Below are 72,089 nucleotides of genomic sequence, written 5' to 3'. Positions count from 1 at the left end.
GGACATTTTGCGTGCATGGTTTGGGTCCACTTGGCCCCTTAGATGGAAGAGTCAATGCAAATCGATGCAAAGTTATTCTGATCGCCAAAGTCAAGTACATCTAGCATACATTTAGTAAATACGTTTAGCGCACATATTGATAAGGCACAGAGGAAAACTCTGCAGCTGTGATTTTTATTTAATTCACACTGTTCCTTGCTGTTGCTGGTTAGAAGATTTCTTCATGTAATTCTTCTGTTAATATGTTAAGGGAAAATTAACTTATTATAATGACATTATGAAATTCTCAACATTATTTTTGCTTTCATTGCTTGCTTCCACTGCTGTTCCCATAATCTGCATACATATACTTTATTTTCTCCACCACTGTCACCAGAACACCAACTGAAAGAATATCTCTTGGAAGAATGGCGATTTATATATATATATACACATACAGTAAATACATATACTACATATTTAAAGAATTGAACATGAGAGGGAGTGTGTTATCGTGAACTAACATCACGGCTGTGTCTGATCCGCTCAGACCAGCGCAACACACACTAACACACCACCACGTCAGTGTTACTGCTGTGCTGAAAATGATCCACCACCCAAATAATACCTGCTCTGTGAGGGTCCACGGGGGTCCTGACTACTGAGGAACAGGGTAAAAGGGGGCTAACAAAGTATGCAGAGTAACAGATGGACTACAGTCTGTAATTGTAGAACTACAAAGTGCACCTATATAGTAAGTGGAGCTGATAAAATGGACAATGAGCATAGAAACAAAGAGGTGGTCATAATGTTATGCCTGATCAGTGTATATATACATATTAAGTGTATACAAAAGTTCAAATTAATACCAACTGGAAAAATGTGTAACATTTGTAATCCACAACACTGTATAACTTTCAATGGGGATTGAATACTTACACCAGTAGTGTCCTAAAATACGTATTTCTCAAATTGAACTGAATCAGAAGTGAGAGCTGGGACACCACAAAACTGTGAGTTTGCTAACAACAAATAAAGGTCCAAGCAGAATTTTGATTAAATTCTCAGTAGATTATGTCTATAACGATAAGTCACAGCCAAATTTGGAAAAGATAGGCTTAATACGTGGCAACATTCCTGTGTCTTCAATAGACTGAACAACCCATTTCAAGTTCAGACACATAAAGAAACATGCGTTAGAAAGTGGTACAACGCTTACAGCAAAATAAGTTTGCTTTATTTGATCTTCAGTCCTTTGTTCTGGAATTTGGAAGAAAACACTGAACAAATCAGGGCTGCAGTCTGTCACATTATCTTTTGCAGTGCAGTCATTTTGGTGCCCTCTTGTGGCAGAATATTTTAAGTACAAGCAAGAAAACTACAGAACTTCCAGGTTTGTGCAAACATCCAGGTATTTTAGATAGACTGCTCATTCTGATACCAACTTAGAGTTTAGGCCTTCTGATGTCTGATCTACAGTGAGCTTTTAGAATGAGTATTTTCAGTTACCATGCCTCATTCTCTGAATATCTACCTGAAATGACCTCTCTCAATCTTGAACACTAAAATAGTTGTCTTGACAGTAATTCAGACCACTGATATCAGCATAAAATGAAAATCAAGCACATGTCTGAAATCAAGTGCTTCATGCTCTTAAGGAAAGTGCTGAAATATTTCAGTAAAAACAAACAAACAAACAAAAACAAAAGAAAAAACAAGTTTGGGTACTGCAGTACCTACAGTCTAATACACACTGTACCATCACTGCAGTAGTAAAAACAAAAACTTGTACTACAGTACTGAAAATTGCATTAGTCAAGGATGATGTTAAACATAGGGCTGTAAAGCTGACAAAGCCCAACCTCTTTGCTTGCCAGTCTTATGGGCAGGTTTAAGAATATGATAACAGACCTGCTTAACTTCTGATGAATATAGTTTCAATGTACTTTACTTGCAGATTTTACCTCCTGATTCATTCCTGCATCTTGTTCCACTCCTCCTCACTCTTTTCCTCTGCAATAGTTTATCCTTATATCCTTGCTGCTCTCTGACTGCTGTCATTAAGAAAAGTACAGGTATTTTTTTACTCAATCATTATTTTCATTTCATATACCTGCATGCAATTCAAGCGTCCAAAACTCTACAAACCTAATTCCAAAACAGTTGGGACGGTATTTGATATCTGAAATGCCAGTAAAAACAGAAAGCAGTGAATAGTGAATTCTGTTTGAACTATTTTAAATTGGAAACAAAAACATATTTAATATTTTACCTTATGAACTGCATTTTTTTTATTTGGCAAATAAACACTAATTCCAAGTTTGATGTCTGTAACATGTTCCAAAAAGGTTGGGACAGGAGCATGTTCACCATTATGTTACATCACCTTTCCTTTTAACAGCAATTAATAAACATTTGGGGACAGAAGACAGTTGATCTAGTTTTAAAAGCAGAATTGTTTTTCATTCTTCAGTTACACAAGTTTTCAGCTTCGCAGTCGTATGGGGCCTTCACTGTCGTATTTCCACTTCATAACTGGCTACACACTATTACTACGAGACAAGCAGGTCAGTCTAGCTCTGATTACACAGCTATGCTGTTGGAACACATGCAGAATGTTTTTAAAGTATTCCTGAGCCCATGCAGTGATATCCAACACAGAAGCATGCCAGTTTTAATGCAGTGCCGACTGAGGGATAGAAAGTCACAGACATTCAGTTTAGGTTTTTGGACTTATGTTTATCTTTAGATAACATGATGGACCATAGATGGTGAAATATACCTAAAATCCTTTGAGGAACATTGGTTTTAAACAGTCTCAATGTTTGCAAATGCATTTTTTTTTCTTTTGGTGAAGTGGCAAGCCTTGACCCATCCTTGCTTATAAAGGACTCAGCCTTTCCTAGAAACTCCTTTTAAACCAGGTGTTGTTACATCATCTCTTTTAAAATGTTTAAACATGTAACAACATTTCCAGTCTTAAACTGCTCTGTCCCAACATTTTTGGAAAGTGTTGCAGGCATCAGTGTATATTTACAATAAGAATGAAGATGACAAAACAGTAAATGTCTTTGCATAGTTTTAATGCAAACACAGTTCAAAGTGGATTTCCAAATCACTGCTTTCTGATTTTATTTGCATTTATCCCAACTTCTTTTGGAATTGGTTTGTACATGCCATTGTGAGGCTAGGTACTAATAAGCTATAAGTTATACTTATTTTACACTTTTATACTATTTTATACTAATGTTACACTGAACTTTTAATTCAGTGGCTTTACAAGCAGTATTACCAAAGCTAGCACAAACAACAACACATGCAGAAAAGTCTAGTTTTTTTCTGGTGTTTCTCTTGTGAGCCAGGAAGTGAAAGCAAGGCTACTGATACTCCGCTTCTCTGAACGTCCAAAATGCGTTAGCGACGGTTCCTCGCTGCTAGCCATGAAGTTAGCCAACAGCTACTTAAGTAGCTAAACTATTAGCTACTGTTAGCTGTGAAAAATCGTCTCCTACCTACGTCCTCTATCCTACAGGGTGGCATACCTTCAGTTTGTTATCATTGCTTTCTGTGTCCAAATTTTCTCCATTTATACTGCGTTTGAGTTGATCCTCAAATTAGCGTCTAAGCTAGTTAGCGTTAGCTAGCTGACGAACTTACCGTTAGTTTTTTTGTTGGTGGTTAAAATAAACTGCTCGTAATTCTTATTGTCTTCTTGAGCTGCCCACTGTGTCCTTCTGTCCCTTAGATTTACACAGATATATTTCTTCTCAACACGTTTTACGTTTTATTAGTGTTTACGTTTTATTAGTGTTGCCAACTTCCAGAAATTGAAATAAGGAACCGCTGGAGGGGGGTGGGGGTGTGTGAGACTGAGGAGCTCCCACTACTGTGGCACTCTAACGACTATTAAAGCGACAAGCCACGAGAGACCGCGGGTTGTGTTACTTACTTACGTTTTTACCGTACTTACGTTCACCTGCTCAGAAATCTCTCAATCTTTCTTAATTAGCTTTTTCATACCTTTGTTCTTTCTTTCATTCCCGTATGGAAATAAGCTGTGTAGCTCCAGTGCTACTAAAACAACTTCAGACACCACGTACATGCAGGCGTTGTGAGCAAAATAGGCAGACAGCCCCAAAGAAAACTTATTTTTTCAGATTTATAACTATTTTACCACCATTAGCGTTCCAGATAAACACTCAGAGGACACGTGTAGTTTCACTGGTGGTTTTGAATAGTAAATAAAATGGCTATATTTGTGTTGTAGTCACGGCGACCCCTGTTTCCTATCACCACCACTGTAAAGAAATCTGAGTCAGCAAGTTTCTCTATAATGAAGCATTTCACACCAAACCACTCTGAACAAACTTCCATTTTTTAGACTGTAAACTTTTTTTTATTGTACAATACAGCAGTTCGGTCCATGCCAGACCTACACAAAGTCCTTATATGCAAGTTTGTCCAACAGACCTAAAAAATAATAATAAATCATCAATAAAGGATCAGTACTTGTGTCTATGTGTATCAAAAGCAATTTGTTAAATATTTTGATACTGATTCTTTCTCCCACCCCAGTGATAATGTGTCTGGCTCAGCACAGTTTGGTGGTTTTCCTGCTCTGAAGCACCTGTTCCAACTCAGCAGGTTTAGTATGTGTGTTTGAGCAGGGAAAGCACCAACTATGTAGCATGTGTAGTCATTTCTATCTATTTGGTGTACACAGTGCAAAAAAAGCAAAAGTCAGAGACCACCCTTTCATGTATTTAATTTCCAGTCTGTACAGCCTTTAAGCACAAGTTATTTACTTTTCAGCATCGGCAAAGTGAATAACTTGTATATTAAATATTAAATAAAAGAAAGAGTGGTTTTTAGCACAGTTCTGTACATCTAAACTGCGCGGGATCAGAGACATTATCATTAGGGGTGCGAGAAAACAATCAATATAACATAGTATTGCAATACTTTCGGTAGGGAAAATAATATCAACAGAGATATAATGGGCCTAAAATTAGGGATGCACATTGGAATTATATCAGTATTGCCAGAAAATTGCTTTAAAAACTATCAACATCAAAAACATTTTTTTTAAATATCAACATCAGACAGATGTTTTAGATTTGACTGATATTTCAAACTGATATTAAGAAATCTGCTAATTTATTGCACTATGTATTGCTTTTACAAAGATACTCCGCCTTAATGCTAATTCAGGTGGATTTAGTCCCGATTTCTTGCTGTTTACAACGGCAAATACAGTATGTATATTAAAAGTACTGGGCATCAGCCCAAACTTCTCATATTGGTGCATCCCTAAAATATATTATTAAAATTTTAGGCCCACTGATAGACTAATAGAACACCAAAATCCACTGTTTTCTTAGATGACACTGAAAAGTCTTTATTTTTGAAGACCAAGGGAGATTTTTATGATTTTTAGAGTAAGGAAATCACCCAACAGTGCTGGACTAAGGCCTTTCAGGACTGAAACTGGACCTCCCTGCAATACAGGATGTCTTACCTACATGTCTATCTACTGTAACTTTCTCTGGTGCACTATGATGTGTAGATCTTCATGGGCTTCCTCGTGTAACCAAAAAATCTTTGTCTTCCGCCTGGTGCTGCTGGAATGCTGGCTCCACCATGAGGGATCCAGTGTTAATGGTATCCCTCAGCTTCAGTGACACACTGTTACTGAGGCTGATGTACTCCTGATGAAGCTTCCTCAACTCGGCCTGCAGGAGGTTCTTCTCAGTCTGGAGGGTGAGGAGGCAGCGCTCCAGCTCCATCTGCTGTTGTCTTGCACTCTCTGCTCTGCTCTGAGCCTTTTGGGCCACCAAGCAGCTCTGCTCCAGACTTTCCCTCAGCATCCTGTTCTCCCGCTTCAACTGGGCCACCATGTCCTGGTCCTGTCCATCGTCCTGCACCACAGGTCTCTGGTTCTCCACGCTCAGGTCAGCTAACTGTCAATATTTCAGAAACACTGAACAACTACATGTATGATAAAAAGACCGAATTAGACCAATTATAGAGAACCTGTAAACAAAAAGATAATACCAATATTTTTCTTTAAAAACTACTATGTTTTAAAATGAGCTAGTTTTGATTAGGTCATTTCATATAAGATGATCATCTAAAAGTAGGCTATTTTTGTATGCTATGTATGCTACATGGACAATAGTATGTGGACACCTGACCATCACTCCTATATAAGCAAGTTAGATGACCCATTCCAAAACCATGGGCATTAATATGGAGTTGCCCACTTTGCTGCTATAACAGCCTTCACTCTTCTGGGAAGCTTTCCAGAAGATTTTGGAGTGTGTCTGTGGGAATTTGTGCCCATTCATTTGTGCACTGATGTTGGATGAGAAGGCCTGACTCACAATCGACATTACAGTTCATCCCAAATGTGTTCAGTGGGGTTGAAGTCAGGGCTCTGTTCAGAGTTCCTCCACACCAGACTCATCAAACCATGTGTTTTTGGAGCTCACTTTGTGCACAAGGGCACAGTCATGTTGGAACAGAAAAGGGTCTTCCCCAAACTGTTGCTACAAAGTTGGAAGCATTTAATTGTTTGTAATGTCTTAATAACACTACCCTTCAGTGGAACAAAGGGCCCCAAACCCAGCTCATTATCCCTCCTCCACCAAACTTTACTTCTGGCACTATGCATTCCAGTAGGTAGCGTTCTCCTGGCGTCAGCCAAGCTCAAATTTGTCCATCAGACTGCCAGATAGTGAAGTGTGATTCATCACTGATCACATCACATTATTTAGCATGATAACGATAACACATTGTCACATTGCCCACCCTTACCTTTCTGAGTTCTTCAGTCAAGCGGGACACCTCATCTTGTAGCAGGACCACCCTCTCTGTGTGCTGCTGTTTCTCCAAACGGTCGAGTTTGCAGAGTTTGTCGCCTTTGTCCACCTCAACACTCTGCTGGCTGCTCTGTTGCATCTGCACCATCTTTTTGACCAGCTTTTCGTTCTCCTTGATCACTTGCATATTCTTCCAGTCCAGCGACTCACTGGCTGTTTTAAATTCCTCGTATCCCTTTGTAACACTCTCACGCTCAGCTTTGAACCCCTTCTTTTTGCTCTCTATCAGTTTTAGATCCATTTCCAGTGCTAGCTTCTCCTTCTCCAGCTGGGCAAACCTGTCCTGGTAAGTTCTGTCATTAGGTGATTGATGCTGAGATGTTGACCTGCAGTTATGACACAAAAGCGCCTGGTTTTCCTTTAATTTCTTATTCAGGGTTAAGTTGTCCTCCTCTAGAGAAACCAGTGCGTTCCTCATTCGCTCCACAAACTTTTCCAGTTCATGGATTTTTTTAGATTTCTTATCCAAAACATGTTGAGTGTCTCCTTCAGACAGTTTCTGTGAGGAGGTGCTGTCCATATTAGCTTCAGTAGGTTCTTCACTAGGTCTAATAAACTTCTCAGTCACTCTACTGTGGTCACTGTATTGCTGCACAGTGACTGAAGGTGGCTTGTACTTCGAGTCGGTCAATGTCAATTAAGTAAAGCTGATTTTCTGTAGTGCCCTGTGGAACAGCGACAAAGAAAGAGGTTAAAACAAAGTTTTGTCTCAAAAGAAACATGATATGCGTTCTTTCACAATGTAATATTAAGTAGTTAAAAAACATTAACTTTTAAATTACTTTTTTAAACTGTTTTGTTTTACCACTGACTTTTACAAATTTCTGCATATTTACATTGCTGTGATGTAAACGAAGTAATTCGAAGTGGTTTGCTCTGTCCTTAAGAAACTTACTTAACACAGTGGTGGTCTTAGGAACCAGGCGTCAGCAGGGTTTAATGCCTCTAAAAGCTCCCTCACAGAAAGTTATGTGAGGGTAGGCTGTTTTATTTTTTCTGGCTAGCTGGGTAACATAGGAAGTCACAGAGCTCACATTACTGTTAGGAAGTGGAATATCACATCAGGACTTACAGCCTCTACATCGGTGCATTTGCACTGATGTAGAGGCTGTATTTGTATTTGTGCAGTGCATGCTGGTTGTTATAGTGAGTGAACCATGATGGACAAAAACAAAAAAGGATGCAAAACAGTGAATTGTGTCAAACCTGATGAGGCTGAGGGATGCAGTGCTGCACTGCAGAATACAACATGACAAATAAGATGTTAAGGGCTAGTTTTAGGTTTGAATGTCCCTTTAAGACTTCTTATAACTGGACACGGTCATTTGAAACATCAGTAACAGACTTCCTAGTACTAGGAATGAGAACCAATGTCCAGCATGAAACTTAGCCCCAAATTCTGGGCTCCATTATTACCTTAATAAATAAGAATAAACAGAAACAAAATATTGTGCTGAAGCTGTAGCGTCTCCAGACCTGAGATTGGGAACCACTCGTCTGATCTGTACTGAAAAGACCTTGTACACTATGGCAATCTCAAATGGTTCCCTATTTCCTATATAATGCACTACACTACTTCTTCAGGGGTTCTTTACAGTGGTGGTGATAGGAACCAACACAAATATAGCCCTTTTATTTACTATCCAAAACCACCAATGATCCTACACTTCTTCTGAGTTTTTATATGTAATAAGGTTGAAGGTAAAACAGTGGAAAATCTGAAAAAATAAGTTTTGTTTTGGGACGGTTTTGCTGTGCATGTATTCATGGGTTTTATAAATTACGCCCAAGGCCAAAATCTTGTTGCAAAACTACTGTAAAGTGTGAGTCATCAGGCTGAGTATTCATAACCATCAAATGCAACACGTTTCTGAGGGAGCTTTTAGAGGTGGACGTCTGGTTCCTGTCACCTCCACTGTGAACAATTCTGACTCTGTAAGAGTATCAAGAACGGAGCAGTTCACATCAAACCTCTCTGAATGACTGTTTACATCTCAGCCATTTCATTATGCATAAACTTTGGAAAATCGGTGGAGTTTCCCTTTCCCGCTAATTTCGCTTAACGGTAGGCAGCTCGGTAAAGCTAGCAAGCTAGTTAGTTAGTTAACCTACTTCAGTTATTAAAGTACACAGCGAGCCGTTAACCGCCTTATTTAGCTAACTGACAGAAAGATCTACGCACCACTGTGCGCTTCTTCAAGCTTCTGTTGTGTTTTTAGAAGATTAGGGAAGATAGCTCGGTGTGTCAGTTTTATAGTATTCCGCAGAGAAAAACGGCTCATCGGACTGTTGCTAACGGTAACTGAAACATGATGACGTTTTAAAGATGCCGCGAGCGCGTCACGAGAACGATCGCTGATGCATTAACTTAGGTAATAGACCACTGTAGTCGTGCATAATTCTGTAGTCCTCGTTATGCCCATATTAGGAAAAATCGATATAAATATCGCACCCAGTGTTAAATAAAAATGTTCAGAACCCGATACGTTTTGTCCTGGGAACATTTTTCCCCCGAATACCACTGGATCCTCCGAATTACGAGGTCGTGAAGAGCTATAATACTAATATTGATACATGCGAGCTAAAGCTACCGTTACTGCGCATCAATGTGATGTCACTAAGCTACACGAAACTAAGACGGGCTGTGAAGGTGCTCTGACGACTTGTGCTACCTTATCGAAATGTTTTACCGTAGCGCATAATTACAGATATTACTCGTAAATAAAACCTCTGGGTGGGATATTTTGATAGGCTAAAACTCCTCATCAAAAATACTAACCTACCTGTGTTAAAACTACGAGGCTTCTTTTTTTTCGCAGCTTCTTGTTTGAATGTTCCCGTTCTACTTAAATGGTGCAGCAGCTGTGACTAGCCATCACAAACATTAGCAAGCAAGACAAAATACTGACCTGTTAGTTCGGCGAAACAGCAAAAATAATTTAATGTTACTCAGCTGTTAAGCGTTAAAAGTGAAACCTCATCATATCATGCCTTTCAACCCTCAAGTGAAACTCAAGTCCACTTCTTTTCCGCCGGCTGCTTCTTCGAATTTCCCCGTTCCACCTTAAATGGCGCAGCAGTTCAGAACGTGACTGCTGCACCGTTTAAGGTGGAACGGGAAAAGTCGAACAAAAAGCTGGCGAACGTCCTGAGAAAATGTCCTCAGAAAAATGTTACCAGCATTAAAATAATAATTAGAATATTCTGAGAGTCTAAATCAGTTTATCAGTAGTGAGCAGTGATTATTAAGCTGAGTCTGTAACTTACTGGATGAGCCTGAGTGCAGGTATGTTTGTAGATCTTTTCAAATCAAGCTAAAAGGAAAGATCTATCGTGTTTCAGTGAGTATCAGATAAAGAACAGAGAACTGCAGGGAAACCTGCTGATTTTGTTCTCACTTCTTTTCATCTGCCCTCAGTCTGTATGGAAATGTACGCTGCCAAAACCTGCTTAAGGAGGCTGCCAGTCTAATGACGTGAATTCAGTGCGCAGTAGCTTTAGCTCACATGTAGCAATATTCATATTTCAACTCTTTAACGACCTCGTAATTCGGAGGATCCAGTGGTATTCGAGAGAAGAATGTTCCCAGGACAAAACGTATCGGGTTCTGAACATGTTTATTTAACACAGGGTGCGACAGGGGCGATTTTTCAAGAACCCTATTCATTCTGGCCATAGAGAAATGGAGCTCAGACCCGGAGTTCCTAATATGGGCATAAGAACATGGCGCCGACTACAAAATGACGACACGACTGCAGTGGTCTATAGTAACTTTAAGCTTACAGACCATTAACTGGCCACTTTACCAGAAACATCTACCTTGTTCTTTCACTCATTGGCCACTTTATTAATAACACCCTTGTACTTAACTCACTGGCCACTTTATTAGAAATACAGCGGAAGCAGAAGAGTCCATCTTTTTCTGTTTGGGAAATGTGCAATATGGTTTGAAAACTGAGGAGGGCGCCTTTACATACTGCACTAAAGACCAGCTGTTTTAGCTTTTATTCCCTACGGAGCTCTGCAGGGAGAATTCTGCCCCCTAGTTGCGCGCGCCTCTCCGTAATGACGTTACACAGAAGCCTGTCTATAAATAATGTCTAAAATTAAAAGGGGAAAATCAATATCCTTCAACTAGTTAAGCTGCTACACCCCCTCAGCTGGTTGACCAGTATGACCAGACTGACCAAACTTGTGTACCAGTTTAACAAGGTATGTTTGGTCACCCACCTCGATTAATGACCATCAGATATCTTTTACTGCTCCACTGACTATTACACAAGAGTGCAATTAGAATCCACTCCTGTTAACAACAGAATGCTATTTACACCAGATCATAAAAATATACTCAAGCACTGAAATGACAGTAGCTGTAATTGGTTACTTTCCAGCTCCGCTACTACTAGACAATCTTCAGTCTTGGTTCTTGTGAATTGTCATAAAGTTAGACAGTTAAAACTCCTCAGTCTGCTTTGTTCCTGTGTAAATTCTACATTAGCTGAAAGTGAAAATGGTTCCAGCCGAAACCAACAGTAAAGAATAAAAAAGACTGATTTTCAAATTTTTTCAACATTTGTCATGTTATGTCAAAAATTTGAGTTATGTTGGAATAATGCCTGTTTTTTTTGAGATTTTGACTTAATTTCTCAAACTACTTAGCATGTCAGAATAATGAAATTATCTTGGAGTATTGACATACTGAGTTACTAAAGTTTGAGAAAGTAAGTATTTTTTCTGGTTTCTGGAATAAATCAGAACTATAAAACTATAGAAATGAATTTGGAATAATACATTTGACATAATATTGCATCAAAGTAACTTATTTTCTCAATATATGACATCATTAATCAAATTTACAAGAAACATAAGTCATTATTGTGAAATTTCCACAATCTACCTGCAGAAACAGAGAAGATCAACACAGGTGATTTTTTTCTCCTATCTGGTAGAAATGAGGTTCCATACAATGAAGCGTAAGGAGACTTATTTATTTTAAGACTTATTTCTATTTTTATAAGCTGGAAGGAGGGCTGGCGGTTTCTTGGGGAAGAAGCAGTGCAGAACATTTAGGTGGTAGTTGTAGGAGAGCTTTAGTAATCCTTCTGAGGATGACCTTCACATGATGGAGCAGCTCGGACACTTCATGTGAGGTCAGTTGAAGGAGAGACTGATGGAGTGGTGGTGGGAGAATGACGGGAGTTGAAGAAAGAGGCTCTCGTCCTTTTAATCCATTCAGCATAGCTCTTCATTCTAGACAGTTTGTGTACACTGTTGCGCTTATTCTTCATCCAGAAGCTCCACTCTGTTTCAAAACCTTCTAAACACGTCCATGAATCTGTCCACCCAGCTACGGACAGCTCTGCTGAATCTTCACCTGCTTCTCCTCATCCTTTCTCAGATCAGATCTTCTTCTGAGTTCCACCAGCTCTTTCTGCATCCTTCTCACTCTGTCCTCCATCCAGTTCTCCCTTTTCATGTTTGTCATCTCTCTCTTTTTCAGTCTGTCTCTCTCTTTCTCCCTCACCTTCTCTCTCTCTGCAAACTCCATCTTCATCTTCATCTCTCTCTCCAGAAACTCCTGTTCCATCTCTCTCAGCTTTTGCTGCTCTCTTTGTCTTTCTCGCTGCCTCTGACTCTCTCTTGCATTTTCCTTCTTCGCTCTATCCTTCATTGCCTTGTTAGCCATCTTTAGCTTCTCCTTCAGTTGCTCTATTTCTTGGAGAAGCATTTCTTCTCTACACGAGCCCAGCGCTGTCCACTGAAATTCAAATGGTTTCAAGAGAGTAAGTAAACTATGATGTAATTATATGACACAGATTTATAATACGTTCATATAGCCTAAAACAAATTATAAAACATTTATCACCCAAACACAGCATTCTGTTTAACTTAATACTGGATTCAAATTGTAATAGAATCATATTTTGTTGGTTTTAGTGTAAAAAGTGGTTGTTATGGGGCAAACAGGTGCCATTACATGGTTGCCAAGGGCAACAGGGCAATCATTAAATTGGAGCGCTTTATACAGACAAAACGGGAGGTTAAAAACAACGATATTAAGAATATTTTGAAAGTGTGACCCTTTGTTGGAGTGTAGTAGACGGTTCAAGGTCACATTAGTGGTCAGGAGGTGTGGACTTCATCTATTACATTAATACTTCTTAAAAAACTTGCAACATGTAGATAAAATAGCACATAGTTAATGGCCACTTCATAGTTAGAATCTTTTTCAATGCACATTTTGTATTAGACATTCTGTAGCCTTTCATCAATGACCAATGACGCCAGAGCTTCTCATAGTTGAAAATTACTTGGGTGTTGGACCACTCAACCTAGAATGGTCCACTACCTAAATAGTGCCTGGTCAGCAGTGATCCTCTGGTGGTCAGTAGGATGGACGGGGTACAGAAGAGCTGATGAACCGGACACATCAAAGAGAGAAACTAACTTAATCAGATTTCTTTACAGTGGTAAGAGGAGCCAGGGTTTGCCAAATTAGCCATTTTATTTTCTATCCAAAATGACCATGTGTCTTCTGAGTTGTATACATCATGTTGATGATGGCAAAATGGTTCTAAATCTGAAAAAAATAAGTATTTTGCTCTGCAAGTACCTCTCTGCCATGAATGTATTTTTAAAATTCTCTCAAAACTTCTGTGACACAATGTCTCAGACATCAGACAGCATATTAATAACACTGTAATTTTATGTAATAACTTTCGTTGAGGGAGCTTTTAGAGGCACTAAATGCAGACATCTGGCTCCATTCATCACCACTGTGAACTGTTCAGACTTAGTAAGTTTCTCCTCAATGCAGCACTTCACATAAAATCTCTCTGAATGACTTCACATATAGATATCTCTCTATACGGCTCTGCCGCAGACGTCATCGGCGTATATGAGTTGCCATTTCAAACTCCTATAACTCGAATTCAAAAGCGCTCAAAAACAGCATTGGTGTTAAAATGTCTTATGCTGTTCAGTGTTCAGAAAATGATTGCATTCTTTTACATTAAAAATGTTTAAGCATTTATAAACTATGATTTTACTGAAATGCTTCTTCTTAACCCATTCATTTTGGACTCACTCGGGAGCGCCCTCTAGTGTTTGAGAAACCCGGAAGACATCATAGCTTGGTAATTATCCTCTCTACGAGTTCTCTGACACAATCATGACCATCATCATGACTGTCAACATGCTAAGTAACTCACTGCTCACCTGCTCAGAAATCTCTGTTTTTCTTAACTAGCTTTTTCATACTTCGGTTCTCTTTTTCATTCACATATGAAAATTGTGAAAACAGTGATAAACTCAGTGGAGCTCTGTCTGTCTGTCTGCCTGCTGTGTTAGCCGGTACCACACTGCTGTGCTTCATTTGATAATCTTTTGAGGCTGATGCTCCCTGTTGGAATTTCCATTCCACCTTAAATAGTTCAGCAGTTACACGTTGGTGCCCGAACAGGCGTCTGAATGTAAGTGCTAAGCTACATCATTTAAGGTGGAACGGGAAAAAGCATAAGAAGCTAACTTCAGCTTCATCTAATCTCTCTCCACGAGTTACAGTTAGTAAACCGGGGCTGTACAACTTCAGGTGGGACTGGTTTAACCGCTAAATTACTACATATAAACACTTGGATGTAACGTTTATAGTTTGGTTATAGTTTAGAGTTTCCGCTCGGAGTTCGCCATTTTCAAATCTTGCACTGCTGTCAGGCGTATCGTAGCAACGCTGTCAGCGCTTCTCATTGGTCGAGAGTCACACTCTCTGTTTGGGTCCTGAACATAACATGACAGACAGGCTGAGGGAGAGCAGCAGGGTTTCCTTCTGTCTCATGCAAACCGCCCTGTCTTAACAGCATATTAACTTCAAAGTTGAGCATACTTTTTATGAATATCAATTATATAATTATTGATAGTAATTATAATAATCATAGTGAAATAACAATAATCTGTGACATGCTGCCACACATTTTGCAGCGAGAGAAGTTGTGTGTCTTTCACCAAGGAAAACTAGTAATTTTTAAACTGTGTTAAAAATACTAATTCAAGATTTGGGACAATCTTTTTAAATTCTTTAGTAAAATCTTCTCGTGTTAATATGGATTTTTGGCAGTATAGGAAGAAGTGCAGCTCTGTCTTGACCTCACCGCTCTCACAGTGACCACACAGTCTTCTCTGTCTGGGCAGCCAGGATTTTTTTTAAATATCTGCCCATTTCTATGGCCAGACTGAGGTCACAGAGCCTGTACTTGGTCAGGGACTGTCTCTGCTGAAGATCTCTGATGGTGAAGAGGTCATCTGTACTAATTTATAGTCTCTGATTAAGGCCTGATAGAGCTGTAGTTTATACTGAGGATTATCTGGTGGGGTAACTACTTAAACCATAGCTATTTTCCACAAGTGATGCACACTTATCAAAGTAGAGATGACACAATGCCACTTTTTCTTTACCAATACTGACACTAAAGCCTTCAGCATTGGTTAATATTGATACTTGTCCGATATTTCTTCTTTAAGAACTTGTAAGCTATAAAATGAGCTATTTTTACTGAAATGCTAGATTTAAGATGATGGTTTTTTCTCATGTTTTGACAGAGTTTTGACATTTATGGCTTGAACTGAAGGCCAAGTTCTAACAGTGACGGTTCCCCACTAGCATTAAGTAATGTATATGAAACGCCCTACTGGCCTCAGCTCATTGTTCCATAAAACATGCCTACTGCTTTATTTTCCTCTGAAACGACACTCATTCAGAATACGGACGCAGTGTTAGGTAATAGAATCAGGTAAACAGATCGAATTCTGTTTTTCCCAGCGGGGCATTAATCCCATAATTCCTTGCTGACATTTTACCTGCCTCTCAACACTGAATATTACACATGGACTGCCATCACACCCAGATAGGAAACTCTTCTTGTTCCACCAGAGCCACGTATGCATATGATCTGATGTCCTTTCATTACTGTTGATGAAGTGGTGACACCATTTCAAGGTGCACAACGGAAAGCGTAAATGTTGACTGTAAATCCAAACATTTAAAAAACTTAAACACTTTTTACATGTTGATCCATTCCTCTATTTGAGAACAAACTGATGAAATAAATACCAGTTTTAAAAGAAGGGAACACTTATTTGTTAAAAAAAAGTGGCATTTAAGATTTAAACTCAGGTGTTTGATGTTACATTCAAGCTTTCTCTAATGTGTTCTCAGGGGAATGGCTCAGCTAAATGCATTATGTAAAACCTAAACATTTAGATTTACATTGTTGTCAATGTACAAGCAGAACAGAGGTGTCTGTAGATGAACAGTACTAGTTGATGTTTGAAGATGTAGAAAAAAGGGGATCTTCACAAACCTTCTTCTTCCAGTAGCAACACCTTTACTTCCACAAACATTTTATGCCAAACTTTGGGCATCCCTGACAAAATTACATATTTTGTGATACACTTTTTGAAGTGAAAAGTAATAAACATTTTCTTTCCTGCAAATGTTAATGCAGAGTTTTAACATTTATTTTTAAATGTTTACATTTTTATATGAATAAAAAATAGATATGAGTCTTTCTAGATTTGCTTTAAGAATTTTCACCTTATCTTACTTGCAGAACACTTGTAGTCATACTTCTAGTATTCTTTTGCCATTTGTTAATATCTACCCACAGATTTTCAGTGATGTTCATGGTGGATTTTGAGGTTATGTTTTGGATCATCTGGATCTTTTCTGTGACTTTGTCACATTTGCTTCCAGAATTTGCTGACATTTAGTGGAATCCATTCTTCCATCTACCCCTGTAATATTTCCTGAGCTACTGCTACCGCACAACCCCCCAAAACACAAAGATCCACCCCCCATATTAGCACTGTGTTTTGCTGCTCCTTTTTTCTCCAAACATAACTTTGGTTATTGTGGCCAGGGAGTTCCATTTTTACTTCATCAGTCCAGAACACTTGTTTCCAAAATGCCTCTGGCTTTCCTCAGATGTTGACTTTTGTGATGAGGTTGCAGGTAAGGTTTCCTTTTATGTACTGTTCCATGCAGATCATGTTTGTGCAAGAAATTCTGCACAGCAGAACAGTGTCAGCACTCCTCTCTCAGCTAAACCTTCCTGCAGATCCTTTGCTGGAAGACTTCGGGAGCTTTGACACATAAGAAAAAAAAAAAAAAAATATATATATATATATACCGATCAGGCATTACCTTATGACCAACTCCTTGTTTTTACGCTCATTGTCCCCCTTTTACCCTGTTCTTCAGTGGTCAGGTCCCCCATGGAACCTCACAGAGCAGATACTTTTTGGGTGGTGGATCATTCTCAGCACTGCAGTAACACTGACGTGGTGGTGGTGTGTTAGTGTGTGTTGCGCTGGTCTGAGTGGATCAGACACAGCAGTGCTGCTGGAGTTTTTAAACACCTCAGTGTCACTGCTGGACCGAGAGTAGTCCACCAACCAAAAATACCCAGCCAACAGCGTCCTGTGGGCAGCGTCCTGTGACCACTGATGAAGGACTAGAGGATGACCAACAGAAACTGTACAGCAGCAGATGAGCTATCATATCTGACTTTACATCTACAAGGTGGACTGACAAAGTAGGAGTGTCTAATATAGCGGACAGTTAGTGGACACAGTGTTTAAAAACTCCAGCAGCACTGCTGTGTCTGATCCACTTGTACCAGCGCAACACACACTAACATGCCACCACCACGTCAGTATTACTGCAGTGCTGAGAATGATCCACCACCCAAATAGTACCTGCTCTGTGAGGGTCCCTGGGGGACCTGACCACTGAAGAACAGGGTAAAAGGGGGCTAAAGTATGCAGAGAAACAGATGGACTACAGTCTGTAATTGTAGAACTACAAAGTGCACCTATATAGTAAGTGGAGCTGATAAAATGTATATAAAAATGTAATGTAAAAATGTGGACATGTCAAAACTAAAAAAAGGACAAAAATGGAGATACAAGGTTTTGTTCTGACAGCAGTGATATAGATATATATCACTATAATAGATATAGATGAAGTACATATATATACAGTACATGTACCACAGCCATTACAAGGTGGCAGCACTCTTCAGAACAGGTACAGCTGTACTGTGTCTTGTTCATGCCTGTTTAGTATGAGAAAAACAAGCCAAGTTCATTTTTCCAGTGCCAGCGTCATTCCTCCTCAGGTTTTGGAAACCGTTGTACGCAAAATGTCTCAAAGCACATTAGGATATACCAATTAAATATATATAAGAATGCATATAAATAAATCTGACAGTAGCGTGGAAAGTATTGTGTTTCTCACGTAGATGCATTTAAACAAACGCTGCTCAGATATAAATATCAGCACACCAGAGCATGAGACACAATCACTCCCAAGCTTTCTACTGAGAGACTGAGAGCAAATCTGGCTAAAGGCAAAATGGCTAAAGGTAAGACTTTTACTTTTAGGTGGTGTTACATTACAAATGTAGCATTTTAGTTACGCTGCTAAGAGCAATGTGAGAAAGGCTAATCCTGCTTCTTTTTTATGGTTTATAAGGGACACTGTTTTTATGATGAAGATTTGTGAATGACTTCATTCCACTTATAGGTTAGATCTGCTTAGTTTAAAAGGGCATACTAAAAATTTTTCTTTTATTTTTTTCCAGAGGTCATAATTCTTTTATTCATTAGCATTTTTCAACTTCTTTTAAAATAGGATGTTACTGCATCTTTAAAACTGATATACAGTCAAATACAACAGTTTGAACACTCCTGGTCAAATGACATGTTTTATTGATTTGTGAAAGTAAATTAACATATCCTCTGCAGGAAACAAACTTAATATGGCATTTTCTGAAAAATGTGGTGCTTTATTCATTAGCTGTGTTTAACATATTGGCGAAAAAAACCTAACAAAAATTGGGCCATAACTTTTGCAAAGGCTGCATTTTATGTTTTTCCCAAATATGTTAAATTCAGCAAATAAACAGTAATTGTGCATTAAAATGTGCAGAAGTGTTCTCTGTAGAGGATGTGTTTAACTTATTTACACTTAGAGAATCAACAAATGTCTTTTGACCAAGGGTGCCCATACTTTTGGACATGGCTGTATCATCACTTGTATCTCCAGAATCATAACTTTTCAGGAGAAGGAAAAAACATTTGTAACTTTTAATGTAAGTTCATGTAACAAGATGTTTTGCCAAATAATTTTGGGCCATTTCTGTTGGTCCATTTATTAGAACATTTTTTAATTGTGAAGGGCAGCTGGCATTTTCAGCTGAAAAAAAAAACATCAAAATTGCAGCCACAAGATTTTGTTTATAACAAACACTATGTAAATAGTCTCTGCATTGCACTGTGCCTGGTTTAACAGACAGTGCAGGCTGAAGGAGGCCTTATAACTTCACCCTTGAATGGGCTGCTGTAGGCTGAAGAGGCAGACACATGTAAATGCATTTGTATGTCAAAAAACATTCAGACCAGTCAATATTTGCAACTTAGATGAACTTTAATAATGTTTACATACCACATCAAAGTCTTTTATTTCAAAAAGTGAGAAAAAGGGGCTTTTCTGTGATGTGGACCCTTTAAATTATCCATCCATCCATCCATCATCTAAACCGCTTATCCTTCTGGGTCACGGTGGGGTGCTGGAGCCTATCCCTGCTGTCATTGGGCGGAAGGCAGGATACACCCTGGACAGGTCGCCAGTCCATTGCAGGGCAGACAGACAGACATACACACACACTCACACCTAGGGGTAATTTAGCGTGTCCAATCAGCCTGACTGCATGTTTTTGGACTGTGGGAGTAAACCGGAATACCCGGAGGAAACCCACGCAGACACGGGGAGAACATGCAAACTTCACACAGAAATGACCCGGGTCGCCCGGCCGGGAATCGAACCCAGGCCATTCTTGTTGTGAGGCGACAGCGCTACCCACTGTGCCACCATGCCGCCCAGCTCTTTAAATTAGTAATGTCAAATAAAATCTTCAAGAGTTTCACTTTATGCTGCATATTTCTGTACACAGTCTGCCCATGTTTAGTCTTAATCAACTCAAATAAGCATTTTACTTTAAATTTATCTCTATAAAACTGGAGTAAATGGCCAATGAAGAATCTTTCATGATTCCAGTCCAAAGACAGGAACCTGCATTAAAAGTGTATGTATGTTAAAGATGCTTTTTCTCATTTTAAAGGATTGGTGCTGCTCTCTGTTGTGGTGGCAAGTGTGTTCATTAGCCAGGGCTCAACCTCTGAGAATCAACGGCTCTTCAACAATGCAGTCATCCGTGTGCAACACCTTCACCAGCTGGCTGCGAAGATGATCACCGATTTTGTAAAATTCCTTTAAACTATCATTTAGTTTAGAATCACCGATTTAACTCTGCAGTGTAGATCTCTTCTATTTGAGTTATTTGTTTAAAGAAATACTCCATCATTTTTCAACCTTACCTCTGTTCGCCACATCTGTTACCACTACAGGTGTTTCTAGACTGCCACTTGTTTTAGGGCACAGCCTAACCTCTTTGCTTGTCAGTTGTAGTGACAGAACAGTCTGCATTAAAAACAAACAGCTGCATTTTTTGACTGACTATTATATAATATTAATGATGTATTAAATTCAGTTACACTTCCTAAGATGCTAACTTAACTAATGACTTTGGTTTAGTGCTCTAATATGCATTGTTGGTAGGCTACAAGTGATTAGCCTTATGCTGGCATTAGCAACTCCGCTTTGAGAACAGCTGGCATAGAGACTCACCTCATGGAAACTAACAACGTTCAAAGAAAAGATGCTGAGGCCTTATGGGAAATGTAGTGAATAATTGTTTGTGTCATGTAGTTTCACCCAACAATCTAGATTAAAACAGGAAACCTTATAGCTTACATGTTGACCTTAAACTGTGAAAACAGTGGGGCATGACAGCATTTTACTGGGCCACACCAATTCACTACAGACACTACATTTCCCAGAGTACCCTTTTTTCCCTTTTAAATGCTTCTTCTGTTCTGTTTTTAAGTACAAGTAAATTATTATCCGTGGCAACTGATGGTTCAAAATAGATGCAAAAGACAGAGATTAGACTGAAAACGGTGGAGAATTCCTTTAAAAAGGGGACCAATAAGAACCCACTGTTGTCACAAAGAAGCACAGTTAAGTTCATTTTAATCAGGTACAACTTAATAAAATAACTGTTTTGCTTATTGTGTTGCCATTCTGAAGGAGGAAAGTCTTTTACCTGAGGAACGCAGACAGCTGAGCAAGATTTTCCCCCTGTCCTTCTGCAATTCTGACTCCATTGAAGCCCCCACTGGCAAGGACGAGACCCAGAAGAGCTCTGTAAGTTCCTATATGCCATTATTATTCTAGAACAGCAAGTTTCTGATATTAATAGTAGCGACTTAGTGGACAAACTTTGCAGTTTTACTAATATTTCCTGGACATTGTCAACTTTTTTATTTTCCAGGTGTTTTGATGACTAGAAAATGTGTCTATAATGTTCTAGGTTTTCCAGAACATGTGAGAACCTTGTATTAATAGTGTAATAATATAAATAGGGTTGGCTTCCCAGACAGGGATTACATCTAGTTTTGTACTACATTTTCCTTTCAGTAGATAATCTCCACGCGTAATGATTTGCAGTCCAGGACTAGGCTTAATCCCTGTTTTAAAAAAAGGCCCAGAATGCCTACATAAAACATGCAGATTTTGATCCAAGCCTTACATATCACATTTTATATAAGGTGCTGAAATTGCTGCACATCTCATACCGCCTGATCGAGTCTTGGGAGTACCCCAGCAGGATCCTCGGAAACCCCAACCAGATTACAGAGAAGCTGGCTGACCTGAAAGTGGGCATTAGTGTGCTTATCAAGGTCAGTGGAAAAATAGAGTGAAATGCTGTAACTTATTAACCCTAATCATTCAGAAAAAATACTACAGCCTGCTGTTAACTTTAGATATCTGCTCTTTGTCACTGTGATAAACTCTATAGGGATGTCTGGATGGCCAACCCAACATGGACGACAATGAGTCTCTGCCCCTACCATTCGAAGACTTCTACCAGACCTTGGGTGATGGCAACCTCAGAAAGAGCTTCCGTCTGCTGGCCTGCTTCAAGAAGGACATGCACAAAGTGGAGACCTATCTGAGGGTGGCCAACTGTAGGAGGTCCCTTGATTCCAACTGCACCCTGTAGGGGACAGCAAAGCACAATTAGCCACAGCCTGTGATCTGCTTGCCCTTTTGTGCTGATCTTGGACACGTTTTCCATCTTCAAATTCTCTCCCTACCTTTTCAAAGAGGAACACAAAATCGGCTCTCGGACCAGCTGCAAAAGCCAGTTAACCACCACTGTGATCAGGCATGGCTAAATGTACTCGCCACTTTCTCAAAACTTCTGTTTTTATTCTGCTTGCCAAAGAGAACTCATCCATTCATAAGTATAGTAGATTGATGAATGTCACTTCTTTGTCTCCGCAGCTGTAAGGTTGAAAGTGAGACATATTTCAAAGTGGTGCTATGCAATAAATATGGCTTTATTTTGAAAAAAGTGGAAATAAGAGATATATTTACTGGCCTAAATTTTTACATTTTGGTAAAATGAGTTATTAATGATTGTAAAGACAAAATGATAGTTATAAAAATGAAACAATCAAATTAACTTTTGGATGGATGAGTAAGCTCCTGGATAAATGATCGTGAGACATACTCAAAATTTATTTTCATATCAGAGCCTATATTTGTAACTCATTAGTCATCTCCGTCTATTCTTATGTATACTGCTTTGTGGTGTTGTTCAAATAAAGCTGTTCTCTGCAGTATGATCTTATTGTTTGTGACATTTATACTCGGGCCTGTGGCAAAATACATGGTTAGTGGGGTTTCAGATTCTAGAGAGAACATCAAACTGTTTGACAGTTTTGGATGGTACCTATAGGTACCATTTATTAGTGAGGAAAGGAATGCACATTTTCCTCACTTCCATTTTAATCCTCATCGATCAGTTCCTATCACAATTCTCTTTTTGTGGTTTAATTTCACTATTTTGTTGGTTCTCCACCTGGACTGGTTTACAACTCTTCATTTCTGACCAAAAGGGTCCCAAAAAGAGACTAACAATTGTCAGCTCCTGTAATGGTAGGTGCTGCATGTTTCACTGCATGTGTGTAGTTTGTAATAAGTTCCCTAAGGAGTTTTTTGATACATTTCACTCATATGCTAACTATTTTTTGGTGGGCAGGCCTTCTCTTACTTATCTCAAAGTATAACCCACAGGTGGAGGATATATGTAACTTTTGGGGTGAGAACAATGAATGTATTGAACACCTGCTCTCCAACTATACCCATTCTAAGAACGTTTGGAATGAGACAAAGAATACTGGACAAATAAATGAGCATTATATTAAGGATAGAAACTTTAGTTATTTTGTTTTATTACAAAGACTGCAATAAGGATCCCTGCTATTTAATTAATCAGTTCATTTTTCTTGGTTAATATTTTATCCATAAAATGAACTTTACAAATAGAAACCCACATTACAACTCATTTAAAGGTGACTTTTACAACTACATCACCTCAGTTCAATATATATATTGTAAAAAGCAGCTAAACTGATGAACACATTGACAACATTTAAATTCTTTTAAAGATATATTGTATTTACCTCATGCAAGATGTCTGTATGTGTATATATATTGTTACCTTCTTATCTTATGTCCTGGCAATACTTGTGTTTTATGGTCTAAAGCACTATCAAACGAATATGGATCAATAAAGAAAGAAAAATAAGATGTCATTTATGATCAATAATCAATGTTAAGGAAAAAAAAGACATGTTCACGATTCCGCGCATGCGCCTTTTCTTACGTATGTGTGACGTATCTGTTCCGAATTCGCGCGGGAAATCCCAGTTTGTTTACGGAAGTTTCTCAGCGGATACGGTTCCTGTACTTTTTGTATCACTGCCTAGGACGCTAAAACTAGCCTGCAGAAAAATGTAACTGGTGTTATACCGGTTATTACCATGGCGCGGCACTTCGGCCGTATTTTCGGTGATTCACCTAGAAGCAGAGCTCTTATTCTGTTAGTAAAATCTTAAGAAAAGCAAGTGTGCATAGGCTGCAGTGCCCTCGATTAATGTGACAGGCACTGCGATTCAATGGACATCGCAGTAGACATCGTTGAATTCAGGGTGCCAGTTGAAAACAACAAAACTATTTTTATCTGGGACATACAAGCATCGTTTTCGGAAGCGTATATTTATGTAAGTAAATAGCCGGAGTCACTGAACTCATGAACTCAAACCTATGTTTACGAGGCTTCCTATTCGCTAGCTTCTAACCGGAAACTTCTGTTCCACCTTAAAAGCTGCAGCATTTACATTCTGGGGCCTGTACGTTTAAGGTGGAACGGGAATTCGAATAAGGAGCTGAGGAACAAGACGCTAACTTAAGTTTCGTTCTCTTGTTTCCAGCTAACGACGTGGTTCCTGCTAATATCAAAGTGTTCAGTTACTAAAGCAAGGGCTGGGCGGCATGGCAAAAATACAATATCACGATATTGGATTTATGCCACGATTCGTATTCATAGCGATTTTTTCTGAGGTTTGATAAGCCAATCACAATGCACTGGCAGTACCCCTTTAAAACATATCAAAAATATGAGTGCAGTTATTTTTTATTCAGCATCTCACATGTTGCACTGCACTAAAGCCAGTAAAGCTTGACTAATTGTGTTCTCTTTTTAGTGAAACATGCATTGTGTGTTATTTAATGGCTGAAAATGTCCACGACCTGCTCAAAATACTGAATGTTTTATTTGTTATATTATGTATATGATATTCTGATGACATTTATATTAAATGATAAAATGTCAAATTGTCCACCCCTATGCATACTCCTCCAAGGACAGCAGTAGGACAAATGTGAACACATCCAAGCTAATTATGCACGTTGTGGTAAAAAGAAGCACTAATTTAACAGAAGGTAGTTTTAAATTGCACGAGCCTCTAGTTTTACTTAAAGGTTCATATGACAAAACCAAGCCTTCAATGCAAAAGCTTACTTTTCTCTTGCACTATCCTTCACCTTTGCTAGGAGGCGCTATGGAGTGTGTACTCAGCATTTGGAGCTCTCTACCTGGTGAAGGTGTGTCCCAATGCTGCAGTGGCTGTGCCGGGTTTTTATGCAATGGTCAAGTTTTACTCCTTTGCCCACGCATCAAAAGCCCAGAAAGCCACTGACAAACAGTGTCTCTTCCAGAACTCTCCCCTCAAAGTAATGTGCTGCTTCCTTTCTTTTTATTTCCTATATGTTTTTATCAGGTTTGTCAGGTAGTCCACAAACATCAGTTTAGCCAATTTGTTGTCTGTTACTTCCAAGGCAGATATTGTGGAACATTTCTTACATGTCTTTTTTTTGGGTGAATGCAATTAGGATATTTCGCTAAAAGTACTCATCTGGGATATTATTTCTGTTTGTGCAGTTCGGTTCCTTGGTCTGTTCTGTTCTATACACAGTACAGAACAGTGTGCAAAAGTCAGAGACAACCCTTCGTTTATTTAATTTCTAGTTAAAATAACCATTAAGGACAATTTTTTTTTTTTTTGGGAGATTCTCAGAGGACATTAGATATGAGATAATCTACTTGCATAAGAAAAAGGAAAGTCAAAGGTAAATAAGTGGAAAAACAGGACTTTCCACAACTGAGGTTTAACAAAAATGATTAAAAGATACTAAGACAATGGGACCCCTGACAACTGTGCAAGACCTGGTAGACCACCAAAACTGTTACCATCAAATAAACACTACTTAAGGCTCTTATTGCTTGAGAGAGAGGAGAAAATCAAGCTCCACTCTTTTTAAAAAACCCACAGGTGTTTCTGTCCATCCTTCCACTGTGAGAAGACAAGGATAAATAGATCTGTAGCTGTGAAGAAGCTGTTGCGTAGAAAAGGAAACAGACAAAAAAAGAAGACAATTTGACTAGAAGGCTGAAATTGGACATCTGAGATGTGGAGTCAGGTTTTATGGACTGATGGGTCTAATTTGTAACTGATATTACATGAATTGTGAGAAGCAGAAAACGAAACAAAGTTCTAAGATTGAACTTTGCAGAGGTAGAAATATATTCTTGCAGACTTTTTGAAAAACTGAATCCAGGTCTCCTGAAAAATGGGATCTGCAACAAAGTCAAAGAAATAAATTAATTTGCAAATAATATTCTGTATGTTTTTGTTTGTTTCCTGATGCTGAAAAATGAATAATGCACTTAATTGCTGTTTTTCTGGAAGTTAAATAAATGAAAATGTGGTCTCTGACTTTTGCACAGTACTATAGGTGTGTAAATTATATCATATAAATAAAATGTCAGAATATTGAGAGATCAGTTTCAGCTTTCATAGTTGTATCTTTCCATATTCCAACTCAAACACTGAACATTTTAAAACAATGCACTCTTACTTTTTCTCCGTACAGGTGAGGTTGAGCACAAAACAAAACCCAACCTTCCTATCTGGATCCCAATCTCTCAGTCATGCTAAGTGCCAAGACTTGGCTAATCACTACTTGGGCTTCAATGGCTGGTCAACTCGCATTATTACTGTAAGTACCTGCGTTTCTGTTTCCATTTCATACAGCATATGTATATACACAATGCAGTTTTATATACAACAATTCAGTTAAAATCTTTCCAAACTACACACAGCCTTTAACTTCAAGTCTCATTGTGGAATATGTTCTTTATTTCATCTTTGGACTGCCATTCTTCTGGTAGATATTCCAAGGAATATGCATCATATTCTTCTTTCATTGAAAATGAAAGGCAAAAAGGGTGGTTTTATTTGATTCTAGCTTAGTGACGAATACTTGCCCTATAACTGAGGCTTATCCTGTGCCGTCCCATCTTTCTCCAGCTAAAGGACATCTCAAAGTGTGCGGATGTCGGCTGGAGCTTTGACTCAGCCAGTCAGGGAGAGCTGTTGAAATACGGCTGCATTGTGGAACTGACTATCCCCCAGCATGGAGTGACATGTCGCGGGGTTGGTGTCGCTGAAGATGTTGTAGATCTGGAGAAAGGTGAGGTGATCATTGAAAGAAATAAGCGTATTGTAAGGTAAAGGATCATTTTATACACATTACAGCTCTGGTGGATAATCAATAAGATGCTGCTGCTATTTGTTAGTAAAATGTGAAGAAAATATTGCATGTGTTTTGTTTTCAGGGCCAGAAGACAAACTCTGGAAAATTAGCAAGCTAAAGAAATGGGCCAAAGACAAGGCAGTAGTTGGAGCCTTTGAGAAAGTCTTACTTATAGTTTTTGGTAGGTATTACATTAACGCTTATAATAATTTTGTTCATGGTGTTTATTTTTAGACATTAGATATTACAAACTTCAATTCCAAAAAAGTTGAAAAAGTATGTGAGATGCAAATAAAAACAGAAAGCAGTGATTTGTAAATCCTTTTTGACCTGTATTTAAATGGAAGCAGTACAAAGACTAGATATTTAATGTTTTACCCTAGCTACTTTGTTTTTTTATAAATACATGCTCCATCTGAAATTGATGCCTAAAACATGTTTGAAAAAGAATAGGAATATTGTGAAATGTTCCACATTATATAGGCGATGCAGACATGCTTGAGTATGAAAGGAGCATCCAGGAAAGGCTTCATCCTTTCTGAAGCCTTGTCGCATTGAAGCGCTTGTCACATTGCCAAAAATACATCAGTGAATAATCTAACAAACCGACATGCTTCTGTGTCAGGCTCCAGTCCTCGTGGCAAAATCACCCCTACATACAATTTAGAGGGACTTTACATTGTTGCATTTCTGCACCTTTATAGTACACAATTCCTATCATTTAGCTTTGCTTTGGACAGTATTAAAGACTAAATGTTCTGCCCTTCAGGCAACGGAAAAGTAGCAGTGGAATGTAGATTTGACAGAGAGGAAGTTCTGCCAGATGACAATGTCAAGGGAGCCATTCAGGTAAATGCATGTGTTTATTTGTTCACAAAAATCTTGCAAGAATGCCAACTACAGTTTTGTAGATTTAACAAAACCATTGTTTATATGTGTAGATTCAAAAAGACAATGGTAAGTAGTAAAAACCTGAAGCAGTGTTATGGAAATTCCTTTACGCCATCACATGAAAATCTGCTTGATCACCTGTAATAATCAAAAGCCCATCGAAAAAATAAACCTCTTTTCGTACTAATGGTTCATAACCCTTCATTGCTATGTAGGCCTGCAATTAATACAGAGGTTGTCGTCCCTTTTTAACTTCTTTATTGTGGTTTCTCTTAGAGGGCTGATAATATGAGAAGCTTCTATCTCTCTACCATCTACAGGTGAATGACATCTCCTGGAGTGAATTTGAACCTGATGGTGGAGAGGAGGAAGATTTGCCCTGGGACTTCAGTATGGACCTCTCCCATTAGCCTTCAGCTACTATAGTTCCAGTTGTGCTTTAGGTTAAATCTACGCTCTTCACCTTCTCCCAGAGGAAGAGCATCATGGACCAAATATGAACCACTACAAGAGTAGCTGGACAATCAGTGTATTTGATTTCTTTACATTTCTTTAGGTGAGCAGTAAACCAAAATCTTTCAGTTTGTTGTGTCCTTTTAGAGACATCTGTAAAAAATCCTCAGTAACTGACTGACAAATATATTTGTTGTAAATTTTAGTGAACTCAGTTTGGTAGAGGCAGCCCACTATTCCTGATAAGTACCAGCAGGTGTCAGTCTTTACCATTTCATGGAAACTATATCTTATTTTTCATCTGTACCTCATTTATCTTCAAATAAATGGTGCAGGTAATACATTTTCTGGGATGGAAATTCTTAAGTAACTGTTTTTTGTTATTGTACTCAAGTATTATTTTTACTTTATTCAATTATTGACAGTAGTCAATAATACTCAAATACTTCTGCTCTTGCTTAAATACATTTCCATGAGAAAAAAAAAAAAACAATCTCTGCTCCTAATTTTTTTCATCTAAACCTAAAAGTACTCATTGCAAAAAAAAAAAAATGAAAACAATTACTTGATGTTTTTCACTCAAGTACATCAAGTACATTTTTGCTCCATGCTTCCACTTTTAGTTGCAGTTTTTTCAGTACCCATACAGTTTCTCTGTACTTTTTCCATTCCTATGAATTTCCATTGCCTAGGGGTCACTTTATTTAAAATAAAATAGGGACTAAGGGGTCAATTTGGATTGGATAGGTCAACACAACATAATTTTTTTATCAAGACATAATATACATACATACATACATACATACAAGTCAGGGGCAATGATCCCAATTGAAAAAACACACACACACAAATTAAAACCTGTTAATGTAATAGTACAGCCACACATAAGCTTAAGGTCAACATGCCCAATCCCAATCGCCCGCTAGAGGGGTATAAAGCCCCCGAGCATTGGGCTATGGAGCAGTGGAACCGTGTTCTCTTGAGTGATGAAGCTCCATCCAATAGTTTTGGAATTAACTGGAGTGGACTTTGTGATCCAGAATTAATTATCCAACACCCACCTGACCTCACTAATGCTCTTCTGGCTGCATGCAATCAAATCCTCACCGCAATGTTCCAACACTTAGTGTAAAGCCTTTTCTTAAGAGTAGAGACTAACTGCAGCAAAGGGGGGACAAACTTTCTATGAATACCCTTTATTTCAGACATTCGATGAGTGTTTACATCCTTAAGTTTCATTGTATTACGCTGGATGACTGTTAGTCTGATAAAGGAGTTCTCATGGTGAAGGAATTTCTTTCATGCTGTTTTCTACCGTTTTCTTAAAGTGAATCTGCTCATCTCAATTTGGCTGTGTTTGTTTTAGTGACGGAGAATAATAAGGTGACTGTACATAGCAGTGAGTGAGCAGTTAGCAATTTAGTCACATGATAAATTAGAGTCTGATTGAGTGCTGATATTCGGATTTACCCAGGGGGCATTAAGAGGAGAAGTACTACTCTCTGTGTCATACACAGGTGTGTGTGCGTCAGTCTTGGCTGGTAGTCACTCTTTCACGTGTTAACCGTTGACATGGTTTTCGCTTTTTCAGTTCCCCCTCACACCACAATTCACGGGTACCACTTTTAGCTCAAGGGAAATAAAGAGAACATGTTATTTCTCCCTCTCTCTCTCTCTCTCTCTCACTACTATTTTTTATCAGTCAGACTTGCTCTGCCTGTTCTATCACTTTCATGCGAAAATGGTGGTCTTGGCCTAACACCTGACCTCAAGGGGGAAGATATTCATCATAGCGTCTTGACAGATTTTAGCTGGGGTGCGTATCCAGTTATACACATGCTGTGTGTCTGATGGGTACTTTTACTGCTTTTAATTTCCAATCGAAGTGGAGTTCAAGTCATTCATTTTATAAAATATAAAATATAAAATTAGCAGAAATTCACAGAGAAGCCTCAACGCTATATATGATATCAATTTTCAGTATTAGGCCTGTCCATCTGTTACCTTTATTACAGCTTGCATTCTTTTTGGGAGGTTTGTTTTCAGTTTTTCAAAGAATTCTGTAGAGAGACTGTTTTCCGCACCTCCAAAGTTCAGTCTTAGAAGTTGGTTGCATTCTCTTTTTCTCACAATCCAAGTAATCCCAAACACACTGAATGATGCTGAGGTCTGGACTGTTGTTCTGAGAACACCGGCAAACTTTGCCTGATTTTAAATTAAATTATAACATAAGAAATAGTAATGTACTGAATAACTTGTACCTAATGGCCATTTTGACAGGAAGTTAAATGAATAAAGGGTAGTCTCCGACTTTGATCTCCGACTTTTAGTCTCTCAGCTCTCACAAGAGTAAAGTATGGTGTTCCACAGGGCTCTGTCTTAGGACCCATATTATTTACCTTATATATGCTACCACTGGGTACCATCATTAGAAAACATGGCATCAGTTTCCACTGCTATGCCGATGATACACAATTGTATATTTCAGCTAAACCAGAGGACAAAATTGAACTCAAGATAGAGGACTGTGTAAAAGACATTAAAGACTGGATGTCAAGTAACTTCCTCTTACTAAACACAGACAAAACAGAAGTTCTTCTTCTTGGTCCAAAAGCTGCTAGGAATAATCTGCCTATGTTAATCTCAATAGTTTCTCAATTACACCAGGCACATCTGTAAAAAGCCTTGGTGTAACGATCGATCCCGATCCGGCCTTTGATGAGCATATTACCAATATTACCAGAACAGCTTTCCTCCACCTTTGTAACATCGCTAAATTAAGAAATGCACTGTCGCTACAGGATGCAGAAACGTTAGTTCACGCCTTTATCACGTCCAGGTTAGATTACTGTAACGCTCTGCTTTCTGGTTGTTCCGCACAAAACCTTAACAAGCTTCAGTTAGTCCAGAACGCTGCAGCCAGAGTTCTCACCAAAAGGTGCTGCTCATTATTAGTACCCAGAATAAATAAAGTTACGTCAGGGGGAAGAGCCTTTTCATACAACGCCCCCCAGCTTTGGAATAACCTACCAGTCAGTGTTCGGGACTCAGACACAGCCTCCATCTTTAAGTCTAGGCGAGAAACTTACCTGTTTAGTTGAGCCTTTGGTTAATTTGTTTTCCTGTTAGAATAAGGCACAGATCTGTCCTATATAAATAAATTTGACTTGACTTGACGCAGCACTGTATTTAAACAAGACAAAAATGCTTGGTCTAGACAGGAACGATCCAGTCTGTAATTTGCTGACAACATTGAAAGTCCCAGTGTTGAAATATAAGCATCAGCTGAAAAATATGTCTGTGATTAAAAATAGAGTTCTTGACGTCACACCAACAGGCCTCAAGATGCTCTGAGAGGAGATGTTTTGATTTAGAGTTGTGTTAGCTATTAGCCCCGGGGGTAAACCAAAACTAAGTGAGTCGTTCGCTGTTACTCATGCGTGCTTGTATTCCTTAGAATCCAGTGATTTTATTATGTAAGTACATGGGTGTATCATAGCTCTGTGTATAACTGGCTCTTGGAAAGCTCATAATGTCCTGAGGATTTACCAAAGCTCACCTTGACTGACTGTTCAAACCCGACTCTAAAGGGAAGCATGTGACCTTATGTGAACCATAGAATGTTAAGATGCAGCCTACATAGTACATAGTGAGGTGCATTAAATAATACTTTTAATAATTTGGAATATGTTTAAATTCTAATTCAACACATTTGCAGAGGAAGCAGTTTGGATCAGCTAAAGGTTTTACATTTGCTTTTTTATCTACAATTAGGAGCTGCTAAACTGATATATACAATGACAATATCAACATATGGTAAACTGTCTGACTATGGCTAAACAATAGAAATTTATACGAAATGAACTGAACTGAAATGTATAGTTAGTTTAAAGGAATGGTTTGGTGAAATATCTACAATTTATTCCAGATGGTATTGATCAGTCAAGACATGTTTGGTGTCCACATTTTGCTCACTTAGTTTAAAATTGAAGCTGTAAATCTGTTGTTACTAACATGCACTAGAAGCCAATAGTCACCCAAATCATCTCCCCCCAAAACCTCTCTCGGCCTGCACTTTTGTGCACTTTTGTAGTTCACAGTAAGTCCTACTGTACACTAAAACACACTGAAGATTCTGCACGGCCTTGGTGCAGACTTGGATGCAGGTTAAACAGGTGGAAAGAAGCTTAAGGCATGTGTTTACTATTTACTTCAGGGGTCTGTTCGCAATGTTAGCCTTGTAGCTCCAGTGCTAATCTAAAACTTTGGACACCAAACATCTTGGCTAATATATTACATCTAGACCTTCAATGTTGTGACCTTAGGATCCCCCAGGCATATCACTGATTTGCTCAAATACATCACCAACACACTTGATTTCACTTAATGAAGCACTGATTTATCAAGCCAGGTACTGGATGATAACAATATACTTGGCTGCCATAAGGAGAGGTTTGGAAATGGCTAAGTGAACACATTAACAGACATAAAGTCAGTACTGTGTTAATGTAGTATGTATTACAGTATGTAGTAATGTAAAATTAGTGATATTCTGAGCAAATAAACGTTTACTTCCCAGATAAACAGCTTTTTAAATAATTTCTCAGTTGTCTAGAATTTTTGCACAGTATTGTATATCTTACAGAGCATGATGATGAATAGTTAAATGATACAATGTGTGAAAAATGATGTGACAATGTTCAAAAAGTGGCAAAAAAGCAGCCTATGGTTATAATAAGTGGGCTACCGAAGTAGTGCTGGGCTTATTAAACATCAGACAGACTATGCTGTCATTCTCTGCTTAATTTTACTGACTCAAATTATAGGGATACTATACCTCAGCTTTCAATGTAGGTTGAATGAGTGTTGCTCATAATGAATGACTCATCGAAAGAACTTAAGTGAGTTTAAAGGTTTTCTCCGCCCCCGATCATTTTTCCTCAGGAGAGAGGTCAAAACATGGCTCTCCAGCGTGTTATCTGGCATAGCACCCTTCTTTGTATAGTACAGGTCTGCTCCATGCCTACAAAGTGCAAGCTCCAACGGAGACTCGTGGAGACCTGTTACCATCTCCTGGAGACCATGGTAAGCTAAGGTTAGTTAAGGCATATGCTGGTTGTTGTTGGATTTCCAACACTTATATGTCTCATTTCATTTTTATGTAGGGGGGTACATTTCCTTTGCAGTGCCTCGAGGACAATGTTTTGGTCACTTTTCCCACGGGTGTGTTCAAATCCAGCACCAGGCAACAGGTAAGATATCTGCCCCCAGTGAAAGCTTTTCACTAAGTTATAATGTAACAAACTTAACCAAATTCCACAGATTTTTCAAAATTTCTGCATAATTCAAGCATTGAGATGTAAATAGTCAGTGGGTTGATGTTAAATTGTTCATTGTCACACTTAAAAATGATGGTTCTTCAAGGGTTCTTTAGTAAACAAAATGGTTCTACATAGAACCATGAACACTCAAAGAACACTTTGCATGATTAAAGGATTCTTTGCATTGTTAAAGGGTTCTTCAGATTAATGGAGACTGTGCTGTAGATGGTTCTACATAGACCCACTTTGAAAATGGTTTTATATGGCACCAAAAAGGGTTCTACTATTGATACAAGCTATTGACTTTTTTCGGACTCTTTTTAGTTAAATTGACATCTGCAGTGCTGAATATGAAGAGGTGTTTATTCAAGTCCAGTTGGGCACAAAATGACTTTTTGTTGTGCTATTTTTTTAAACCGATACTAAGACCTGCAAACACATCAATCACTGCAGGTATCAACATAGAGATTTTGGATAAGGATATACAAGCGACCAAGGCTTGTCTAGACATGCATGCCCAGGCAGGTCTCCAATATCTAGTCTGTCTTAAAGTGGCTCAGGCACAAAAACTGCTGCCACTAATGCATTTTTGATCTGTTTTGATATGTGTTTTGCATTATTGATGCAAAAAAAGCATCACTGTTAGAGCTAGGCGTTCAATCTGAGCCATAAATGTCAAAACTCGGTCAAAGCATCTGGGGGAAAAACACGTCTACAATAATGCTAACTTCTGCTAGCAGAAGCTATGAATTTAACTTTTTTGCTTCCATCCAAACTTAAGAATGAAACAACAGCAGTGCTGTAATATCTGTAGAGGTTTAATACAAGCATGTTTCTACTGAATAAACAAAGATTTACAGACATGTAGTTTTAGTTCCCAAAAACCATTAGGCCTTCACTAAAGGCCCAGCAGGCCCTGAGGGTTCCCCTCTGTAATTTATGTATCAGTCTGTCCATTTATGTGTCTATTTATTTGTGTCTGTCCTAATCTTTTGTTAGTCCCTTCTTTGGTGTATAAGCTTGCTCCAGCAACTTATGTCATTTACTATTAATTGTGTTATCATTATTTCCAAAAAACAGACCACTGCCACTGAAAAGTCCATTTACACGACACTGAAGTACATTGACTCCATGTTTGACACTGACAGAGTTCCTGACCAGTGGGCTGCCCAGGAGAAACTGGACCATTTTCAGCACATCATTTTCCGCCTGATTGAGGAGAACAGATGTGTAAGGAGAAATTATAAATTGCCCCTTTTGTTGTCTGAAGTCTGTAGTCCAGTATCTCTAATTCTCACATCTACTAATTTAGCCTCCTGCTATATTTCCTCACTACAAGCCACTATAAACTACTGATGCTTTTGTTTCTCAATTTCAGATCATGGGCAAAACCCAGGAGTCACTGGATGATTTTATTAGCAGAGAGGCTTCCCTCAGAGCATATTTTGATAAAATAGCAACAGTTTTAAAAGAAAAGGTAGGGACTTCAGGACTGGAGAATACTCGATTAATTGTTCTTTGCTTCAAGTATTACTGAAACTGAATAGCCTAGTTGTACCTGTGCTGAAGGTAGACAAATATTTGAAGACTCCTGTTCGAAGTTTTAATTTTATAAGTGAAAATAAGTACACATATCCTCTAAGAACAAACCTAAAAATGACTTTTTCTGCAAATTTTAGTGTACAGTTTCTATTTATTTTTCAAATTTACATATTGGGAAAAATAAGACCATCAAATATTTTTTTCAACAATATTTTTAATTCAACGGGTAAACAGTAATTGTACATTGTGTTAATGTATTTACAACAAAACAATTTGACCAGGGGTGTATGACTGTGTAACTTTGAAAGTGTTTTCTATCAGCTGTCACTACGTTTTCCTTTTGTGAAAAATGACTGAAAGCAATGAGAATGTTAACACATTTTCAAAAGGACTCTTCTGCTTTGTTAAAAAAGTGACAATGAAGACTATCAGTCTGAGTTTTGTTAAAACTGTTCCAGCAATTGAGAAAAACTGTACTAGAATGTCCACTCTTCACGACGTATTTCACATCTTCAAGATGCATATGATGTCAGTTTTACATTGCCATATCACAATGTCATGATGCATCCTTTGCACTCGTTGCACTCAATAGTCACAGCATCACACACCATAAAACAAAGATATTTTTCATATATCCTGGTTTTAATGTTATGGCTGATCGGTATAAGCCACATGTAAAGCAGCTCAGTTTGGTTCACTGGTGTTACTCTGTTGTTTCTCTTCAGGGTTTCCAGTACTGTGCGTGGGAGTTTGTGCGGAACGAGATTCTGCGTGCTCTGCAGTTCATACTGAAAGAAGACTTCCACAGCATGTGGCCCAGACGAGACCCAGGAACGAAGCACGAGTCTTTAAAATGATCATCATGATGTTTAGGTTTATTTATTTGTGTAGTGTTTTTCATCTGTTTAATTAAAAATAACTCTAAATACAATGTATTTCCAAGTGTTCTGTTTGTTTATGTTTCAAAACAATTGACATTTAGTTCGATAAGCAGGTTAAACCAAATGAGCCTAATTTAAAGGATACGCCACCAGAGGCCTGCATTACTGCGATTGTATCGGCCTTGAGTGGCTGCCTTTATAAAACGACGGACAACGTAAAATGTGGTAGCATGTTTGGGGAATGTGTTAAGGGATTGTTCTGCTCTTCTTGGAAGAACGTTACAGGGAGCCGCCATTTTTCGAAGTACACTATATTGCCAGAAGTATTCGGTCGTCTGCCTTCACACGCATATGAACTTGAGTGACATCCCATTCTTAATCCGTAGGGTTTAATATGATGTTGGCCCACCCTTTGCAGCTATAACAGCTTCAACTCTTCTGGGAAGGCTTTCCACAAGGTTTAGGAGTGTGTTTATGGGAATTTTTGACCATTCTTCCAGAAGCGCATTTATGAGGTCAGACACTGATGTTGGACGAGAAGGCCTGGCTCGCAGTCTCCGCTCTAATTCATCCCAAAGTGCTTAACACCACTGCATTCGATGCTTTGAATTGCGCTTGGTGATGTAAGGCTTGGATGCAGCTGCTCGGCCATGGAAACCCATTCCATGAAGCTCTCTATGCTGTTCTTGAGCTAATTTGAAGGCCACGTGAAGTTTGGAAGTCTGTAGCGATTGACTCTGCAGAAAGTTGGCGACCTCTGCGCATTAAGCGCCTCGGCATCCGCTGACCCCGCTCTGTCATTTTACGTGGCCTACCACTTCCTGGCTGAGTTGCTGTCGTTCCCATTCGCTTCCACTTTGCTATAATACCACTGACAGTTGACTGTGGAATATTTAGTAGCGAGGAAATTTCACTACTGGACTTGCACAGGTGGCATCTTATCACGGTACCATGCTGGAATTCACTGAGCTCCAGAGAGCGACCCATTCTTTCACAAATGTTTGTAGAAGCAGTCTGCATGCCTAGGCGCTTGGTTTTATACAGCTGTGGATATGGAAGTGATTGGAACACCTAAATTCAATGATTTGGATGGGTGAGTGAATACTTTTGGCAATACAGTGTATATGCTTCTATACGGGAAGAACTTGGAGCGGAGCGGTACGGACGTACAGCGGGCTTTTCCCCTTTTGAGGGAGGGCCTAGACCCTAGCAATGCTGGAGTTAGCCTGAAGCCTGGCTTGTTTGTGTAACCCCTTTTTAGCCTATTAATGAACTAAAGCAGCAACACTGCAGGCTAGATGCAAATGCTGAAGTTGCAAAAAGGCAATTTTATTACAACTTTAGTACAACCAGGTTTGTCAAGGAGGTGGAAGGTGTATGACAGCATACACAGGAGGCAGGAGTAGTGTTGTAAACAAAAAGTCACTTTACTGAACAGTGATAAATAAAAAACATACAAATCACAAAATGAAAAGATATTTAACAATTAAACCACTTTCCCACTTCTGTCCCTGAGTTCAACTTGATCCTCTTAAGCGCTTAAATTAGAATGTGGTTCTATTTGTGTTCTAGTTTAATGGGTTTAAGGTTTAGTTATCTTTGATTTAGTTAAGGCTTAAGACTTTAGATTTAGCGCTGAATTATCTGTTTAGTTTAGCCGGGTTATTGTTATTTAGGATAAATTGTTACTTTGGTATGAAGCTTAGCTAGAATTATTTCTCTATTTTAACTTGATATAGTTTAGACCGATTTCAACCCTTTGTTTTCACCCTATCAACTCAAATAACACTGTTTATCAACAGGAAAAAATAAACAACCAAAAATACAAATAAATAACAAAACAAGTAGCAGGAATACCCGTGCTTGTTCACAAAAGTAAAGAGAATACAGAGTCTTTTAGTCTTGTGTTTTGTTAGCTCACCAGTCCGCAGTGAATATGAATCTCAAAGAAAACCGTTCTATTTGTGGGTCGCTCGCCATCAATTTCTCGGGAGATCCAAGCAGGCTCTGACTGCCAGGTTCTGATGATCCTCAAAAAAACCCTGACCCCTGGAATGCTCTAGAATCTCTGCTGGACTGCCTCTAACCAGTAATGGCATTTATCGTTTTGTTACAGCTAATTTTTGGGTCTCTTTTTGCAAGGACACCTAACTTTTATTGACTTTTATTGTTTCTTTAGAGCCACTTCTCCAGTTTTCTCAGCGTTTGTTCTCCAAGCTCCAGCTGCGTCTCGTCTCCTCTCCAGCACGAGAGAAAAAGAAAAAGGGAAAGGGAGGCGGGACAACTGAATCCTCAATTCTGATTCGCTACTGCTAGCAGAACAGCCGTTTGCTCCAATAAGAAAGCTGAGTTGTACTAATCACAGTCTCTCAGCAGCCGCTGGGCGGGATTAAGCTGAACTCTCCAATATGATTGGTTGCTACTGGCAAAGCAGCGCTCAGCAAATTAACCCTTCGCTTGCCAGAAGGTTTTAAGTGTAAACTATGTTAACCACATGAAATGCGGGTTATATTTGCATGGCGGGGCTGTAGCCAACACAGCTCCAATAAAGCATAAAACGTGTAAATAGTTGTGTATCCCTCTTTCATAGTAGTAGTAAACGCTATAATGTGATTAAACACACAAGTATTCAGTAAATAATTTGCGTTATTATTCATAATAATCGACATAAACAAGAATTCCACCAAGAAATGTAGTTCCATTAGAGTATGACGTGGTTGCCAATCATGGCCTGTTGAATGCAGAGAAGACGTTCGGTCGCCCATCGCTTTATACTGCGGTCTTTTCATGAACGTTTTATCTTTTGGTCTTACAACAGTGAAAATTTCATATTGAGCACTGATTAGTACAGAAACCTTCAGTTTATAAGTAAGTTTTGATCACCAGATTACCACCGCGACGACAGTGCGATTCCCAGTCTTATTTAGCACAGCGAGTACATTTAATATACATTCATATGCTGCCAGATGCCTGAGACTTTGTTTTACAGTAGGTTTGAGATAAGACTGGCCTAAAACTTTTTTTCTTTCAATCCAGCCATGATGGAGAGGTTAGTAGTGCATAGTGCCCAAAGGATATACTTTTATTTAAATCTGACACTATTTTATTAACATTATATATAAAAAATATGCACATAGCTGGTTGTTATTGGATACTAAATTAATTGGTATATTTGTGTTCTGGTCACCGACATTGTAAAAAAAGTATCAGTAAAAGTATGTTTCTCTACAATGCACAATTTCACATCAAATCACCCTGAATGACTCAACAGTTGAATTATGAAGAAAATTTGAAAAATTGGTGGAATTCCCTGTTAAAAGCACAATAATGGAAACAGCCTGTTTAAGGCTAAGGGATAAACAGAGGTTGGAAAATGGTCACCTAAAATGAATTAAGACCATATTTGATACATGAAAGCTCAAAATGTTATAAGTGGACCTCAAAATACAGTGAAAGTGAAAGATACAGGCCCTTCAATAATTGAATAATTCCTTTAATCCTTGCAAAACGACCCATGATTCCTTTTGAGCACACTGTGCCCAGTAGTATGAATCACACACGTTCTGTCAAACGAGTGATTTATGACCCCCCACCCTGAGTGATTTATGACCCATGATTTATGACCCCCTGTGACAGGTCAGTTTTGATTGACAGGTCAGTTTTGATTGACAAGTCAGCAGGGTTTTTACGACACCCACACACCCCAAGATTTATGACACCTGAGTGTGTGTGTGTGCGTGTGTGCGGCTTGTATATAGTATTTAAGCAGTCACCCCACCGGTGGTTTTGTATGTTTTTTTTGTTGCGAAATGTCTACTGCTAGCGTAAATCAGACTTTTCTACAGTTACACCAACTGTTAGTGCTAGTGGTAGTGCAAACAATTTGGTTTTTGCGCCAAGGAAGAAACGATATGGCAATGCATTTGGTTGCAGGCCTCGCGAGCACTTCAAGGGTGTTAAGATTAACCTATTTGATTCTCTGGCTTATGACGTATGTGGGGAGGGTCAAACAGAATCGCCGCCTTCCCACGGTGTTTGTTAAAAGGGAACCCCAGCCATTCAAAAGGCATACAACGTCAAGACAGGTCTATCACTTAAGCCGACATGTTTGAGGATTTTCTTCCAGCAGACCATCCCGACAACCATGGGCCTCAGTGATATAGAAATTATTAAGTGCCGGACTTCGATCATGCACCACTCGACACAGGTCGTGGCGTCATGAACTACAGCCATGATGAATCGGCCGCGATTAATACAGTGTCAGACAACAGGCTGGATCAATACGGTGACAATCTTGGAAGTATGAACATGACATACCTTTTGGAACCGTTGGAAGGGTTGGTGTCTAGACATCAGACGTTGCCTGCAGGTAATGAAGATGGTGAAACACTCGTCGAAGCTCCTGAATGCAAAACTATATCTGATCCAACTGATGATGTGGATGGTCAAGTATGCACTATAGCGTTAAAACTGATAAAGTCTGCTGTCGTTGTAATCCTACAACACATCATAAACAACAAACTGAAGGAAACCTGTTTCGGTTGTGAAGTGGAACACCCCAGTCAACTTCGACATTCATGCCAGTTTGAGCCGGATATCTTCTTTTTTGAAAAATACTATAAAGATATAACACAGACATTGTTCACACCCGAGTTAAAACATCCCATAGTGGGGCTTCTAAAGTGTTTTGGAATACATCTGCCTTTTCAAAAAATTCAAGGATGTGCTGAAACAGTTGTTTGTGAATTACGGAGCCAGCCATATATCGTGGAAAAGCTACAGGAAATAAGAGAAAACCTGGTTGATCAAACATCCGAACAGTTTGTCGCTGACGCTGTTGACTGTTGGAAAACAGGTGCAAAGACTTGCAGTACTGTTTAAGGCAAATGGGGAATGTTTGTGGATTCCAGGGTCTGTCAGATCATGTGTTGAAACACTGTGTGAACTATGAATTGATAAATTTGTTGTATAAATGTATCGACGATTGTGTGGATGATTTTAAACTCGCAGTTATGTATAGATTCTAACGAACCAACCTATGTGACTATCAGTAAGATTTTATCTCTTATGCCTAAGAGTAACAATACAGTAAAAATGAGTCATGCTTTGCCTGTGTACATACATATTAGATGTTTGTGTGATAAAACTGTCAACAAAGAAACCAATTAATGTTTGTAAAGTGATTGAAACATTTGTTGAATATTTGGTTGAGAGAAATCTAGATGTGTGTTTGACATTTCTAGATTTCATTGATTCGTTGTGAGTTGTGAATAAAACAGTAAATCAAACAAAAATTGTGTCATTATTTTCAATGACAGCATCTATCAACATGTCAGATCTTATGAAATCAGTTTATTACACACCTTCTAATTCTGGTTCATTACGTGGTAAAAATCGTTTGAAACAGGCTGTTTTAGAGGATACTGGTGTGCGTCTGTCTGTTGAACAGGTTTCAGATTGGTTAGCTGGGGAGGATGCATACATGCTTCACAAACCCATCCCGCATAATAACAAAAGAAACAGGCTTATAGTATGCAACATTGACTCGCAATTCCAAGCCGATCTTGTTGATATGAATGCATATTCTAAGGAAACGATGGTTCTAAGTATATGTTGACATGTATTGACCTATTTAGCAAATATGCGTGGGTCCGCTTGTTAAAAAATAAGTTGGGTTTGGAAGTCGCTAACGTGTTTGCATCCATGCTAGCCGAGGGTAGAGTGCCTCAAAAGTTGCAGACTTACAGGGGTAAAGAGTTTTTTAACAAACATTTTAAAAACCTGGTATCAAAAAACAAAATTCTGCATTTTTCTACAGGTAGTAAACTAAAGTCTAGCTTCATAGAACGCTTTAACAGAACGCTAAAAGTCGTATGTGGCGATATCTAACAGCTAAAAATTCCAAGAGGTACATTGATGTTGTACAAGCCATAATGTGCGGGTACAACAACTGTTATCATAGGAGTATAAAAATGAAGCCTGTTGATGTAACCAAAGTAAATCAATCTATCGTGTTTAAAATTAGATCGGATCCATCAACACCTGCCTGTTTATAGACTGAAAGATTATGATGGTGATATTATACAAGGTACTTTCTATGAACAAGAGTTGCAAAAAATAAACGTGCCTAGAGATCAAACATTTAAAGTTGAAAAAAATTTAGATAAAGGAAAGCAGAGTAAAAAAACATTGGTTTTAGTGAAATGGTTGGGATGGCTGTCCAAATTCAACAGCTGGGTGCCTGAAAATGACGTAGTCAACGTACAAAAACCTTAAAAGACGTATCACTTTGTGAATGTGTTCATTACCACAAACGACAAACATGGGTGACAACAGTTTTGTATTACATTGCCATGCAATTCATCTAGGTCCGTATACCCTGATAATCAAATTTCTAATTATAGAACAAAACTGGCAAAACTGATCGATTTGAAAGGTGACTGGGAAGTGGGGTTGGTAGAGTTTCAGTACCCACGGACATGGAAAATGTTTGATGAAGCTGATGCTACATTTACAGCAGTTGATAAAAATTTGGGAAAAACAACCCAATTAACGCTAACCACCGGATATTATAACAACATTCCCATGCTGATCGACGAGATTAATTTTCATCTAACATCACATTCAGTATTTCTTGGTTATGACCAAATAAGACCCAAGGTTTATATTAAGATGAGACCTGGTGTAGGATTAATATTTGATGGAAAACTAGCCATTATTTTAGGACTAAAACCAGGGGTGATGCTAGAGTCTGCGGTTGAAACAGGTGAGGGGGATGCCTTTCAAAAACAGTATGCACCACACCCCGTTGACATCTATGGGAGTTTCTACACATTTTATGTTTACACTGACATCATCGATTACCAAACAGTAGGAGACAGCTTTGTACCCCTGTTACGGTGTGTACATATATCAGGGAACAACAATGATGTTGTCACTGTTAGATACAACAAGCCACACTACGTGTCAACAACTAAGACACACATTAACAACATTGCTATAGAAGTGAAAACTGATCAGAACCAGCACATCAATTTTACCCACAGGAAAGTGATTGCAAAACTACACTTTAGGCCAGTAAAACATCCAACGCTATGTCTCTTACTACCAAAATCAAGCAGGTGGTATCATGCCTGGCTATGCAGGCAGCCCTGCAATGTATGGAGCTGGATTTGGTGGGATTTTTAGAAATTTACTCAGAATGGCGATACCATTGTTCAAGAGGGGGTTTAGTATAGTCAAACCACATCTAAAAACAGCTGCTAAAAACATTGTAAGCGATATAGTCAGCAATGGTCTGACACAAGCAATGCGTAACAATCAGGGTCAGGTATGTTGGTGATGGCTTGAAAATCTGTGAAACGACCCCCTGGTAAGAGGCATAGTCAACCTGCTAAGAAAACCAAGTGTGAGTTGAAAAAACACATAGTTTCAAAAAGGAAGAGAAAGGAGAAACCACACGACCATCCTGTAGAAAGACTGTAAATACTATTTTCGGATCATGGCTCTGCTTCACCGCATGTCTGAAGAATGTATTAAATCAGAATTGGACTTGTTTACAGTACCTTTAACTCAAACAGCTATCAAGAAAAACACTTACGTTGAAATTGTTTTCAGCAATATCCGACACGGCTCCTTTGGAGTTTTTCATAGCTGGACATGGTGAAGATTATACAGCTCTGAATAACACATTCTTGTACCTTCATCTTAAAATCATGAAACCTGAAGCGATATAGATGATGGCGCTGCTGTGGGATTGATAAACTACCCTGGAGCTACAATATTTTCACAGGTCGACGTGTCCCTAGGCGACAGACTGATAACACAGAGTTCGAGTATCTACCCATACCACAGTATCATAGAATCTCTAGCCAACTATGGCTGGGATTCCCTGGAAACTGTTTTCTCTGCGGGACTCTTTTATCTGGACACTGCAGGGCATATGGATGAAACAAACCCCGCTAGGAACAACAGCGGCTTGGCGAAGAGGGCTATGTTTACAAATGTGGTTGAACTGTTGAGTCCAATTCATAGTGACATTTTTTCAGGAGAAATTGATGCCTAATGGTGTTGATATAAAAATTCGGATGACACGTAGTAAGCATGAATTCTGCCTAATGAGGAATGACGCGTTAGCTTACAAAGTAAACATCCTCTCAGCATCTTTATTTGTCCAAAAAGTATCGGTATCACCAGCTGTAAGGCTAGGCCATGCCCAGGCATTACTGTCAACAACGGCTAAATACCCAATTGATACAGTGTGTCTAAAAAATTTTTGACACCTGCTGGAGCACACGTTTCTAACCAAGAAAATTTGTTCTTGGGAACGTTACCAAAGTCTATGATAATAGCGATGGTTGACAATGACGCATTCACAGGTGCATACAATAAAAATCCTTTTGCATTCAAACATTATGACTTGGAGTTTCTAGCAGTGTATGTGGATGGACAACAATATCCAGCTAAACCGCATCAACCCGATTTCCATTCTGGTTCTGCCGTACGTGAATTTTATCAGTTAGCTTTGCATCTGGAAGGCATCTGAAAAACCAGGCATCACCTATTGACAGGTCAGATTTCCTACAGGGGTATACGCTGTATGCATTTAATCTTACGCCTGATGAAGAATGCAGTCAACATGTGTCTTTGGTAAAATCGGGTAATATAAGACTGGAGGCACGTTTCAGACAACCCCTTCCATACACCATAAATTTGATTGTGTACGCTGTTTTTCGACAGTATCATTGAAGTGTCTAACCGAAGACAAGTTTTAGTGGATTTCTACTAATGAACACTTTAGAGCTGACTGCCGTCATGGACAAAGTGGCTATTAACACGCATTTTCTTGGTGTGTTAGCATGTGACCAATTACCAGCAAATGTCCTAAGGAAATTACCAACAATGGTCATTATTAATACACATACATCCGATCTTCCTGGAGAACACTGGCTTGCCGTCTACGTAAGTGAAGATTGTGTCGGGTGTTTTTTTGACAGTTTTGGAAATGGACCAGACCATGACATGTTTCAAAAAATGATTAGCGACTTTCTTATAACATCGTGCATAACACAATGGTACTCAACCAGACAAGTACAAGATTTTACATCAACCACTTGTGGACAACACTGTGTGTTTTTTAACGGCACATGGCTAATGGGTGTAATTATGAAGATGTAAGGTCTAAATATAGTTTTGATTTAATAAAAAATGACAGTATGGTTTCAACTTTGGTGAAAAATTTGTATCCGTGTATTTGTAAGAACAGGTTGTTCAAATGTGTGCAGCATGTTCAAACAGGACAAATGTTTAATGTATAATTTGTGTCTCTGTGTAATGTATGGTTGATAAATAAAAACAACCAAACACACAAACCATTTAACTAAGAGTCATTTATTTACAAATGTGTAACACCCGTAAACATTAGATGACAGTTTTCAAACAACGTGAAACAAATATTTACATAGCCATGATAAAAAGAACAATATATATGTATGTACATAAATATACATAACAAAATAAACAAAGCCAACATTAGAAGTCTAACCATTTACCTTTGTCTATAGTGGGTGAGCTAAACATGGGGGTTTCAGCACTGCTAGCGGGTGTTTGTGAAACGCCTTTCACAGGAGTAACATAATCATCAGACTTTTTATTTTTTAACAAAATCATTTTTTGTCTGACATGCTTGTTTGATATGGTAGAACGTGGTATATTTAAAACAGCAAAGGCATCTAGAAACTCAGCCCACCCCAGAGGTCTACGATCGTCGCTAACCCTGTCCAGAATACGTGACCCGGCGATTGGTTGTGCATTTAAAACAAATTCTCCTGATTCATTCCAAGAAGACACGTCTTTTGACTTAGACATTTTATCTAAAACATACTCAACATTCTTCTTGCTTCGAGAGGGTACATTTCTGAGAACATCATTGATAACATCATTTTTGTCATCTGTCTGAACATATGTTTCCTTATTATTAACATTATCTGTCGGTGGTAATGACAGTGTTAAAGTGTTGGTCTCCACATCACCCTGTTTAGCAATGGTTAAAAACAATGGCATACAGCTTGGCCTTCTCATGGGCATCAAGATCATTCCTGCTCAAAATATTTCGTATAGACACGTCCAAGTCATTTTCTACAACTTGTCTGATAGACTCTCGCGGATTATCACTCTTTAACTTATCCAACTGGTGTTGTGGTACCAAAAATATTTTTTCACCATGCTCCATATCTTTCAATTTATTTGGCAGTTATCAAACTTGTTATAAATGGTAGCGCAACACTCAACAATAGAAGAAGAAAACCCCTCCTTTCTGATTAATAGCTTTCTTCTTTCGTGATGCACCAACCTTTTTATCTGCAAAAAAATTTATTTCAGACTTCTTCTTCTTTAACATGCGGTATTGCGTCGGTGTGAGAGGTATAGTCCCAATAAGCACATTGAAATCTATTACACACAGAGTTAAGTTGAGATCATTAGACGCTGTTTGTAAAATAACACGTCTCTGCGCAGGCTTAGCTTTAAATAGAAGTTTAAGAAGTGACAGGTTTTTATATAGTCTGTCTGACATACTGACCTATCTGCGTTTTTTCTGAATGTAAACAACAGGTCTGTTTAAAAGCAGATCCGTTCTGAGATGAAATTCATCAGGAGTCTTTGCTTTATAATCAATCATGACGTAGCCAAATGGATCTGCATGAAAAACTTTGTATTACCAGGGTACATCTGTCTACCCAACACACCGACCTGATTGTTGTCTCTAGGATTTTTAAATAATATGAAGTAATTGGTGTTTAAACTAATGGTCCTACTAGATTTTCCTTGAAAAAACAAATTTTGTATTAGTTAAATGGCACTTAAGTTTCGATGGTGTACGTACTGTGTAAACACCTTTTCTACCTCAGCATTATTGCTAGCATCTTTCATAACATCATCAATAATCAACAAATTATTTCTGTTAAGCGGTAGAAGTGTGTCATCATTTAGTGATGTTGGTATCCCTTGAACAAAATGAATGTTTCTTATTTTTAGCATTTCATCATAAAGTGGCTGCCAGCAAACATAAATGTACACTATGTTTCCAATTTTCTTTGAAATCAACTCATCAGTACGTTCAATCAACTGTTTTACAAAATATGTTTTTCCAGAATTTGATGGACCACTTATTACACATGAAAAAGGATGTTGTAACCTAAAATCAAGCCTGTCAACTTCTAGCACCCCGTGATAGTCATGGACATCTTTAGTACCCATAAGGAAGTGTTAAAAAGTCAGACAACAAGACCCACTTGTTGTATACAACTTTAAAGCGTTTCCCCACTGACTTGTTTTTCAGTGTGAGGTTCTTTTTATTTGTCATGATCCCGTCTGCTCGAGCCAGTATGTGTCGACTACTATCGCAATTGACCATGTAATGATCTACAAGATCAATCAGCCTGTCGAGTCTGATAAGTTTTGAGTTGTCAGAATTCAGGGTGATACCTTTTGCTTTCATGCACGTTTTACCAGTTGCTGTATGATAACCCTATGTTTTAGGCCCTTCCGAGCAGAACTCTGCAATGTAATCGCCACCACCAATCTCGTCTGTCAAATCACCTAAGTAGAGGCCGAGAAGAGATTCCCAGTCACCTTCACGGGAAACAAAAATAACACTGTCAGTGTCGCTATACAACAGTCTGTCGCCTAATCTAGCTGTTGTAAAAGCACCGTGAAATACGTTAATGTCACGAGTTGGACAATAGTCACCATCAGAATAACACCACTGAATCAGCGCCGTAGTGTCCGACACAAATAAAAAGTGTTTAACATCATATCTGTCGCCAAAGATGTGTTGTGAAAACTGTTCAGGGTCTGTCAACAACTCAGACGCTGGCAAGTTTTCCCTCATTGAAAACGATCCCACAAACCGTTTAACAACAATTTGTTAATAGACCTGCATGCTGGGTTAAGACATATCTTGTCAGGATTCAGCTGAAACTTTTCCTTTTCAAAATAATCCCCGATGTATTCTGCCTTCTCTTCTTCTGTGACAGCATGCGCTGGATAACTGCTTGCTTCCTGTTTGTACTGTAAAAATGTCTTGACATACTCACAGAACAATGTCTCTGAACTGTCTAGGAAATGCCACACCTCATGGATTTTAGCAATCACATTCCCTTTCTCAACAGCTTTCCGTAATTTAATACTGACCCATGTCCCTGTGATGGACCTGTCGTCATCATTGTGCATGCACTCTGATTGTTGATTTTGCAGCTCTGCACATGTACAGCAGAGTAGGAATGTTAATTTACCATTACAACGATATGGTAAAACAGGATGTAGAAGTTTTCTAGGTGGATGTACGGCAGGCTTAACAAGTCCATAGTATTCCTCAATGGGTCTGGAATTTTTTTTAATTATTTGAGGGTGTCCTACGGGGTATTTCCTCCTAGCCTGACAAAATGGGTACAAACTGGTGAAGTCCAAATATCTGATTTTCTCTTACAGTTTGTAAGCATTAGTTCTACCCTCAAAGAGCACGTCTCTTGGTTTTAACCTTTCAGGTGCTGTGTACGAAGACATAAATGCTACAACATCCAAATCATTTCTCTTAGCATCGGCCCACTGGCATTCCCACATTATTTCAACCACCAGGCCGTATGCACGAACAAGTGTCTCTACCTTGGCGTCAAACTGTTTTCGCAATTCGCCGTACAACACCTTTGACATAGAATGGGCCTGGTTTGGGTTGTAACGACATTCATGACCATGATGCATGCAGCCATTAAATTCTAACGCTTTTCGTACACCGCCCTTTTCATAATACCCATCCACATAATACGCACCAAACTTCATTTCCCCATGAGTTAGGGCATAATGAACGGCGGCGTCTCTTGTACTCTTAACAAACTCAAGCCATTCAATGGAAACATTTGAGAATGTCTTGTGTTGGTTAATGTACGCGTTGTTGGAAGAAAATGTGTTTTGTACACCGCCATGCAACACGAGGCTAAAGTTGTGTAATTAAACGGGTCCAGCTTTGTACACTGAATGAACTTGTTGTGATATTTAATGCATGCTTCTCGTAGTAAAACAACGTCGTTTCTACCGTAAACAAACAACGAGTCTATGTAGCGCTGTTTGTATGTTTCGTCATACATAGAGATGAGTCTACACCCCATCATTGTGATCTTGACAGCAATCCCCACTTTAGAAAAATATTCCAGCAATAGGAAATTGTCAAAACCAGCTGCATTGTGTGCCAACCATGTGTAACCCTGATACTTGGGCCATCTAAACTCTTTGATGAGTAGTTCTACACAGTCAGACCCTTCTGCTGTGAACTCTCTGCCATCAAATGTAATTGCACAGACAAAATTAGCTTCATGCTTGCCTTTTTCAAATCAGGTTTCAAAGTCAAAAAAGATGTACGAAATGCAAGGCTCCTTTAATTTGATTGGCTTTATGTAGCATTCATGTGTGGAGTCTGATATTAATTCTTCACCACAATGAACACAACGTCCAGAAGCACATCTGTGGGGTTTGGGCTTTGTTGCACTGACATGATAACGCCGCCCACAATTTTACAATACTTTGTTAGATCGCATGAGGATGCTATCACTCCTGTAGTCGGCTGTTCTTTCTGTTTCTTAGAACGGTAAGAACTGCTTACCCCACGTTCGTGTTCCTGATTTGGCCTTAAGCCCTCCCCATCAATGCCTCTCAGTACTTCCAATATTGTACTTAGTCCAGTGTTATTTGGTCTGGGAACCACTGTTTCGTCCACCTTTTCTGAAAAGCTGTTCTCGTTCCAAGTGTCCAACAACTCATCAGACCATCCAGCGATGTCCAGATCAGGATCAACAGCCCTCTGTACACCTTCACCATACACCGGTCGGTCACTGGCGTGCAAATCTACAAAAGTTTAAGAAAAACATTACACACAATGGCTAATGTTGATTTAATACTGTGAATAGACACCACTTATTTTTTTTACCTACAGATTTGTGGTCATCATCAAACCTAAGGCGCTTTCCATGTGAAACCGTCTTGTCATTTGCACTCAGACATTTCCTTGGATGTTTCCCGCGTGAAGCTGGATTATCGTCGGTCACATGGTCCCGTGATGCCTCAGGGCTACTTGTCGAACTGGGCCTAAACGCTGGCGATCTAGACGTGATTTCGTCTACCATGCAGCGTGGTTCACGCCCTGCAGAAGTACTGGGTACAGCATCAAATCCGGGTGGTGTTAAGAGCCCCGTTGTTTCAACCAAATGGGTTAAACCTACTACAGAAAATATTATTAATAGTATTAACCCCTCAACAAGTAACACAGACAAAACTATAACACAACCGCTGACTTACCAAGAGGATTCAGTAATAAAACGTATTTGCAGATTCTGTAACAACGGAAATGTATGCATTATTAAGATGAACATCAACAACTACAAATAATGAAAAAAAATGAATAAAAATGATGACAAAAACTTACAAAGTTAAGACAATCCCTCAATGCTTCTAATAGCAAAGATTGTTTCAAGCTCAGATGCACCTTGACCAAGAAAGTCCTTTAAGCAAAAAGTTGAAACACTGTTTGAAATGCTTGCAAATTTACTTACAAGAAATTTGGATAAAGACTGTAGAACACATACTTACCAAGAACGCAGGCCATGTTGCTTCCAATTGAAAGGTCGTTGGTGAAAATGTGTTACTTTCGGTCAGCTATATACACCATTTTCTCAAGAAACACCCATGCCATAGCATATTGCAATCCTTTGTGTTTGATTGGCCCGTGCTTATATGCATGAATACCGCATCATCACCGCACAATCCCCCCCCCCCCTTAAAATTTAAATCCACAATCTGAAATTAAACCTTTAAAATGCCTTACATTACACATTTTTGAGCTCACCCACTACCAATGTGTCCAGACGGTTAGTCTAACGATACAGGAAACTTACTCACATCAAACAATTTTGTGAAAGCTACCAGACGTGTTTAACACATGGCTAGAGACACACTGTCACACCTTTGATTGTACACATGGCAAGGGGTGGGGGGAGTGACCCCACCAAAGACAGGACGCTGACATCTCAACGCATCCTGTCACAAATCTTTTAGGGGGGTGGTGGTGGTGGGGGTACGGACATCGTGACCTGTCACAAATCTTTTTGGGGGTGGTGGTGGGGGACACAGACATCTTGTCAATCATATTGGCCTGTCAATCATAGGGGTCATAAATCATGGGTCATAAATCACTCAGGGTGGGGGGTCATAAATCGCTCGTTTGACAGAACGTGTATGATTCACACTACTGTGACCGGCAGCCTGTACGGTTTTATGTGGTTAAAAAAAAAAACAGAATTAAACTCAAATGAAACTGAAAATGAATAACTGTTAAAAAAGACCGTCTAAGTTACCAATGCTTTTTATTATTAAGAACTATCACAAAAGACAAAGATCTGTACATTAAATATACTAATTACAGAGCAAAAATAAATATGGGAAATACAAGGAAAATGAGTAAACAACTGAATGAATGAATAAATAAATAAATAAATAAATAAATAAATAAATAGCTCTAGAATTAAGATATGACAAGGCGTCAAAGATGCTTTGAGAAGCTCCTCTTTCCACAGGTTAAACTCTTGTTGGCCAGAAATGTTTTGAGTTCTTGTCCAGAATGAACTGCAGAACAGACAGCAGCTCCCTGCGAACCACTTCCCACCCGCACACACTGAACTCCTGTCAATGTATCACAAACACACAAAGACGTTTTTATTACGTGTCCAGCATCACAGTCATAAATGAATGTTTTAAGTTACAGTAGAGGACAGAGAACGTTCTTCTTCTCCTTTAGAAGCTCTCATACCTTTTCTTTCAAAAGTTTCTCGAGTTTCTCAAAATAGTCTGTAAGTGCAGCGTCTCTCGCAGGAAAATCATCTTCTTCCTTTTGTGTTTTGATGCTCATAATCTGCAACAACAAATCAAATCTACGTTTAACACACTTCATGCAGACATTCATCCTGTTCACCTCTTCACTTCATGTATTTAAAAGCCTCTTTAACTTTCTTACACATTTGCTCTCCTCGACCTGTCGGTCCACGATGATCTGAAACTTTACAAGCTTATCAGCGTCCCAGGACTGTGGAAAACCGTCGTTCTCCATCAGAGAGCTCACCTTCATCAGGGTCTTATAAACAGCCTTTGCAGCCCCCACATCCTGCACAGAGTGATAAACACAGCCTGCTGACCAAAGCGTTGATAAAGTTTGGCCAGACAAACCTTCAAGCTTCTATCCAGAATGAAGTTCTGGAGCAGATCTGATGAGGAAGAACTGACCTGTTTGGAATTGCTGGACAGCAGAGCCCATGTGGGAGATCTTATTTCAACTGGACTGTCGTCCAAACATTGTAAAGGAAATGGGCCAGTCTGTCAGAGGACAAAGAGAGTCAAGAATCAAATGACCATGAAGGAGGACACAAAGAATCTAAAGTGTGTGAGATGAATCTCCTGTCAGCGCTTCTTCGTCTACATACCATGGTCTCCAGCAGGTCGTGTGTTTTTGCCACCAGCGTCCGCTGAAGCTGGCATTTAGTGGGCATTGAGCTGACCTGCGCAATGCAGAGAAGAGTGCTGATCCAAGACAAACGCTGAAATGCCATTCTGATACTGGACTGAAGAGGAGGAGAGAAGAGATCATGGTTAGTTTGTAGATTTGAACATCGCAAGAAGTGAGAAGCTGCAGTCTAATGATAAATGCACGAGCTACCTGCGTTCAGGACTGTTAGGAAGATCTCCAGAATATCTGCTCGCTCTGGGGTCCATGGTGCGGGTTTTGTACTGAGGATCATTGGATGTTTGAAAAGTGAAAGTCACATTTGAAAATAGCAGATAATCTTTTCAGTACGGGAAAGTTGGACATTTTCCTCTTTTACGTCATGTTTCAGTTTTCACTTCCACTTTCTTCTATTGCTGTCATTGATTGTGGAATTTATGGTGGAAACTAAAGCAAAATAACTAAGGAATGTATCTGTCTATCTGTCTATCTATCTATCTATCTATCTATCTGTTATTAAATACTGTTTATTAGATCTCTTTTATGATTCATTCAAACACAATGACACTTTAAAAAAAATGACCAATGCAGATCTTTCATCTTATATTTAATATCTGGTTTTATTAAAATATAAAAAGCACAATTCATCACGCACAAAAAACTTTTTAAAATTCCTTACCAGCAGTTGAAAAATACATACATACATGAATAAATAAATAAGTAAATGAATGAATGAGTTGATATATTTTATTTTTAATATTCTGAGGAAATCTGTTTTTCCGGTGAAGAAGATTTTTCTACTTTTTACTCAGAACATCCTGAAACTTCCTGAGACTCTGGAGAACTTCATTCCTCACCAGCTCCCAGACACACTTGCTGAATCCCTTTACAAACATAAAATCAACATTCATATATTAACCTGTTTGTACAAATATTATGTCCACAATCTGTTTGTGGTGGTTTTAAAGCCTGGGATGGCTTTACACCAGATATGGGAACATTGCTGTGAGGAGCGGATTGCATTTAGCCAGAAGAGCATTTATTATCGAGGTCATGTGCTGATGTTAAATCATTAGTTCAGGATCGCCACTCCAGCTCATACCAAAGGTATCGGATGGAGCTTCTTGACTCCAAAGAACACAGATTCACTGCTCCACAGTCATATGTAGGGGGACTTTATAATCCTTCAGGCGACGCTTGATATTGCGCATGGCGACCTAAGGCTCTTGTGCGGATGAACGTCATTTTCAGTTGGTCAGTGCTTTTCTTAGAATACTAAACAATTTTGTGTGCACAATTGAACGTCAGTCACGGGTGCAGGTAAAAGTAGCTGAATTGATGCATTAGAAGGGCTCACCAAACACATTTGGACATGCAGAGCATCAACCCTGTCCTGTAAAGGGGTTTCATTTAGTTTCTGCCAAAAGCTCTACGATAATCTTACACATAAAATAATAACGACTGCATTAACGTACAGTTCGATTTTAATTTTCCAATAAATCATTTTATTATGCAGAAAAGCTTTAGGTGTTGCATCATGATAGAAATAGAATGACATCATCACTGGCGTCACTTTCCCTTTCACTCGTAGGTTTTAGTTTGGTGTTGGTAATTCCCTTTACCTCTTAAGAATGAATATTCGGTTTAATTCGAATTACAACGTCTTACTTTTAACCAAAGGAAAGTGAAATGGAGTCAGCAGTAAGGCTGGTTTTATTTGTGGTCTTTCTCCGGATAGTCGACTTTCTCTGATCGATTTCTCATGACGTCACATCAAAAACGATCAAACCTATATTTTCCCACTTCTGTTAAGAAACCAATTAAACATATTACAATATTACTTCAACATTAACATATTACTTCATGTTCTTCCAAGTGTGGGATCGGTAGTCCAAAAATATGTTAAAATGTACAGTTTTTTTGTTTTAAAAACATAAAAATGAGGCTGGCCTCATTGAGTGCTTAGCACTTAACGGAATGTATGAAGACATTTTAGCTGCGTTTAAATTTGAACGTAATGTTTCCTAAACTTTTGAAAATTTCAGCAAATAAATGTTGCAGTTTATTGTATTAAATCTTTATTATAATCGGTTCAGTTCTACATGTTTTTATTTCAGCTCTCCTGAGCTTGATGTTTTATTAAATCTCTTTCATGAATGAAAAAAAAAAGAACTTTTATAAATGAGCAAGGCAGATCTTTCAACATATATTTAATATCTGGTTTTATTACAGTATAAAAAGCATAATTCATCACACAAAAACTTGTAACAAATTCGTTACCAGCAAAAGGAAATAAATAAATAAATAAATAAATAAATAAATAAATAAATAAATAAATTCTAATACTATTTTTAAATTTTAATATTCTGAGGGAATCTGTAGTTTTTCCGGTGATGAAGATTTTTTCTACTTTTTACTCAGAACATCCTGAAACTTCCTGAGACTCTGGAGAACTTCATTCCTCACCAGCTCCCAGACACACTCGCTGAATCCCTTTACAAACATAAGATCAACATTCATATATTAACCTGTTTGTACAAATATTATGTCCACAATCCGTTTGTGGTGGATTTATTTCTAATAATAATAACTTTATTTAATTGACTGCAGTTCAGTTTAGTTCATTTCAGGTTACTGACCTTCACTCTCAGCTTCTCCTCCAGCTCTTCAAAATAGGACTTCAGTTGACCAATGCTGCCTGCAGAGGGACTGCCCACTGCACTCTGGGATGCATCTTCTCCAACCTTGAAAGATTTAATGGACAGTGTTTTTATGGATATTAATGTAGCATGTTGATTATTGACTGAACTGATTTCCAGAAACAATCGCACTCCGACATATTTAACGTACACATTTCTGCAGATTCTCCACTTGTCTAGAAGAGATGATGTTCTTGAAGAGTCCGAGTGTTTCTCGGTCCCACGTGACAGATGTTTGGTCGTTCTTGAAGATTCTATCAACACCGCTCAGAGTTTCAAGAGCAACAACAGCCAGATCTTCATTCTGCACAACAGCGACAATTACACTCGTTTACTGTTTGACTTTTTTTCATGTGAAATTTTTCTTCTCGTTTTCTGACTTTGATATTTACCTGTGCATTTAAGAACACGTCATCTGGGAGCGCGCGCCATCCTTCCTCCAAACACTTCAACGGCATCGGAGCCCCCTGCAAATGAGAGTGAAAGACACTCAGAGGACTTTCACTAAAATGCAGGATTTGTAATGTTTCTCAGAATGTAAAGGTTCCTCACCATCTCCTCCAGCAGCCTGATGCTCTCCTCATTCAGATCTCTCAGTCTGAACTGCGTCCAGGTACATGGGATCACTGCAGCATCAGCCACATGCAGCACCACAAGGACGATGCTCAGCACCTTCAGAGCGTCCATCACTCAACTAGTAGACAATAGAGTTTATGGAGAATTAGCAAACAGTGAGAATGAAGAGTGGCACCAGTCTGTCTCTTTTTATTGGAGTTCTTGTGCGGTTTGTGGGTTCAGTTGCCCTCACGTCTCAAAACTACAGAGGAACCCGGGGGAATTACTTATCTGTGGTCCAGAATCAAAACTAGTATTTCATTCTTTATGTTTCTGACTGCTCTGTGTGGCGTTAATATTAGTATTAACGTTATTATTATTACTAGTATAGGTGTCTTTGTGCTGGACATCACTTGTGTATCAATAAACGTGTGTAAGGGACATCATCTGGTTCAACTCACGGGATTTTCACTAGATATGTAAATATGTATTTATTGCATCACTGGCTTAATTTGCTCTTTCATTAATGTCATTCATGGTCGTTCTTCTAGCGCTGCCTGCATGTATTAGAGTGTTTATATTAGCATTACTGCATGACTTGCTTTTTTGAATGACTCGTTTTAGCACTGAGGATGTTTGAGGGGCGCTGTTTCAGTGTCACATGAAGTCCATTGGAAATGTAATCTATTCAAAGCTGATAAAGTGTCTGATCTCCCTGAAATTAAAGTAAACCTAGATTTATTTAAAAACAAACCCCGTTCAAGTGCCGACACTTGCACGGGCTCCAGGTATTGCATCATGATTTAAATATGAGTTACGTAACTGACCTGACTTTCCCTTTCATTCATCAGTTCATTTTTGCTGAAGACTCGGTAAATCCCCTGTTCTCTTCAGAGGGACTTGAAGCCCTTTTTACGTTTATCGAGTGGAAACAGAAATCAATTCAATGCTTCCACAGAAAGAAAGCACCGCGATTTTCAATATGAAAGTGTTAATATTTTACTCACAGCCAATCAGAGGATCCACAGCTCTTGTGACGTCATTGATGGATCAGAAAATAATGACTGAGCACGCAGGCTACTGTAGTGCCCAATAATAACCGGGAACTGCCCAATCAGCTAATAATCAGGTCAACGTATTTTTTTTAAATAAACAGCTGAAATGCGTTGAGTTCTCTGAACGGGACTCAAACGGAGTTTAAAAGATCTCCTGATTCACATTTTATTAAAGCATCTCAGTGAAGTCAAGAAACCCTTTAAGCCGAGTTTATGAAAACGTTTGTGAAAAGGAGCACAGTCCTTCTAAGATAAAACGGCATTTGTTTTCTTTTTATCGGATTAATACTAACATTTTTAATTACTGAGATTCGCGATATTTTACTGTCGTTTCACACAGGTCGATACTGTATTCATTATTTTGTTATGAAAGCAACTCACCTGAAGATTTGTTTAATGAACCAGCATATCGCTATGAGGTTGATGTTGATCTGTGTTCCACAGCATTATGGGATATACAGCAGTCAAATGGCGTTACCTTTATAATAAAAACATGTTTTTAACCCGATGAATCCGATTTTGGTGTTTTAAAGACGTCAAAGTTTTCTGCTGGAATTTTTCAGATTGTTTCAATGCTAGAACACTGAGGTACACTCTCAGAAGTAAAGGTAGTAAACTGTCACTGGGGCAGTACTACAGGCACTGATTTGATATTTTCTAAGTAATAACTGTGAAAATGCTGTAGATTTACAGTACTTATTTTAGGGTAATCACTGGTTTGTTATTTTACAGGATCATACACTGTTAGAAATAAAGGTTCTGTGCAGGTACATTTTTCATTCATAAAGGTGCAAACAATGTAAATGTTCCCTCAAAGGTACAACACTGGTTTTAAGGTCCATTTGTGAAACTTAAATAAGTTTTTCCAGGTGAAAAGTACATAATTGTACCTTTTCATAACCTAATGTTTCACAAACAAACAACAAAATAAAAAGCCTGGAGATGAGACGGGGTGTGTGGCATCAATACTACTTAGAAAATATAATTTCAATGGATTATGGTACAATTATGTTCCCTGACTAAAGGTACTGAGATGTACCCTTGAGGGTCCCATCCCAGTGACAAGAGGGGCACTGCCCCAGTGACAGTTTAGTACTTTTATTTCTGAGAGTGTACTATAAAAGACTGGCCGGTTAGAGTGGTGCATTTAGTTTACAGTATCATACCAGACAAGGCAATTTAAGTAATTTATTGGCAGCAGAGTTGCCAGTGATGTCCCGTACATTTACAGTAAATAATTGCACATTTAATATACAGTAAAATACTGTAAACTATTTAGCATAAAAGGTAAACTGCCAGGGATAGAACTTTTAGAATAGGTGAATGAGTAAAACACAGACATTTTATTGGGGTGGAACAGGAAAATTATTGGGGTGGCTATAAAAAAATTAATAATAAAATGGCATTGCTGTGTTAAAATGACATAAATGTATCTGACTGGTCTGCATGGTGTTGATATTAGTATTAACATTAATATTATTAATATTAGTGTTGTTGTCCTGAACATTACTTGTTTACCATTAAACCTGTGTGAGGAACATCAGTTTTTGCAGTTTCTCTGTGGTGTTTCACCCTTAAGATGAGCTTCATTGCTTTTGTTCTGTCAAGATGTGATGCCTGTCACACTTCATGTCCAAAAGTGTGTAGACACCTGTTCATCCAGCGTCTCTTCCAAACTCAAGAGCATTAAATAGGGGTTTGAACACCCTTTGCTGCAGCCTCTAGTCTTCTGGCTTTACACCAGATATGGGAACATTGCTGTGAGGAGCTGATTGCATTTAGCCAGAAGAGCATTTATTATCGAGGTCATGTGCTGATGTTAAATCATTAGTTCAGGATCGCCACTCCAGCTCATACCAAAGGTATCGGATGGAGCTTCTTGACTCCAAAGAACACAGATTCACTGCTCCACAGTCATATGTAGGGGGACTTTATAATCCTTCAGGCGACGCTTGATATTGCGCATGGCGCCCTAAGGCTCTTGTGCGGATGAACGTCATATTCAGTTGGTCAGTGCTTTTCTTAGAATACTAAACAATTTTGTGTGCACAATTGAACGTCAGTCACGGGTGCAGGTAAAAGTAGCTGAATTGATGCATTAGAAGGGCTCACCAAACACATTTGGACATGCAGAGCATCAACCCTGTCCTGTAAAGGGGTTTCATTTAGTTTCTGCCAAAAGCTCTACGATAATCTTACACATAAAATAATAACGACTGCATTAACGTACAGTTCGATTTTAATTTTCCAATAAATCATTTTATTATGCAGAAAAGCTTTAGGTGTTGCATCATGATAGAAATAGAATGACATCATCACTGGCGTCACTTTCCCTTTCACTCGTAGGTTTTAGTTTGGTGTTGGTAATTCCCTTTACCTCTTAAGAATGAATATTCGGTTTAATTCGAATTACAACGTCTTACTTTTAACCAAAGGAAAGTGAAATGGAGTCAGCAGTAAGGCTGGTTTTATTTGTGGTCTTTCTCCGGATAGTCGACTTTCTCTGATCGGTTTCTCATGACGTCACATCAAAAACGATCAAACCTATATTTTCCCACTTCTGTTAAGAAAAGAACAAACTCCAATTAAACATATTACAAACATGTTATTGGGCTGAAGTGTATGGCTCTTAAGCAGAAATTCAATGCTTTTATTAATAAGTGATCGATTTTCTAAGTTTTATTTCTAGTAGTTGCTCACGACTTTTTTACTGAGATATATGTGCATTATTGTGTATTATAAATCATAATCTGTTGTACAGTTTTTATTGATATAAAGACAGTCTAAAGTATTGAATTAAAGCAATATTAATAAGCCTTAAGATCAGATAAGAGAGCATAATGTAACACCTTCTTAGTCCATGTTAAATAGAAATCTAAGCCTTCGGTTTAGAACACAGTCAGTCTGTATAGTATTTATTTACAGCTAATAGATGATTTGTGATTGGGATGTTGACAGGACCTGTAAGGAAACACGAAAATTGAGCTTGAAGATCTAAATTCACCATGAAGTCCTTGTAAAGAAAATTCAGAGATTTGTTTCTAAACACATCATACTTGTTATTCATTATTGCTGACACTATGTGAAAATACTGTAAACTATGTAGTCCTGAATTGCGGAGTTAGATCGTTGAAGTGTTTTTCATCCTGGGGCTAAAATGATGGCTCGATGACGCTCTAGAGCCACACTTAGCATGACCCCTCCCCAACACTATAACGGTACAAAACTATAGAGTCATACTTAGCATGACCCCTCTCCTAACATTATAACAATAAAAAACTAGAGCCACATTTAGCATGACTCCTCCGTTAACCCTATAACAGTTTAAACTAGTTTCGCAGTTATGATGACTTCTCCTCTTACATTATAACAGGATCAAACTAGAGCCATATTTACCATGACCCATCCCCAACACTATAACGGTGTACAAACTAGAGCCATACTTAGCATGACCCCTCTGTTAACACTGTAAAATACTAGAGTGTATTAGCATCAGTGTTTCTGCAGTCTCACTTTACTTGGATGGGTTACGCTAGTCAGTAATGACCGTTCTGTTGCAGACTGAGAGGAACGAGGTTGATTCTCGGGTAGGTCGGTGTCCTGTGGCTCCAAACTGGATTCTGGCTTTGGTGGCTCAAACATTTATAGCTGTAAAAGTCCAACAGTTCAGTTCAATCCTACCTAGCGAGCTAACGGATATGCTAACGTTAGCTTCCTATTCACCAGCTTCATATTCGAATCTTCCCGGTTAACCTTTAATGGTGCAGCAGCTACAGTCTGGTGAATATGAAGCTGAAGAGGGGCTGCACCTTTGACCGACTGGGTGTGGTTTCAGTGCATTCAGCGGACACGCCCCCAGCTTTTCACTGCAGAGAATGCTGCTCATTATGTCACGATTTTGAAACCTAATTTTACCAATTCAGTTTTTTAATTATTCGCATTTGGCTGTGTGGTTAATAACACATTATGTTGTGGTGTAACAACTTCAGAACACATAGTGATTTCAGCTTTACACGGATTTTAAATGGATATCTCAGTCTTCACTTTAGAATTTGGGCTCAGTTTGTCTTAATTTTGAGCTTATTGGAGACTTGCTTTTGAATAATTCATTACAATTTAAGTAAATAAAAATGTAATGAAAATAAACATATTCCTCACAGATCCAATATTTAAACAGTGCTGAAAATTAAACTATTTCAAGGTTAACGTTGCTTAACATGGGAGTACTGAACAGGTGGTTAATCAGCAGCCGGTAACTTGACAAGGTTTAATAAGGGCTTCAGACAGACGTTATAACTGCCTCAAAAACCAAAGATACCCATCATGTTTCTGTAGTGAGACTTTTGGTTTTTGATTTACATTGATTTCTAAAACACTTTTAAAAAAAGAAGATAAAGTGAAAAATACAAATGACATTTTTATTGCATTTTTAAGTCTCATAAGAACACAAGTTCTAATAAATAAATAAATAAATAGATAAATAAATAAATAGATAAATAAATAGTTATGCCAAGTCTAGTCGTACTACAGTGTTTTAAGAATCTCCTTTTTCCACAGTTTAGACTGTTAACCAGAAATTGTTTGAGTTCTCCACCAGAATGAACTGCAGAATAGACAGCAACTCCCTGCGAACCACTTCCCACCCGCACACACTGAACTCCTGTCAACATACCACACACACAAAAAAACACACACACACACACACAAACACACATTTTTGTTAGACACAGAGCATCACAGTCATAAATGAATGTTTTAAGTTACAGTAGAGAACAGAGAACGTTCTTCTTCTCCTTTAGAAGCTCTCATACCTTTTCTTTTAAAAGTTTCTCGAGTTTCTCAAAATAGTCTGTAAGTGCAGCGTCTCTCGCAGGAAAATCATCTTCTTCCTTTTGTGTTTTGATGCTCATAATCTGCAACAACAAATCAAATCTACGTTTAACACACTTCATGCAGACATTCATCCTGTTCACCTCTTCACTTCATGTATTTAAAAGCCTCTTTAACTTTCTTACACATTTGCTCTCCTCGACCTGTCGGTCCACGATGATCTGAAACTTTACAAGCTTATCAGCGTCCCAGGACTGTGGAAAACCGTCGTTCTCCATCAGAGAGCTCACCTTCATCAGGGTCTTATAAACAGCCTTTGCGGCCCCCACATCCTGCACAGAGTGATAAACACAGCCTGCTGACCAAAGTGCTGATAAAGTTTGACCAGACAAACCTTCAAGCTTCTATCCAGAATGAAGCTTTGGAGCAGATCTGACGAGGAAGAACTGACCTGTTTGGAATAGCTGGACAGCAGAGCCCATGTGGGAGATCTTATTTCAACTGGACTGTCGTCCAAACATTGTAAAGGAAATGGGCCAGTCTGTCAGAGGACAAAGAGAGTCAAGAATCAAATGACCACGAAGGAGGACACAAAGAATCTAAAGTGTGTGAGATGAATCTCCTGTCAGCGCTTCGTCTAGGGGTCTACATACCATGGTCTCCAGCAGGGCGTGTGTTTTTGCCACGAGCGTCCGCTGAAGCTGGCATTTAGTGGGCATTGAGCTGACCTGCGCAATGCAGAGAAGAGTGCCGATCCAAGACAAACGCTGAAATGCCATTCTGATACTGGACTGAAGAGGAGGAGAGAAGAGATCAAGGTTAGTTTGTAGATTTGAACATCGCAAGAAGTGAGAAGCTGCAGTCTAATGATAAATGCACGAGCTACCTGCGTTCAGGACTGTTAGGAAGATCTCCAGAATATCTGCTCGCTCTGGGGTCCATGATGCGGGTTTTGTAAGGGATGTTTGAAAAGTGAAAGGCACGTTTGAAAATAGCAGATAATCATTTTAGTTGGAACTCATTAAAGCTGGACATTTTCCTCTTTTACATCATGTTTCTGTTTTCACTTCCAGTTTTTATGAATAATAAAGAGCTCCATCTATCTGTCTGTTTGTCTGTCATTTTGTCTGCATTTTAAACCGATCATCGACAGTATCACCTGAGGCATGTCTAGCTCAAGCACCCCTAAACTGAGTCCCAGCACCCCTAAATATAAGAGTCAAAAGTCAATTTTTTACTGTTTTTTTTAACGGACGTTTGTCTTTGATAAACAGATGGTATGATGGTCTCTCTCCCCTTTCTTCGCTCCGCTCTCCTCGAAGCCGTGCAGTAGCTGCGCTAAACCACCGTCCACTGACTCAATTTGAGTGAGTGAAGCTATCTGTTGTGCCATTGGTCGGCCTATTTGTTGATTTTAAAGCCAAGGTGCCAGACTAGTACTGTCTGTATGTGTATCAGCTAATTAATATTATGAAAGAAGATACGACGAAATAGATGATGCCCAACTTGTCTCTCTTTACTGACCTTTACATTTTTATTATTTTATTATCCCTCATTATCTGTTACCTTTCATTCAATTTCACTTGTAATACTTTGATGGCTTTGTGGCTCACAGGCTCAGCATTAACGAACGTTTTCTCAGATTTGTTGGTGTCTTTCCAGTCACAGTGTTTTCCAACCCAAAACATGTTCTTCATGTTCTTCCAAGTGTGGGATCGGTAGTCCAAAAATATGTTAAAATGTACAGTTTTTTTGTTTTAAAAACGGGGGGAGGGGCTGGTCTCATTGAGTGCTTAGCACTTAACGGAATGTATGAAGACATTTTAGCTGCGTTTAAATTTGAACGTAATGTTTCATAAACTTTTGAAAATTTCAGCAAATAAATGTTGCAGTTTATTGTATTAAATCTTTATTATAATCAGTTCAGTTCTACATGTTTTTATTTCAGCTCTCCTGAGCTTGATGTTTTATTAAATCTCTTTCATGAATGAAAAAAAAAGAACTTTTCAAAATGAACAAGGCAGATCTTTCAACATATATTTAATATCTGGTTTTATTACAGTATAAAAAGCATAATTCATCACACAAAAACTTGTAACAAATTCGTTACCAGCAAAAGGAAATAAATAAATAAATAAATAAATAAATAAATTCTAATACTATTTTTAAATTTTAATATTCTGAGGGAATCTGTAGTTTTTCCGGTGATGAAGATTTTTCTACTTTTTACTCAGAACATCCTGAAACTTCCTGAGACTCTGGAGAACTTCATTCCTCACCAGCTCCCAGACACACTCGCTGAATCCCTTTACAAACATAAGATCAACATTCATATATTAACCTGTTTGTACAAATATTATGTCCACAATCCGTTTGTGGTGGATTTATTTCTAATAATAATAACTTTATTTAATTGACTGCAGTTCAGTTTAGTTCATTTCAGGTTGCTGACCTTCACTCTCAGCTTCTCCTCCAGCTCTTCAAAATAAGACTTCAGTTGACCAATGCTGCCTGCAGAGGGACTGCCCACTGCACTCTGGGATGCATCTTCTCCAACCTTGAAAGATTTAATGGACGGTGTTTTTATGGATATTAATGTAACATGTTGATTATTGACTGACTGAACTGATTTCCAGAAACAATCGCACTCCGACATATTTAACGTACACATTTCTGCAGATTCTCCACTTGTCTAGAAGAGATGATGTTCTTGAAGAGTCCGAGTGTTTCTCGGTCCCACGTGACAGATGTTTGGTCGTTCTTGAAGATTCTATCAACACCTCTCAGAGTTTCAAGAGCAACAACAGCCAGATCTTCATTCTGCACAACAGCGACAATTACACTCATTTACTGTTTGACTTTTTTTCATGTGAAATTTTTCTTCTCGTTTTCTGACTTTGATATTTACCTGTGCATTTAAGAACACGTCATCTGGGAGCGCGCGCCATCCTTCCTCCAAACACTTCAACGGCATCGGAGCCCCCTGCAAATGAGAGTGAAAGACACTCAGAGGACTTTCACTAAAATGCAGGATTTGTAATGTTTCTCAGAATGTAAAGGTTCCTCACCATCTCCTCCAGCAGCCTGATGCTCTCCTCATTCAGATCTCTCAGTCTGAACTGCGTCCAGGTACATGGGATCACTGCAGCATCAGCCACATGCAGCACCACAAGGACGATGCTCAGCACCTTCAGAGCGTCCATCACTCAACTAGTAGACAATAGAGTTTATGGAGAATTAGCAAACAGTGAGAATGAAGAGTGGCACCAGTCTGTCTCTTTTTATTGGAGTTCTTGTGCGGTTTGTGGGTTCAGTTGCCCTCACGTCTCAAAACTACAGAGGAACCCGGGGGGAATTATTTATCTGTGGTCCAGAATCAAAACTAGTATTTCATTCTTTATGTTTCTGACTGCTCTGTGTGGCGTTAATATTAGTATTAACGTTATTATTATTACTAGTATAGGTGTCTTTGTGCTGGACATCACTTGTGTATCAATAAACGTGTGTAAGGGACATCATCTGGTTCAACTCACAGGATTTTCACTAGATATGTAAATATGTATTTATTGCATCACTGGCTTAATTTGCTCTTTCATTAATGTCATTCATGGTCGTTCTTCTAGTGCTGCCTGCATGTATTAGAGTGTTTATATTAGCATTACTGCATGACTTGCTTTTTTGAATGACTCGTTTTAGCACTGAGGATGTTTGAGGGGCGCTGTTTCAGTGTCACATGAAGTCCATTGGAAATGTAATCTATTCAAAGCTGATAAAGTGTCTGATCTCCCTGAAATTAAAGTAAACCTAGATTTATTTAAAAACAAACGCCCGTTCAAGTGCCGACACTTGCACGGGCTCCAGGTATTGCATCATGATTTAAATATGAGTTACGTAACTGACCTGACTTTCCCTTTCATTCATCAGTTCATTTTTGCTGAAGACTCGGTAAATCCCCTGTTCTCTTCAGAGGGACTTGAAGCCCTTTTTACGTTTATCGAGTGGAAACAGAAATCAATTCAATGCTTCCACAGAAAGAAAGCACCGCGATTTTCAATATGAAAGTGTTAATATTTTACTCACAGCCAATCAGAGGATCCACAGCTCTTGTGACGTCATTGCTGGATCAGAAAATAATGACTGAGCACACAGGCTACTGTAGTGCCCAATAATAACCGGGAACTGCCCAATCAGCTAATAATCAGGTCAACGTATTTTTTTAAAATAAACAGCTGAAATGCGTTGAGTTCTCTGAACGGGACTCAAACGGAGTTTAAAAGATCTCCTGATTCACATTTTATTAAAGCATCTCAGTGAAGTCAAGAAACCCTTTAAGCCGAGTTTATGAAAACGTTTATGAAAAGGAGCACAGTCCTTCTAAGATAAAACGGCATTTGTTTTCTTTTTATCGGATTAATACTAACATTTTTAATTACTGAGATTCGCGATATTTTACTGTCGTTTCACACAGGTCGATACTGTATTCATTATTTTGTTATGAAAGCAACTCACCTGAAGATTTGTTTAATGAACCAGCATATCGCTATGAGGTTGATGTTGATCTGTGTTCCACAGCATTATGGGATATACAGCAGTCAAATGGCGTTACCTTTATAATAAAAACATGTTTTTAAGCCGATGAATCAGATTTTGGTGTTTTAAAGACGTCAAAGTTTTCTGCTGGAATTTTTCAGATTGTTTCAATGCTAGAACACTGAGGTACACTCTCAGAAATAAAGGTAGTAAACTGTCACTGGGGCAGTACTACAGGCACTGATTTGATATTTTCTAAGTTGTACTGACTCCAGACACCCCGACTCGTCTCCAGGCTGTTTATTTTATTGTTAGGTTATGAAACATTAGGTTTTGAAAAGGCACAAACACATAGTTTTACACTGGGAAAAATATATTTAAGGTACACAACTGGACCTTAAAACACACTGTTGTACCTTTGAGGGTACATTTATATTGGTTGCACCTTGATGAACGAAAAATGTCCCTGCATAGTATCTTTACTCCTAACAGCGCGTTTACAAAAACAGTATTGTGAAAATATGTGAACATTACAGGCAATTTTAAAATTGCATGTTAAAATGCAGGTTTGAGAGATTCTGCCTGGGGAAAAACATCGATATTCATGTTAATTGATATTCTTTTTTTAGAAGCATATTTATCAGGCTGCTAAAATGAAAAGTGAGTTTTTGTTACAATTGTTATGCAAAAGTACAGAAGATTATTAATTACAGCTTTTTAATGGAAGTGTACAGCAGGAAACAGCTACATCACTGTAATAGCAACAACTTAAATACTTTAAATTTTCAGAGACATCAGCTGATAATTGATAATGTACCCAGAAGCTTATCATTAAAGTTGGTTAATTCTGCATTACTTAGTATTATGGTTGAACCGACTATAGACGGGTTTTGATGTGTACATTTTGGGCATTTGTCTTACATTTTAGTGGGTGTTTAACAGTTTTTTGGCTGGAAAATAACTGGCATTTCTGACACCCTCTAGGTGTACTTTTAAAACAACAGCCCATATTTTTGAATGAATAATGAGGTTAGAAAAAGCCCAGCAACACATCTGTGCTTCATACATGTGCACCAGTGTGACAGCATAAAACCACCCTGTCAGCGTCACTGCAGTCCAGTCCAAACAATATCTGATCAACAGCGATGGCCCTGTGGTGGTTCTTTTCCATTGATGGACATGGTAGAGGGGGCTGATAAATTGTGCGGATGTGCTAAAATCCGTAAACATACAAAGTACACCTACATGGTAGGGGTTTCTGATAAAATGGCCAATCAATGTAGGTACCAGTTAGGTGTGCCTAACAAACAAATACCTTTGTAGTATCTGTGACCAGATCACAGCCCTGAAGCCTAAAAACATGTGGAGCAGTCATTCTGCATTGAAATAGTATCAGTCATTTATGATAACCTGACACTTAGTACTGCTGCTCTTGTGGTTGGTTTTACCAAGAGCTTTCAGAAGTTTCCAGAGTTTATCTCTTGTATATCTACACATTTAACCTGCAGACTTGTTCAGGAACAGCTTTAGTAGGCTAGAACTTTTGGTTGCCCATCAATGGGGTGAATAACTGTGAAAATGCTGTAGATTTACAGTATTTATTTTAGGGTAATCACGGGTTTGTTATTTTACAGGATCATACACTGTTAGAAATAAAGGTTCTGTGCAGGTACATTTTTCATTCATAAAGGTGCAAACAATGTAAATGTTCCCTCAAAGGTACAACACTGGTTTTAAGGTCCAGTTGTGAAACTTAAATAAGTTTTTCCAGGTGAAAAGTACATAATTGTACCTTTTCATAACCTAATGTTTCACAACCTAACAACAAAATAAAAAGCCTGGAGATGAGACGGGGTGTGTGGCATCAATACTACTTAGAAAATATAATTTCAATGGATTATGGTACAATTATGTTCCCTGACTAAAGGTACTGAGATGTACCCTTGAGGGTCCCACCCCAGTGACAAGAGGGGCACTGCCCCAGTGACAGTTTAGTACCTTTATTTCTGAGAGTGTACTATAAAAGACTGGCCGGTTAGAGTGGTGCATTTGGTTTACAGTATCATACCAGACAAGGCAATTTAAGTAATTTATTGGCAGCAGAGTTGCCAGTGATGTCCCGTACATTTACAGTAAATAATTGCACATTTAATATACAGTAAAATACTGTAAACTATTTAGCATAAAAGGTAAACTACCAGGGATAGAACTTTTAGAATAGGTGAATGAGTAAAACACAGACATTTTATTGGGGTGGAACAGGAAATTTATTGGGGTGGCTATAAAAGAAATAATAATAAAACGGCATTGCTGTATTAAAATGACATAAATGTATCTGACTGGTCTGCATGGTGGTAATATTAGTATTAACATTAATATTATTAATATTAGTGTTGTTGTCCTGAACATTACTTGTTTACCATTAAACCTGTGTGAGGAACATCAGTTTTTGCAGTTTCTCTGTGGTGTTTCACCCTTAAGATGAGCTTCATTGCTTTTGTTCTGTCAAGATGTGATGCCTGTCACACTTCATGTCCAAAAGTGTGTAGACACCTGTTCATCCAGCGTCTCTTCCAAACTCAAGAGCATTAAATAGGGGTTTGAACACCCTTTGCTGCAGCCTCTAGTCTTCTGGCTTTACACCAGATATGGGAACATTGCTGTGAGGAGCTGATTGCATTTAGCCAGAAGAGCATTTATTATCGAGGTCATGTGCTGATGTTAAATCATTAGTTCAGGATCGCCACTCCAGCTCATACCAAAGGTATCGGATGGAGCTTCTTGACTCCAAAGAACACAGGTTCACTGCTCCACAGTCATATGTAGGGGGACTTTATAATCCTTCAGGCGACGCTTGATATTGCGCATGGCGACCTAAGGCTCTTGTGCGGATGAACGTCATATTCAGTTGGTCAGTGCTTTTCTTAGAATACTAAACAATTTTGTGTGCACAATTGAACGTCAGTCACGGGTGCAGGTAAAAGTAGCTGAATTGATGCATTAGAAGGGCTCACCAAACACATTTGGACATGCAGAGCATCAACCCTGTCCTGTAAAGGGGTTTCATTTAGTTTCTGCCAAAAGCTCTACGATAATCTTACACATAAAATAATAACGACTGCATTAACGTACAGTTCGATTTTCATTTTCCAATAAATCATTTTATTATGCAGAAAAGCTTTAGGTGTTGCATCATGATAGAAATAGAATGACATCATCACTGGCGTCACTTTCCCTTTCACTCGTAGGTTTTAGTTTGGTGTTGGTAATTCCCTTTACCTCTTAAGAATGAATATTCGGTTTAATTCGAATTACAACGTCTTACTTTTAACCAAAGGAAAGTGAAATGGAGTCAGCAGTAAGGCTGGTTTTATTTGTGGTCTTTCTCCGGATAGTCGACTTTCTCTGATCGATTTCTCATGACGTCACATCAAAAACGATCAAACCTATATTTTCCCACTTCTGTTAAGAAAAGAACAAACTCCAATTAAACATATTACAAACATGTTATTGTGCTGAAGTGTATGGCTCTTAAGCAGAAATTCAATGCTTTTATTAATAAGTGATCGATTTTCTAAGTTTTATTTCTAGTAGTTGCTCACGACTTTTTTACTGAGATATATGTGCATTATTGTGTATTATAAATCATAATCTTTTGTACAGTTTTTATTGATATAAAGACAGTCTAAAGTATTGAATTAAAGCAATATTAATAAGCCTTAAGATCAGATAAGAGAGCATAATGTAACACCTTCTTAGTCCATGTTAAATAGAAATCTAAGCCTTCGGTTTAGAACACAGTCAGTCTGTATAGTATTTATTTACAGCTAATAGATGATTTGTGATTGGGATGTTGACAGGACCTGTAAGGAAACACGAAAATTGAGCTTGAAGATCTAAATTCACCATGAAGTCCTTGTAAAGAAAATTCAGAGATTTGTTTCTAAACACATCATACTTGTTATTCATTATTGCTGACACTATGTGAAAATACTGTAAACTATGTAGTCCTGAATTGTGGAGTTAGATCGTTGAAGTGTTTTTCATCCTGGGGCTAAAATGATGGCTCGATGACGCTCTAGAGCCACACTTAGCATGACCCCTCCCCAACACTATAACGGTACAAAACTATAGAGTCATACTTAGCATGACCCCTCTCCTAACATTATAACAATAAAAAACTAGAGCCACATTTAGCATGACTCCTCCGTTAACCCTATAACAGTTTAAACTAGTTTCGCAGTTATGATGACTTCTCCTCTTACATTATAACAGGATCAAACTAGAGCCATATTTACCATGACCCATCCCCAACACTATAACGGTGTACAAACTAGAGCCATACTTAGCATGACCCCTCCGTTAACACTGTAAAATACTAGAGTGTATTAGCATCAGTGTTTCTGCAGTCTCACTTTACTTGGATGGGTTACGCTAGTCAGTAATACTGACTTAAAAAATGACCGTTCTGTTGCAGACTGAGAGGAACGAGGTTGATTCTCGGGTAGGTCGGTGTCCTGTGGCTCCAAACTGGATTCTGGCTTTGGTGGCTCAAACATTTATAGCTGTAAAAGTCCAACAGTTCAGTTCAATCCTACCTAGCGAGCTAACGGATATGCTAACGTTAGCTTCCTATTCGCCAGCTTCATATTCGAATCTTCCCGGTTAACCTTTAATGGTGCAACAGTTACAGTCCGGATAATACGAAGCTGAGTTCAGCTTCCTTCATTCTCAAGTTCTATCTTAAACAGTACAGCAGCTACAGTCTGGTGAATATGAAGCTGAAGAGGGGCTGCACCTTTGACCGACTGGGTGTGGTTTCAGTGCATTCAGCGGACACGCCCCCAGCTTTTCACTGCAGAGAATGCTGCTCATTATGTCACGATTTTGAAACCTAATTTTACCAATTCAGTTTTTTAATTATTCGCATTTGGCTGTGTGGTTAATAACACATTATGTTGTGGTGTAACAACTTCAGAACACATAGTGATTTCAGCTTTACACGGATTTTAAATGGATATCTCAGTCTTCACTTTAGAATTTGGGCTCAGTTTGTCGTAATTTTGAGCTTATTGGAGATTTGCTTTTGAATAATTCATTACAATTTAAGTAAATAAAAATGTAATGAAAATAAACATATTCCTCACAGATCCAATATTTAAACAGTGCTGAAAATTAAACTATTTCAAGGTTAACGTTGCTTAACATGGGAGTACTGAACAGGTGGTTAATCAGCAGCCGGTAACTTGACAAGGTTTAATAAGGGCTTCAGACAGACGTTATAACTGCCTCAAAAACCAAAGATACCCATCATGTTTCTGTAGTGAGACTTTTGGTTTTTGATTTACATTGATTTCTAAAACACTTTTAAAAAAAGAAGATAAAGTGAAAAATACAAATGACATTTTTATTGCATTTTTAAGTCTCATAAGAACACAAGTTCTAATAAATAAATAAATAAATAGATAAATAAATAAATAGATAAATAAATAGTTATGCCAAGTCTAGTCGTACTACAGTGTTTTAAGAATCTCCTTTTTCCACAGTTTAGACTGTTAACCAGAAATTGTTTGAGTTCTCCACCAGAATGAACTGCAGAATAGACAGCAACTCCCTGCGAACCACTTCCCACCCGCACACACTGAACTCCTGTCAACATACCACACACACAAAAAAACACACACAAACACACATTTTTGTTAGACACAGAGCATCACAGTCATAAATGAATGTTTTAAGTTACAGTAGAGAACAGAGAACGTTCTTCTTCTCCTTTAGAAGCTCTCATACCTTTTCTTTTAAAAGTT

The 72,089-nt window shown here is 38.5% G+C and overlaps 5 protein-coding genes across 5 annotated transcripts; 3 read left to right on the top strand and 2 right to left on the bottom strand.

Moving 5' to 3' along the window:
* The first annotated feature begins 18,221 nt into the window (after window positions 1-18,221).
* Window positions 18,222-22,670, top strand: gh1 (growth hormone 1). The gene is made up of 5 exons (XM_036564141.1): window positions 18,222-18,280; window positions 20,039-20,178; window positions 21,067-21,183; window positions 21,588-21,719; window positions 21,839-22,670. Exons 1-5 carry the CDS (start codon window positions 18,271-18,273, stop codon window positions 22,040-22,042), a joined length of 603 nt encoding a protein of 200 aa, XP_036420034.1. The 5' UTR covers window positions 18,222-18,270; the 3' UTR covers window positions 22,043-22,670.
* A 1,096-nt stretch (window positions 22,671-23,766) lies between these two features.
* rdm1 (RAD52 motif containing 1) lies at window positions 23,767-28,670 on the top strand. The gene is made up of 7 exons (XM_036564130.1): window positions 23,767-24,110; window positions 24,943-25,122; window positions 26,323-26,448; window positions 26,760-26,922; window positions 27,068-27,166; window positions 27,755-27,834; window positions 28,197-28,670. Exons 1-7 carry the CDS (start codon window positions 24,006-24,008, stop codon window positions 28,284-28,286), a joined length of 843 nt encoding a protein of 280 aa, XP_036420023.1. The 5' UTR covers window positions 23,767-24,005; the 3' UTR covers window positions 28,287-28,670.
* Window positions 28,671-33,288: 4,618 nt separating this feature from the next.
* On the top strand, window positions 33,289-36,049 carry LOC118803661 (interferon alpha-7-like). Its single transcript, XM_036564120.1, has 5 exons — window positions 33,289-33,414; window positions 33,495-33,581; window positions 34,731-34,880; window positions 35,029-35,127; window positions 35,918-36,049. The coding sequence occupies exons 1-5, from the start codon at window positions 33,289-33,291 to the stop codon at window positions 36,047-36,049; spliced, it is 594 nt and encodes a 197-aa protein (XP_036420013.1).
* A 15,645-nt stretch (window positions 36,050-51,694) lies between these two features.
* Window positions 51,695-52,719, bottom strand: LOC118803660 (interferon alpha-3-like). Its single transcript, XM_036564119.1, has 5 exons — window positions 52,594-52,719; window positions 52,397-52,486; window positions 52,131-52,277; window positions 51,927-52,028; window positions 51,695-51,799 (listed from the first exon to the last, which is right to left on the bottom strand). Exons 1-5 carry the CDS (start codon window positions 52,717-52,719, stop codon window positions 51,695-51,697), a joined length of 570 nt encoding a protein of 189 aa, XP_036420012.1.
* Window positions 52,720-55,019: 2,300 nt separating this feature from the next.
* LOC118803659 (interferon alpha-17-like) lies at window positions 55,020-55,999 on the bottom strand. Its single transcript, XM_036564118.1, has 5 exons — window positions 55,865-55,999; window positions 55,705-55,779; window positions 55,464-55,616; window positions 55,253-55,357; window positions 55,020-55,106 (listed from the first exon to the last, which is right to left on the bottom strand). Exons 1-5 carry the CDS (start codon window positions 55,997-55,999, stop codon window positions 55,020-55,022), a joined length of 555 nt encoding a protein of 184 aa, XP_036420011.1.
* Between the last annotated feature and the right edge of the window lie 16,090 nt (window positions 56,000-72,089).

The sequence above is a fragment of the Colossoma macropomum genome, unplaced genomic scaffold (genome assembly GCF_904425465.1).
Source record: "Colossoma macropomum unplaced genomic scaffold, Colossoma_macropomum, whole genome shotgun sequence".
In the NCBI taxonomy this organism is placed as follows: Eukaryota; Metazoa; Chordata; class Actinopteri; order Characiformes; family Serrasalmidae; genus Colossoma; species Colossoma macropomum.
The sequence above is the reverse complement of the archived record's forward strand: the minus strand, read 5'-3'. Positions and strand labels throughout refer to the sequence as shown.

Coding starts and splice junctions, on each gene's coding strand:
- gh1 (XM_036564141.1), top strand. Junction 21,184..21,587: donor ACGAGACCCAGAAGAGCTCT/GTAAGTTCCTAT, acceptor ATTTTATATAAG/GTGCTGAAATTGCTGCACAT. Junction 21,720..21,838: donor GCATTAGTGTGCTTATCAAG/GTCAGTGGAAAA, acceptor TAAACTCTATAG/GGATGTCTGGATGGCCAACC.
- rdm1 (XM_036564130.1), top strand. CDS start 24,006: ATGGACATCGCAGTAGACATCGTTGAATTCAGGGTGCCAGTTGAAAAC. Junction 27,167..27,754: donor AGTCTTACTTATAGTTTTTG/GTAGGTATTACA, acceptor TCTGCCCTTCAG/GCAACGGAAAAGTAGCAGTG. Junction 27,835..28,196: donor ATGTCAAGGGAGCCATTCAG/GTAAATGCATGT, acceptor TACCATCTACAG/GTGAATGACATCTCCTGGAG.
- LOC118803661 (XM_036564120.1), top strand. CDS start 33,289: ATGGCTCTCCAGCGTGTTATCTGGCATAGCACCCTTCTTTGTATAGTA. Junction 33,582..34,730: donor AATCCAGCACCAGGCAACAG/GTAAGATATCTG, acceptor TCCAAAAAACAG/ACCACTGCCACTGAAAAGTC. Junction 35,128..35,917: donor CAACAGTTTTAAAAGAAAAG/GTAGGGACTTCA, acceptor GTTTCTCTTCAG/GGTTTCCAGTACTGTGCGTG.
- LOC118803660 (XM_036564119.1), bottom strand. CDS start 52,719: ATGGCATTTCAGCGTTTGTCTTGGATCAGCACTCTTCTCTGCATTGCG. Junction 52,487..52,593: donor ACGACCTGCTGGAGACCATG/GTATGTAGACGA, acceptor GTCCTCTGACAG/ACTGGCCCATTTCCTTTACA. Junction 52,278..52,396: donor TGTCCAGCAATTCCAAACAG/GTCAGTTCTTCC, acceptor CACTCTGTGCAG/GATGTGGGGGCTGCAAAGGC.
- LOC118803659 (XM_036564118.1), bottom strand. CDS start 55,999: ATGGACGCTCTGAAGGTGCTGAGCATCGTCCTTGTGGTGCTGCATGTG. Junction 55,780..55,864: donor TCAGGCTGCTGGAGGAGATG/GTGAGGAACCTT, acceptor TCTCATTTGCAG/GGGGCTCCGATGCCGTTGAA. Junction 55,617..55,704: donor ACGTGTTCTTAAATGCACAG/GTAAATATCAAA, acceptor GCTGTTGTGCAG/AATGAAGATCTGGCTGTTGT.